The 72089-nt window shown below is 42.0% G+C and overlaps 2 protein-coding genes across 3 annotated transcripts in view; one reads left to right on the forward strand and one right to left on the reverse strand.

Annotated features, from left to right (window-relative positions):
* Positions 1-23628: 23628 nt before the first annotated feature.
* HIGD1C (HIG1 hypoxia inducible domain family member 1C) lies at positions 23629-38995 on the reverse strand. The gene is made up of 3 exons (XM_004601470.1): positions 38902-38995; positions 30238-30372; positions 23629-23693 (listed from the first exon to the last, which is right to left on the reverse strand). The coding sequence occupies exons 1-3, from the start codon at positions 38993-38995 to the stop codon at positions 23629-23631; spliced, it is 294 nt and encodes a 97-aa protein (XP_004601527.1).
* A 26694-nt stretch (positions 38996-65689) lies between these two features.
* LOC101559273 (putative methyltransferase-like protein 7A) overlaps positions 65690-72089 on the forward strand; it is a 13866-nt gene continuing 7466 nt past the window's right edge. For both annotated transcript variants that reach the window (XR_008628451.1, XM_004601469.2), the window contains exon 1: positions 65690-66260. Coding sequence is in view for 1 of the 2 variants with exons in the window: in XM_004601469.2 (XP_004601526.2) it covers positions 65760-66260 (501 nt within the window). In the remaining variant the exon portion in view is untranslated. The remainder of the gene's footprint in view (positions 66261-72089) is intronic.

The following is a 72089-nucleotide window of genomic DNA, read 5'->3' on the forward strand; positions in this document are numbered from 1 at the left end:
AGCAATAGTACAGTGGGTGGGGTGCTTGCCTTGTACCCAGCTGACCTGGGTTCAATCCCTACCACCCCCTAATGGTTCCCTGAGCCAACCAGGACTGATCTCTGAGCACAGAGCCAGGAATAAGCCCTGAACACAGCTGGGTGTGGCCCCAAAACAAAACAAAAAGGGCCAAGCATCGACAGTTATGTGGTACAGTCCAGCATTCTCCAGAAGAGTGAAAATTTCTCTCCTTACCATACTACCCAGCAGCTTCAGAAGGGCCCCATGAGTCCCTCCAGGACAGATCCTTTGCTTTGGGAACCACAGCTGCAACTACAACAGGAATCGGAGCCTCCCATCCCCTTCCAGGTCTGCTCAGTGAGCACCTTTCCTGGGCTACTCGCTGGCTACTTACTCAGCTCACACTGCGGGGCTGCATCCGCCTTAGCCTGCTGCTTCTTCATGGTGCAGAACAAGTTTGACTATTCCCAGGGCCGGCTCCTGTTCCTATATAGAGGACAAGTGCACCTGTGGTTGTCACACACCTGTTTTGTTGCAGTGTTTTCTTTTAAGGGTGCTGGGGGTAGCACTCTCTTGTTTGTGGGCCAGCACTCGCTGGGGGCTGCTATGGTGCTCCCACATGTTTGCTGAGTATCTTATTTCCAGCCTCAGAGCCTCTGTATCTTTATTTGCAGTGCCAGAAAGCACACATTCCACTGTGGTACCAGGGGCCTTAAGCAGCAGAAGTGTTGGGACTGTGTTATACATATCTGGGTGGCAACAAGGATCAAACCCACAACCTCATGCTTGCAAGGCAGTTACTTTTGCTATTGAGCTATCCCCTGACCCCAAGCTTGGTAGTATTTTGTTGACTCATACAGTCAGCACTCTCCAGCACCTTAAGGTAAGTTTATTAAAGAGACTAATCAGAGAAAACATGATTTATTTTGTTTTGGGGGTCATATCCAATGGTGCTCCGGGAACCCTGTAGCACTGAAGGTGGGTGAATCCAGGCCTCTTACAGCCAAAGCATGTGCACTAGTCGTTTGAGCTATCTACTGAGCGCCCTCACTGAGGATTTAAACCCAGAAAGGCAGCATTTGTTTCCTGACTTCTGGTCTCACCCTCAGATGTTTCGGCTTCAATTATATTTATAAACTGTGCCAATGGCAAAAGTCAGATCAAAGTGGATTAAAGACTTCAGTAACAGACCTGAATCCATAAGGGACACTAAGTCAATGAAGGTTGGAGGGATTGCTCGGGATGGGAGATGTGTGCTGAAAGTAGATAAAGGATCAAACATGATGGTCTCTCAGTATCTGTATTGCAAACCACAATACACAAAAGTAGAGAGAGAGTAAGACGGACATTGTCTGCCTTAGAGGTAGGGGGTGGGATGGGGTGTGGGTGGTGGGAGGGATACTGGGGACATTGGTGGTGGAAAATGTACACTGGTGGAGGGATGGGTGTTCGATCATTGTATGACTGAAACTCAAACATGAAAGTTTTGTAACTGTAGCTCACAGTGATTCAATTTAAAAAATTAAAAATAAATAAATAAATAAATAAATAAAAATTAAAAACTGTGCCAATGAGCCACATGTAAGGATACACATGCTATGATTCTCCTATAGCAGAGACAGCAGCATTATGTATAACATCAAAAGTCGCCTCTCTGGCTAGAGGGAGACATCATCTGTTTGTGGGAATAGCAGAAAAACTGAGGGGCTGGAGCAATAGTACAGCGGATAGGGCATTTGCCTTGCACGCGGCTGACCTGGGTTCTATTCCCAGTATCCCATATGGTCCCCGGGGCACCGCCAGGAGTAATTCCTGAGTGCAAAGCCAGGAGTAACCCCTGTGCAATGCCGGGTGTGACCCAAAAAGCAAAAAAAAAAAAAAACCCCAAAAATGAGGCTTATAAAAGCCCCTACCCTTGAGAATAGATTGGCAGTCCTGAAGGCCCTGCTGTGTAGCTATTGTCACTAGGCTCTTTCTCCTCATAAGTGGCAGAGGGAGGTGATATTCATTGTTATTTAATTCCATGATTTCTTCACAGAAAAACTGTCTGATTTTTTTTCCCTTTTTGCTAACATCCAGCTGCTATAGCTGCCAGCTCAGCAGCTGGAGAGAGCAGAGACAGACATCTCTTAACAAGAAGTCGGACAGCGGGACTTTTCTTTCATTCTCCAAATCTGATCATCCACAATTTGCTGCAAAGACCACAAGTCTTGTGGCTCCTTGGACTATTCTACTAAGCACCTTTGGTTTCGTTCTTTTTTTTCTTACTTTTTGGGTCACACCCGGCGATGCTCAGGGGTTATTCCTGGCTCTGCACTTAGGAATTACTCCTGGCAGTGCTGGGGGGACCATATGGGATGCTGGGAATCGAACCTGGGTTGGCCGTGTGCAAGGCAAATGCCCTACCGGCTGTGCCATCGCTCCAGCCCCTGGTTCCATTTTTGGCTTGTTGAAGTGAAGGTGGAGACTCTGTCTACACAGTAGTTTTTTTTGTTTGACTTTTAGTGCTCAGCCCTTGGCTGTCTGTTGTTGAATCAAAGGTGTCTTTATTCCCTACCAGCTCACCAGGCACAGTTGAATGAGCATCTCCTGACACAGAATGCCCTTTCTGTGAGCTTAAAAATTCCTCTAAGTTCTCTTGTATTATGTGGAAGGTTCTGATCTAATGGAAAACTTTTTGCCTTTCCTTCTAAGGAAGCTATTTCTTTACTCATAGCATTATGAGGAATGAATCATGAAATGAGAAACTTGAATTTACTATTGTCAAAAACCCCAACAAACCTTGAATCGACAAAAAAGTGAAAAAATTCTCATTGCCCTAGTGTCTTTGTGAAACCTCCCCGTGTGCTTGAGAAAGGAGGAAAGGGAATGATATGTTCAAGGAGATGCACGGTTAAGGCTCCCCCTCACACACACCCCAGCTGTGGCCATAACTGGCGGTGCTCAGGGCTTACTCCTTCCTCTACACTTAGGGATTACTCCTGGGGTGCCAGGGATCAAATATTGGTAGGCTGCTTGCAAGGCAAACCCCTAATTCACCGTATTCTCTCTCTCCAACCCCGTAAAGGGAGCATTTACCCTAATAAAGTTATGTTTGTCAACTAAGGTTTTGTGGTTGGAATAAATTACTTTGGAAGGAAGGTAGGGATAATTTGAATATGCCAAGCATAAAGAATTAGAAAATCAAAACAGATGTCTCATTCATCAGATGTTATTCATTCTTTTGTTCATTTAACAAACATATTGAATGATTTATACCAACAACTCTTCAGATGTTATCAGAGTAACATGGGTGAAATAGAAAACTGTGGAAAAAAAACTCCCCACTCAGGAGCTAGAGGGATCAAACTGTTTGTAGGGTGCATGCCTTGCACGTGGCTGACTCAGGTTCAATCATCAGAGCCCTATATGGTCTCCAGAGCCCTGCCAGAAGTGATCCCCGAGCACAGTACCAGGAGTAAGCCCTGAGCCCAGCCAGGTGCAGCACAAAAAGAAAAAAAAATATATATATATATACACACACACACATATATATAGTATCATTGTATCATCATTGTCATCATGTTGCTCATTGATTTGCTCGAGCGGGCACCAGTAACATCTCCATTGTGAGACTTGTTATTGTTTTTGGCACATGAATATGCCAGAGGTAGCTTGCCAGGCTCTGCCGTGTGGGCGAGATACTCTTGGTAGCTTGCCGGGCTCTCTGATAGGGGCAGAGGAATTGAACCCAGGTCTGCGTGCAAGGCGAATGCCCTACCCACTGCACTATTGCTCCAGCTATATATATATATATAGCTGTATTATGTGGAAGGTTCTGATCTAATATTATATATATATTATATATATATAATATATATATACACACATATATGTATATATATATATATATATATATATATATATATATTGCTTTTTGGCTCACATCCAGCGATGCACAGGGATTACTCTTGGCTCTGCACTCAGGAATTACATCTGGCAGGGGACCATATGGGATGCTGGGAATCGAACCCGGGTCGGTTGCGTGCAAGGCAAACACCCTACCCGCTGTGCTATTGCTCCAGCCCTGAGATGCATATATTTTTAACTTAATTTAATAAAATCAGAACTGAAGTTTACCAAGAGTAATAAAAGTATAGCGTTTGATTCTTTAAAATTTTTTTTTCATTTAAGGTCAGGATAACATATGCTTTGAGTGCTAATGAGCAGAGCTCAGGGGGCTTGGGGCCACTGTGGGCAGGCCAGGGATTGCCTGAGTCACTTTTGGGGAACTCTGTGGCGCCAGGAATCTAACCAGGGTAAGGCACATTGTGCTAGCTCTCCAGCCGCAGAATAACTTTCTTTTTTAATTTTCAGAAAGAGTTTCCACACTCTTCAGAAAGAGGTTCCGAAGGATAAGACTTGAAGTTAATTAGTAAAGAATCAGCAGGTTCCATAGAATAAAATAAGCTGAATATGAAGCTAGTGAAAGTTTTAGTATGCACTCGCCTTTTTTCTTCTTCTGTTATTTTGGACTCTACCCAGCAGTGCTTAGGGCTTACTCCTAACTCTGTGCTCAGGGAGAGTATCCTGCCGAGTGAATTTAGTCACAGAATGATCTCTCTTATATGCGGGATATGAAGAAACATAATGGTGGTGAAATGAATACCCCAAAACATTGAAACCAAAAATGAGAACCGGTATTCAGTCGGAAACATGCCACTTGAGGGGGCTGAGGGATAGAACAGGGGCAACATCTAAGGTTGAGGAGGTGAGGCAGGCAGGTAGGTAGGGTAGGCACCCCTGGCAGTGGAATTGCTGGGCAGTAGTAAAACCAGCTAGCCCTGAGACTGTCAGAATCCACTTTGTGGGGCAGGAACTGAGGTCTGGTAAGACCTGCCTGGCACCGGCACAGTCCAGAGAAGGCTGCACCCGCCTCCAAGAGAAGCTGCAGAAAGGAAGGAATTTTGAAGACCATAACCACCCGAGACTCTACCGCAGTGGCAATCACCCTAGCAGCGAATTATTACCTAGGTAGAAAGGGGAAGGGCAGCTTGGGGGAAAAAATACTACAAAAGCCAACTCGAACAACGGAAGTATGCACGCATATGCTGAGTCCATGTGCTGCTTGTGTCCATGTGTCATGGCCAAGCACACATGGTGCCTGAACATATGTGTCACCCATATATCCCTTCTGGAAACGCGTACTTTCATACCTAATGCTGGCATGTGTGTAGGGGCTCTCTCCGTCTTTGGAGAAGTCTTTCTTCTCTCTTGTGGGTGTTTCTCTCTTTCTCTCTCCATCCTTCCCCTTCCTCAAAACCCTCCAAATAAAATCTGTTTTACTTCACTGCTCGTCTCCTGAAATTCTTTCCTGTGAGAAAGACAAGAATCCGAAAGGCCTGGGTAAGGCCTAGAACTGGTTTGCAAAGCGCAATTCCTTGCTCCAGCCCGAGTCCCCAGTTCCCCGAGAAATCGGGTGGTGGGGATTAACTCTCGCTCTGGGCAAAACAAGTGGACGTCAGATGTGGCTTGATGACTCCCCAATGGGACTGGCAGGACTTGAGGTTCAGGCCGCACAGGGTCTTATCACAGACTCTGTCAGTCCTAGCCTTCCCAGCGGGTTCCGGGGTGGTAGACGTGGATCGGGGGAGAGTGACTGTCTCTCCTCTCCACATAAGTTGGGGGCTCACCAGCATCAGAAGAGTTCAGCCTGGAGGAGGGGGTGCTGAAAGGTGGTCAAGAGTCATGTACAAAATCTGCTGTTACAACAATAGAATTGTAAGCCACAGTGCAAAAACATATATATGTATATATATGTATATATATGAATATGTATGGGTTGGAGCGAGATAGCACAGCGGGTAGGGCATTTGCCTTGCACACGGCCAACCCGAATTTGATTCCTCCGCCCCTCTCAGAGAGCCCAGCAAGCTCCCGAGAGTATCTCGCCAGCACGGCAGAGCCTGGCAAGCTATCATGGCATATTCGATATGCCAAAAACAATAACAACCAGTCTAGCAATGGAGATGTTACTGGTGCCTGCTCGAGCAAATTGATGAGCAACAGGATGACAGTGACAGTGACAATGATGAATATGTATGTATAACAATGAATAACTTTGTAAATTATGGCACCTTCATAAAAAATGTTTTTAACATGTTGTCAAGGAGCCAGGTTGGGTGGAACCTGAGGTCACCGGTAGACAGATGCAGACACTGGTGGTGAAACTAGAGAAGAACACTGAGTTACTGAGGGATGGAGAGATGGTGCTGTGGGTGAGGGGCTGAGTCCCTAGAGCCCCACCAGGAGTGATCCCTGCACAGAACTAGAGTAAGTCCTGGCTACCTCCAGGTGTTCCCCTGCCCTTACCCCCCAGAAAAAACAATGACAACAAAAAGAGTATTGTGTGTTGTCCTGAGCACAGTATTCCTGAACTCTCCTGAAACTCCATTGTCAACAACTCTGTAAATCACAGTGCCTAAAGCAAAAAGAGAAATGAAAGGATGACTGAGAAATATGTACTTAATTTTTAAAGAACTGTCTACCTCCTGGCCATATATTCCATGATCTGGCACTGAAATAAATTCCTTGAATATAATCTAATTATCATTGTTCTTCATGACTAAGTTAAAAGGCACTTTGGGGAGGGGAGTTGGGCCACAGGGATGCTTAAGGCTTACTCCTAGCTCTGTGCTCATAGATCAGTCCTGGCCGTGCTTGGGGAACCACATGTGGTTCCAGGATCAAACCTGAGTTGGCCACATGCAAGGCAAATGCCTAACCTCCTGTATTATCCCTCCAACCCATGAGTTGAGTAAAGGTACATTAAAAATTTGTAAAACAAAGGCCAGAGTGATAGTAAAATAGGTAAAATAGGTAGGGTGCTTGCCTTGCTGGTGACCAACCCAACTTTGATCCCTGGCACCACGTATGGTCACCTGAGCATTGCCTGGAGTGATCCCTGAGTACAGAACCAGAAGTAAGCCCTGAGCATCACCAGGTGTGGTCCCAAACAGCAACAAAATTCTAAAGGCAAAAAATGTTTAAAATTTTTTAAATTTTAATATAGAAACCCCACACAACTGTTAATACAAGAATTAGAATTATTAGATAACAAAGCTGTACTATAAAAATCAATAGATATAGAAAATCAAATCATGTGAAAATTATTGTATCTGATCACAAGATTGTTAAGTTCTTGTCTAAGAATTTATTAAGCTGTTTGTTGCTTTGGGAGGTGTTGCTCACTCGTGTATGTGGTCTGGAGACTGCAGGATCTAGGGTCTGGGCCAGTGAATTGACAGGGTAGGAACTGTGGGAGCTGGGCGTGGCTGCCCGGGCTTTGGGAGGGAAAGGCTAACTAACCCAGCTCCGAATAAGACACCAGAATTCTGAGTCTGGGCACCGTGTACCTGGATTTATTCACAGATTGGCATCTCTGCAAAGAATATTCCTGAAGCGGTGGAGTTGAGTCCTTGGCATGGCTGTAGTGGTCGGGTGTGGGTGCTGCTGCGAGAGCTTTGGCTGGGCAGGTGTTTGGCCACCTCTTGGCAAAACACATTTTCTTAGGTAAGTGCGCACTTGCTGCTTTAATGCCCTTCTTTTCTTCCATATTAAAAGATGTTTGCAGTTGTTCCCCAGCTTGGAGTTGTGTTTCAGGCTTGACGTGTCAGCCCTGGAGGTTAGCGCCTGAAAGGGAAGCTCAGGGCTGCCAACTACTGTTGAGAAGGAAGTCAGAGGAAGGGCCCCCAGGGAGAGGGAAGGACAAAGGCCCAGTTCTGGTCACTGGACTTCAGTAACTCTGACATATGAGCTCCCAAGGAGGCTGGGAGCTGGTGAAGCTGAGAGCCCTGAGCACAGACGGAAAAATTCTCCTTAGCTGCTATCAGCGCCTCCTCGTGCTGAAGTTTGGTTGATGACTGATACTTTTGCCTGAAAGATGGGGACAGCCTGGGCACATTTCTCCCCAGTGTTATCACTTTTTGACACTTGGGTAGCCAAGTTATTATCAGCTGTACTCTTCTACCCATATCTTACTCCGTCTACTCCGTCTCTCTTCTTGCTGCTAACATTTCTTTCTTTGTTTATCTTTTTTTGATAGTCTCAATGTCAAGTTTTTCTTTCCATATTGTAACAGATTCTGCAAAGTCTATCCCTGATGAGAAAGGGCACAGCTGGGTCCCCTGATGCTGAGTTGAAATTGTGGTTTTCTGGTTGACTGAGCACTCTTCAATTTGTGCTTATTGTCTGTGGCACTTGCAGTTAGTGAAGCCCAGAAAGGTTAAGTCAATACCTCGGTGACTGTGGTGGCAGATGAGTGAGACATTCACAGGCCGAGGCCCTGACAGGTATTTGCACAAGGACAGTGGAGCAATGTTTGTATTTTCTGTTGGCGATGTTCACTGCTGAAGATATTCTAGTATGATTGACACTCAGCAGAGAAGTTCATCACTTCTGTCAGGAAATTGATGTAATCTGTCTTCAACCTGTCATTTTTCACTCAATCCTTGTTTGTTGTTACTTGAGGGGAGGCCACATTCAGTGGTGCTCAGGGATTATTCCTAGTTGTGCTCAGAGGAACATGTGAGTTTCCAGAGACTGTACAGAGATGGGTCTCATGCAAGGTAAGTGCCTTAACTCCTGTATTATTTATCCTCAGAAGAGAAAAGTTAGATAAACTTATTCAAATATTAAAAAGAATTTCAAAGGGCCAGAGTGATAGTACAGCAGGTAGGATGTTTGCCATGCATGCAGCCAACCCAGGTTCAATTCCCAGCATCCCTTAAGGTCCCTCAAGCACTGCCAGAAGTAATTCCTGAGTGCAGAGCCAGGAGCAACCCCTGAGCACCGCTGGGTGTGACCCAAAAAGAAAAAAAATTCACATACTTAGAATTATTGAGGGGCTGGAACTATATAGCACAGTGAGTGGAGTGTTTGCCTTGCATGCAGTGACCCAGGTTTGATCTCTGGTATCCCATATGGTCCCCTGAGCACTGTCAGGAATAATGATTAAGTGCAGAGCCAGGAGTAACCCCTGAGCACTGCCAGATATGGCCCCCAAATGAGAAAAAATAAAAATAAGAATTACTGACAACCTACCCGTGGTGTATTCGATAAGCCAAAAAAAGTAGCAATAAGTCTCACAATGAGAGACGTTACTGGTGCCCGCTCCAGCAAATCGATGAGCAACGAGGTGACAGTGACAGTGACTGACAACCTCATATTTTCTATGTGATTTCTGCACTGCCACCCACAATGGGGACATTTTGTGTGCTGGAACTAATTGGAAAGAGTTTCTTATAGACTACGATAAACAGTGTTTCTCCATGAACAGTGCCAGGAATCCTGACACTCAGAAAACCCCTGCCATGATAAAGAGTCAATGGAATAAACAGTGATGCTCAGAGAGAGGACATTCAACTGTTGCTTTATAGGTGGCTGCTTCAGGAATGTTCCTGGGAGCTGGCTCAAAGAGCGTACGCTTTGCAGGTGTGAGACCCACATTTAGATCTCAGCACTGCATAGTCCCCTGAGCATTGCCCAGAGTAGCCCCTGGGATAGCCTCAAACAAGCAAAGGGAAGTAAAAATTGTTCATGGCATGAAAGATCTGGACTACCACCTGGAGAAGCCACACAAGGGACAAACTACACGAGTATGACTTTCCTGACAAGAGCTTCAGCCAGAAAGACAACCCAACCACAAAAGTGGGCTGTCATAACAGTGTGGAGCCTCACAAGTGTCACCGTGGGACTAAGTAGACAATAGCCTCAAGAACCACTTGAGGGACCCTGCAGATGCCAGCGCTGCTCACCTGCCCCTACGGTGTCTCTAGCCAGCTCATCCTCCCCCTTTCTGTGAACACGCCCTCCAGTGCCAGCTCTGAAGCTTTATGTTCACAGTCAGCTGGTCTTGAAAAGTCACATGATTGTGCCTTGTGGGAAAGCCTTTAATTGCAAGTTCTGTGACGTTAGCTCTATCGCTCCAGTGATAGCACAGCAGGTAGGGTGTTTGTCTTGCACACAGCTGACCCGGGTTCCATTCGTCCGCCCCTCTTGGAGAGCCCAGCAAGCTACTGAGAGTATCTTGCCTGCATGGCAGAGACTGGCAAGCTACCCGTGGCGTATTTGATATGTCAAAAACAGTAACAAGTCTCACAATGGAGACGTTACTAGTGCCTGCTTGAGGAAATCGATGAACAACGGGATGACAGTGAGTGACGTGACAGTGATGTCACTGCTCACCATGAAGGAAAACTCAAGGTGCTCTCCTTCACCGCACACCTCCGAGTGTCTGCACTGTGCCGTCCCAGGCCCAGACTGAGCTCCCCTCCTGGGCATAGCCCCGCTGTGGCATGCTGACCATCCCCAAAAGTGCCCTAAACATAGCTCCTGCTGCAGTGCAGTCACCACACACACGCACAGCCAGGGCCCTGAGAGGATTCTCTCTCCAGGCGCCACGTCTCCAGCTTTCCGATGAAGGTGGTCAACCACATGCACCAGGAGCACCAGAACATGCCAAAATAGAGAACTGGGCAACACAAACTGGCAAAGAAGGTTCCAGGGAGAATGACTAGCAGCACATGGTGAGAATCGTGGGTCGGAGAGTCTTGCCCTGTGTGATTTGTTCGGGACACTCAGACGCCATCCGGAGCAGCCCACCAGCCACAGTGAGAGTGACCTGGGTCTGGTTACTCTCTTGCCAGGCATCTCTATGCTCTGTGCTCTGAAGGGCAGCTTGAAATGTCCCTGGAATCCACTCTGTGGTCCTAGCTCAGCCAAAGAGGGTGGCCACCTGTTAGTAATTCTAGACAAGGCTGTTGTCAGCTCTCTCAGGTGAGGCCATCAAAGGCAGGATTCAGTTCCGAACTCCAGAGATAGCAACGTCAACTTTGTAGGCTGCAGAGCCAATGGCTGTGGTCACTGGCGAGTGAGAACAGATGCCAAAGCAACACTATTCGTGGTGAAATTCCCCCCCCCCCAAGAATCAGCTCAGTAAAAGGATTCAGTCACTTATAAGTGGGAATCCACTGAACTCTATCCAGTTGGGGTAGCTTCACTGTGAATTCTGATTCTAAGACTGATTGGTCTCTTCCGTGAGGAAAATTAAATCTAATGCCTGTATAATAGGAATGGTAACTGGAAGATGAAGTATATGGGAGGTCTGAGCATCTGGAAAATATAGATTTGTTTTATAAAGCTAACGTTGGCTAATATATCTCAGCAGTGCTCCTCAGTTGTAAGCGTCACACCATGCCCACTCCTAGCATGCCAATAGCCTCCATTTTCAATGTTCCTTTTTGTCTTATAAAATACACAAACCATGGCATGGGAGTCTCCATTCTCATAATTACTAATATGTAGCACTGCACTGTCACAGCACTGTAGTCCTGTTGTTCATCAATTTGCTTGAGCGGGCACCAGTAACGTCTCCATTGAGAGACTTGTTACTGTTTTTGGCATATCCAATACACCATGGGTAGCTTGCTAGGCTCTGCCGTGCAGGCGAGATACTCTTGGTAGCTTGCCGAGCTCTCTGAGAGGGACAGAGGAATTGAACCCGGATCGGCCGCATGCAAGGCAATTGCCTTACCCCTGTGCTATCGCTCCAGTTCAATTACTAATACAGTAATACATTTTTTTTGAATTTCCAATTTTTCCTGCAGCAAGAGTGTGAAATACATCTTGATCTATAGGTGGCACCAAAGATCAAGCTAACAGTAGGTCAACCCGTACTTGTGTTTTGAGGAATTCAAGATTTGTATACTTGTGGGGCCAGAGCGCTAGTACAGCGGGTAGGGTGCAGGCCTTGCACATGACCTACAGCGCAATCCCTGGCATCCCATATAGTCCCCTGAGTCCACCAGAAGTAGTTTCAGAGTGCAGAGCCAGCAGTAATCTCAGAGCACCACCAGGTGTGGCCCCCAAAGCATAAATAAACCAAAAAAATTTGTATACTTGTATTCATATAGAAAAGATGAGAGATCAGATAAACCCTGGGCTTGAATCTGGAGTGGGACAGCTGGAAACTGATACTTTCATTACAGTAGGGCTTGAAATGTGCTGAAATAACTAAGAAATGAAACCCAAATGTCTTAGGAATGGACACTTTATTTGACTAAAATGTAGGTAGGTATGGAATGCAGATATGTATACCCAGAATCAATCCATTTGTTCTACTTTGAGATGTTTTCATTGAATATACAGCCTTCACTTAAGACAAAATTTTAAAATACTTTTGAAAAAGAATTAAGCGTCTGTGATTTACCATGTTATTCCTGACTGGGTTCAGGTGCACAGCATTCCAATCCCTTCGCCAGTATCCACTTCTCTTCACTGATTTCCCCAGTTCACCCCCCCCACTCCCTGAACCTCTGTGGCAGGGACCTTCCCCCTTTAGGCACTGTGGTGTACAGCACTGTTACAGATAGGATTTCACACATAACACTTAAACACCTTTCAGCACCCTCTCCTCCCCCTTCCAAGTGACTCCCAAGTGACCATATCTCTCCACCCATGTTCTCTTCACCGTCCTATATTGACCACAGCACCCCCCCTACCCAAGTGGCAAGCTTCCTACTTATGTCCAGTTCTCATGTTATTTTCTAATGTCTGTGGGCATTTGTGATTCCCCTAATATGTTTCTTTATATCCTGCACATGAGAGAGATTGCTCTGTCCCTCTTTTTTTTTTTTTTTTTTTGCTTTTTGGGTTACACCCGGCAATGCACAGGGGTCACCCCTGGCTCTGCACTCAGGAATTACCCCTGGCGGTGCTCAGGGGACCATATGGGATGCTGGGAATCGAACCCGGGTTGGCCGTGTGCAAGGCAAACGCCCTACCCGCTGTGCTATCACTCCAGCCCTGTCCCTCTTTTTCTGGCTAACTTCACTCAGCATGATACTATCCAGATTCATTCGCATATTAATACAAATTCTTGTTGTTTTCATTAAGTTAAATATTTTTCTTCTTAGATTCTATTTTGGGGTCTTCTCCTTCGCCTTCTCCTCCTCTTCCTTCTCCTGTCCTCTTTATCTTCTTCCTTCTCCTCCTCTTTTTCTCTCCTCCTCCATTTACTCCTCCCCTTCCTTCTGCATTTTTCTTAACTTGCTTCTTATTTCTCTTATGGACTCTTTGTTTGTTCTTAAACTAAACTCCCTGGTTCCAATTGAGCAATTCTGACTATAGAACAGCTTTGAAGAAAAGTGCTTTAAGCCGGCTAAACTTTAAAACATGTATCTAATCTATGAGTAGATTATGGAGTTTGGTGTAACACTTTGAAGAAAAATGCTGAACCAGAAAAACTTATGGGAAATGTTTTGTTTTATTTGTGGTGTTGGAGATGGAACCCAGGGCCTCACCATACAAGGTAAGAGCTTGACTGAGCCATATTCCCAGTCCTGAAGTGTTTCTGAATGACTTTCAGCATATAATAGTGGAAAAGAGTGATTTCTAAATTAACAAAAAGGAAAAGAAACACAGAAAGTACTGATAATCAAAAGTTGACTTGATTAGAGTTAACAGGAATTATTGTAAAGTTAATATCAATACAGCCAGTGGAAGGGCCAGAGAGATAGTGCATGGGGTTAAGGCACTTGCTTTGTATGCAGCCAACCCTGGTTCAATCCCTGGCACCATAAAGTGATCCTTGGGGACAGAGCCAGGAGTAATCCTTGAGCACCAACAGTGTGGCCCAAAAAACCCAAAAGGGAAAGAAGAAAAGCAATCATTTTAGTTATGATTTAAATATTTAAATATAATATCAGGGCTTGTGTGTCTTAAAATAGGATACCCCGACGCTGGAGAAATAGCTTAAAGGGGTGGGGGCAAGGCCCTCCTCAGGTTCCAACACATGTGGTCCCCTGAACTCCTATTGTTATAGTCATGGTGGCCTCCAAGTGAAGTGCCTCTTGGGTTCTCAAGCACTGCTAGGGAGGCCACTCAAAACTTTTTAAAAATGTATAACCCCCCCAGTCCTGATTCTGTAGCATCTAGCAGCAAGCCCACTTAGGCTTCTTGGCAGCAAAAAAAGTCCAAAAAGCAGCCTCTTTTCTGTAGAGTTCAGAGTTTCTTTTACTTTAGTCGCAAGGGATAACCACAGAATTGCCACCATATTTCCCCACAGTTAAATGTTTCTAAGTGCATCCTTAGGCTGTTCTGTTTGCTTTACTCCCTATTTCCCTTCCCATTGTTGTGATTGCGGTGCTCAAACACTTTTTATTTATTTATTTTATTTATTTATTTTTTTGCTTTTTGGGTCACACCTGGCGATGCACAGGGGTTACTCCTGGCTCTGCACTCAGGAATTACCCCTGGCGGTGCTCAGGGGACCATATGGGATGCTGGGATTTGAACCTGGGTCGGCTGCGTGCAAGGCAAACGCCCTACCCGCTGTGCTATCTCTCCAGCCCCTCAAACACTTTTTAATTGCGATGCTACTGCACTTGGTGGTGGCACTCAGATACCTCACACTGATTTTGTGGTGTAGGGGAGGCACACCAGCTCAGGACTCACTCTTGGCTATAAACTCAGGGATCACTGCTGGCAAGCTCAGAGCACCACACGTAAAACCAGGGATCGAACCAGGGCCTATAGTATGTAAACAAGTCCTTAATCAGGTTTGCTCTCTCTCCAGTTCCAGATCTCCCATTTGTGTGGAGCCAAGGATCAGAGTCCGAATGTGGGCTGGTACGAGTAATCACACACATATGGCTCAGTCTCTGTCACCTGAGTTATACCCGGGGTTCCTGAAATGCTGTTTTTATCACAAGATAACCAATGGTAGGTGATCAAACCCCATAGAAAAAAGGAACTAAAGTTTCTCATAAAAGGCTTAAAAATAGACGCACAAAGGAAACTCGGACCTGAGCAACCTGCAGCAGAGATGGCCCAGGACTTTGCAAAAGGCGTCTTCCACTGGGCTGCCCCGGTGTTGTCTCTACGCTTGCCCTCTAAGAGCTCCAGTGGTCGCCCTTTTCTATTACTCCTGGCTCTGTCCTATGGGTCACTCCTGGTGGTGCTCAGGAGGCTGTGCAAAGCAGGGGATTTACCTGGGGACTCCAACATGTCTCGTGTAGTCTCAAAACAAAACCAAAAAATCACCTCAAAGGTTTTACTCACACATCAAAGCTCCTGAGGATTTTCTGGCGACTGCTGATTTAGCAACTTGCATTTAAGTACACCGACTTTCTGACATCTGCTCTCCAGCACATGAAGTTGAAAAACCTTCCCCTTCCCTCTTAGGTGCTTGAGAAGGTTGGGAGCATTTCTGACCGACATTCTTTCTGAATAGGAGTGAGGAGAAAATATTCAAGTGGAGAAGAGTCATCTCTTTATTCCTAAAGCCATCTCCTACCATCTGAATCCAGAAATCTGTGATACACCCCAAAACTTGCAGGCGTCTTGGTGTCTGGAGTCTGGACTGGTCAGGACTGTGACAAAGCTCTTTCAGTGATCATCAATGAAGCTCAAGAACTAGAAGGCTCCACCTTTCTTTTTTGCTTTTTTTGGGGTCACAGCCGGCGATGCACAGGGATTAACTCCTGGCTCTGCACTCCTGGCAGTGCTCGGGGACCATGTGGGGACCATGTGGGATGCTGGGAATTGAACCCAGGTCAGCTGTGTGGAAGGCAAACGCCCTACCCACTGTGCTATCGCTCCAGCCCCAGGTTCCACCTTTCCTCAGAGGAAAAACTGAGACCTGATGGTGGCGCTGTGGAGTCAAGAAAAGATTCCATCTATACAAGCACTGACTGCTGAAAGTAGGTAAATGATAACCTTTCCATACTGTACTGCAAATCATGAGAGAGAGAGAAACAGAGACAGAGACAGACAGAGAGGTAGAGAGACAGAGAAAGAGAGTCAGAGAAAGAGAGTCAGAGAAAGAGAAGAGAGAGAGAGAGAGAGAGAGAGAGAGAGAGAGAGAGAGAGAGAGAGAGAGAGAGAGAGAGAGAGAGAAGATGCAAGGACAGACGGGGATGGGGAGTGGTAGGAGAGAAACTTGGGGACATGAGAGAAACTGGGGACATTGGTGGTGGATTCCCCCTACACTGGTCTGGTTGAAGGGACTGGTCTTGGAACATTGTATTATTGAAATCCAATCATGAACAACTTTATTACTTTGTATCTTGTGATGGTTTAATTTTTTAAATAATTTTTTTTAAAAAAGGAAACGGTTCCATTCAGATGAAGCTGCTGCTCTTCAGTGACCCATGACATTATTTTTCCTGACACTTTTTCACATGGGGGCTGAGATGAACTGAATAATGAACTAAATCCTAACCAAATTTTTCTGGTGGGGAGAAATAATTAAAAGTACTTGGTAGCATGGACATTGTGGGAACAAGTGGGAATGACATTGAAGGACTTGTCACTTTGGAGCTGTCATCCTGGAGTCCTGGTTGATGAATGTTCTCTGTTCCTCTGAGCGCCTTAAATGAGGCGTTGCTGGTATTTTTCTCACAGTCAAGAAGCATGGACTGACAGTGCCTTCTGTGAGGCATTAGGGGTAGACCACCAGTTCCCACGAACCAGGCCTTTATCTTAGCCCCTCAAGTAATGTAGCCCCCAAGGATCATGAAAGGCAGCTTTCTAGTTTGTATGATACTTACCCCTCTCCCCTCCTTCAGTGCCCAAAGTGATTATAAAGAGATGTTGGGACCAACATCTTAAGCTTTCATTGGTGAGGACCAGCTTGAAAAGTAAGCAACAAAAATTGAAAATAATCCAACTTTGGGGCTGGAGTGATAGCACATCGGGTAGGGTGTTTGCCTTGTACGTGGCGAACTTGGGTTCGATTCCCAGCATCCCATATGGTCCCCTGAACACCGCCAGGAGTAATTTCTGAGTGCAGAGCCAGGAGTAACCCCTGTGCCTCTCCAGGTGTGATCCAAAAAGCAAATAATGATAATGATAATGATGATGATGATGATGATGATGATAATAATAATAATAATAATAATAATCCAACTCTTTGTAAAGACACATGTAGGAACCTTTATTTTTACCTGAGCCTAGTGAGTCCAATTAGCCTCTCATTTATGATATTTAGTAGTCCAGGTCAAAGATAATATATTCCTTTTATTTTTTCTTTTATTTGTTTTTGGTTTTAGGGGCATGCCTGGCTGTGCTCAGGACTGTCCTTCTAACTCTGCACTCAGGGATCACTCCTGATGGGCTTAGGGGACCATATGGGGTAGCAGGGATCAAACTTGGGTCTGGTGCATGCAAGGCAAGTGCCTTGCCTGCTGTACTATCTCTCCAGCCCTGCTAGAAATTCTTTCAAAGTTATTATGGGGCTAGAGAGATAGCTCAACAGACTGAGTACATGCATACAGGAGAACCTGGGTTTGATCCTTAACAATACATGATTCCCTGTATTCCCTTGGTAACCACCAAGCATAAAGCTGGGAGTAGTCCATGGGCACAGTCCAGTGTGGCCCTAAAACCAAACCAAAATAAAATAAATAAGTACATAAAGTTATGTATGACTTGCAGTGTTGAAACATTTCTTCCCCATTGAATGGCAACTTAGAAAACTCCATTTGTGATATCTGGCAGTGTTAGAGTACTATCATTCCCTATTCCACTTGGTTTTCTAAGAAAATGTACTTCTTCAGGGCCAAAGAACTAATGCATGGGTTAAGGTGCTTGCCTTGCATATGACTGACCCTAGTTTTATACCTGCCACCACATGACTCCCTGAGTATCGACAGTTACAGCCCTGGAGTCCCTCAAGCATGGTTGGGGTCACCTGGGTGACCATCAGCTGCATCTTCAGACCCTCACTTAAACCCTTGACTAAGTTGCCCAAAATTCACTAGGAGGGGCTCTTGGGCCTCCTGAGGACCACTTGGAAACTCCCTCCCCTTTCTGAGCCCCCATACTTCAACCAGTCACATTCTGATTATAAATGTTATAAATTGTCCCTTGTTCTTCTTGAATGTGCCATGAAATAACTGTGCTGTGATAATTGCCAGGGAGGAGCAGCAATTTGGCTCCAGCCTGGCTCCTATGAGGTCTTGCTAGTGGCATTAGGTTGAACTTTTAGTGACCAGTTAATATCATGTAAGCTTGAGCTGTAATTAACTTTTTTTTCATTTTCCAATTTGGTTTCTTGGGTATTTCTTTATAACTTGAAAATACTTTCTTAATGGGATCTCAATAACTTTGATACAGAAATGCTGAAATGACAGCTGCCACCTGGAATGATGTATTACAAATAGTGACTTTCAACTTAGAAGGGATAGGGAAAGAAATCGAGTTAGGTCCTCAGTGACTTGAGAAACTGCAGACACCAAGACACTAATTTTTTTTTTTACTCATGTAGAATCAAGTAACTCTACTGTTGCTAAGGGTCACATTGTTTTCCAGTTTGAACTTGAAAAAACTTGTTATTCTGCCTTTCTCTGCTTTGAACTGAACATTTTCCTGTCTATAGTCTTGTTTCATCTTTGAAGTAGGCATTTATGTTCTATATATACAATCAATTTAAAGATGCTCGGGCAATATACCCAGAATGTCAGAAAAATCTAAGACATAGGGGTGAAGGACAGTGCTCAAAAGGCTGGAGCATAGCCTTGCATGAGTGGTATCCACTGTATCCCAGAATCCTGTGGTTCCGAGTACTTCTCAGACCCCGCAAACACTGCTGGGCTGGAGCAGCACTGCATTTCAGGGCCAAGCATTGAACCATCTGGTCTGGCTGGTGAACGATTTCCAGGAGTCAGCCCTGGTCTCTGTGAGCATTATTTGGGAGTTTCCGCCCTCCTCAAATGCAATTGAAAGTTTTGGTTTTTTTTTTTTTTTGCTTTTTGGGTCACACCCAGTGATGCACAGGGGTTACTCCTGCCTGTACACTCAGGAATTACTCCTGGCAGTGCTCATGGGACCATATGGGATGCTGCGAATCAAACCCAGGTTGGCTGCTTGCAAGGCAAATGCCCTACCCGATGTGCTATTGCTCCAACCCCATGCAATTGGAATACTTCTGCTACACAACTTTCAGCTAATATAAAAGGGGTTCAGAGGGGCTGGAGTGATAGTGCAGTGCGTATGGCTCTTACCTTGCACGAGACTGACACAGATTTGATCCCCCACGTCCCATATTGTGCCAGGAGCCTGCCAGGAGTGATCCCTGAGTGTAGAACCAGGAATAAGCCCTGAGCGCCCCCCCAATATAAAAGGTGTTCAAAGTATATTGGCATATAACATATTTAGTAGTTTAAACATAAAATAGTTTAATTAGCAAGTGAGAAAATCAGGGGTTACAGCAGCAAATTAAAATGCCCTTCTCAATTTCAAACATATTAAGCCTTCTTAGCCTGTATTTTGCAAATTCATATCCTGTGTGTCCTGTATGACCCTCTCTCTTTACATGCACTAATGGGATAAATGAGCATTCTGCATCTTCCAAATGTTCTCCAATGTGATGTCATATTAAATTAAATTAATTTAAATTGTGTTATTTTGCTAGAGATCAAACCTCACACACAAAGATAAGCGCTGTTCTTCTGAGTTATGCTCAGAAGAACATTCTGTGTATAGAAGAATATTCTGATTTAAATATAGTTTGTACTTTCACAAATAGCTACTCTTAACAAAAAAATTGCATTTTTTTCAAGTAATATATTGCTAAAAAGTTCTCTCAGAGTAGACATAGCAATAGTTCTGGAACTTAATAAATTTTGTGGGAAAAGCCACTTTCTTTTTTTTTTTTTCTTTTTGGGTCTCACCTGGCGCTGCACAGGGGTTACTCCTGGCTTTGCACTCAGGAATTACTCTCCTGGCGGTGCTCAGGGGACCATATAGGATGCTGAGGATCAAACCCAGGTTGGCTACGTGCAAGGCAAAAGCCCTAGCTGCTGTGCTATCGCTCCAGCCCCGAAAAGCCACTTTCTAACCTTTAATGTTGTGTACATACTGAAAGAGGAATTTTTTTAAGTTGCCTTGTTAGAAATAATGTTCCATTGTGGATAAGCTGAAGGATGACGTGTCTGTGCCTGTCTTCCCCAGTTTTCCTGACCTTCCTGGAACATACTCTCTTCAGCTGTGAAAATACTCTATGGAATGAAGCAGGATTCTTTCCTTGCTAAGTTTCCAAAGAGGAACAGTGTTGACCAAAATATTTCCACTTCTCACCAGCAAGATAGTCTCATGACGCATATGCCAAATTTAAAAATAATTACCTGTCCAATGGAGAAAAGTGTATATGATACACAGAAAAGTGGGTTACTACCTAGAATGCAGACATGTTTTCAATATTCCTCCAAGTTTCCCTTCCCTGTGGTGAGTGGGCCTTCAGCATATAGCTTGCGGTCAAACATTCACATAAACATGTTGAGAAAGCCATTTTACAAGACCCGGAGGACCGGGACGTTTTTACAAGAGCAGGATGGTTAGCCAACAGGAACAGACAGACAGGACTTGACATTCTTGGGGTAGGCTTGTGGTTTAAAGATCAGCCTTCTGGATATCTATTGTTATCTCCCCTAGTTGCCCCGGGTGCCATTAGTTACTTCTAGTTTTACCTTAAGGCCATGATGCAAGTAGATTGAAACCTAAGCATACATCAGCACTGTGGAGTTACAATAAAGTAGTTTTTGCACACCTCTGTGTGTGTATGTGTGTGTGAGTGTGTGTGTGTGTGTGTGTGTGTTTGTCTTCCCTCTCCCTATCACTCTCGCACCCTCTCCTCGTGAATCCCGTTATCCAGTTCTGCAGGTCGGGACACTTCCGCAAATACTACTAGACTCCTACACAATTAGAAACCCCCTAGATAGGAAGTCACGCCAGACTGTCTTATGGAGAGCACCGCACTATCTTCTGATCAAAGTAGAAACTTGTTTGTCATTATGGTCTTCACCAGGCTTTGAGTCTTAGGGAATAAATGTGAGTCAGGACAGCCATGACTCAACAAGTCTAGTTAATTTTTCAGAACCCCGGGCAGCTTCAGGGGAGTTTGAGGCCACAGGAATACAGAACAGTTAAGGTCTCCTTTGGTTTGTTATATTTTCTACAGCAGATTAATATTAATACTTCTAGACTCAACCTTTTCACCCCCCAAAATACTGTTACCAGGGGAAAATGTACTTGTTAACAATTTATCTTTATAGTCCTGGAAATGTTTTCTAGCAGTATTAAAATGAATACAGCGATGTTTAAATATTTAATAATTGTGGTAAATAGTTGTGGTAAAATAGTCAAGTTTCTGTATGAATAAGGTATAGAGGGGTGAACCAAATTTATATAATAACATGACCATTCTTTCTTTTCACTCTTTATCATTATAAAAGAGAGTTTCTAAGAGTCTTAATTACCATGACCAACTTGGAGAAAATTAAGTGGAGAATAGACTGTCACATCCCATGAGTCTGTAGAACATTTTCCTGTAGCCTCTTTATGACCAACTCCTAATCTTCAGGCTGCTTTGGCAAAATATTCCTCTCTGACTCTAACTAGAGAATTTTAAATATCTAATTTTGTTCTTAGTTTTGGTTTTGGGGGTCACATCCAGTTCTGCTCAGGGTTCGCTCATGGCTCTGTGCTCAGGGATCACTCCTAGCAAGTTCAGGGGACCATATGAGGAGTCGGAGATTGAACACAGGTCATCCACATGCAAGGCAAGCACCCTACCTACTGTCTTATCTCTCCAGCTCCTAGAAAATTGAAACATTTTAGATCAAGAAATCACACCCTTCCTTTTTTTGCGGCCCCGCGCGAGATCGACCCCGGAGGCAACTGAACCACTTTGGACACGAGCGGCGCCCCCAAAATGCCTCAAAACTGTGTGCTGGGAGCTTCTGGCCCAGGCGCTGCCGGCAGGGTATGGTCTTTTCTCTCTCAACTCTTTCTTTTTGAACGCAGCGAAGCTATAGCCGGTTTTTAGACTCTACAGGAAGCCCGGGATAGCCGATGGGCGGGACTTCCGGATCCGCCCTGTGCCGGCCGACATTTAAGCACAGAGCCATGTGGGGACGCTCCTTTGTGGCCCCGCGCGAGATCGACCCCGGAGGCAACTGAACCACTTTGGACACGAGCGGCGCCCCCAAAATGCCTCCAAACTGTGTGCTCGGAGCTTCTGGCCCAGGCGCTGCCAGCGAGTGATGCAATTACCAAAAGAATTTTCCCTGGACTTCATATAGAAATCCAAAACCTCGAGACTGCAACCTAATATCTCTTGATTGTCAGCAACGTGTAAATGTTCCTTTTTGGCAGGGCTTAACGTGGGGGGAAACTCCAAACAATAGTACTAAGTTTTTTGTTGAAGGGTAAAAGATTGTAGCGATAGAATTTTAGGCAGAATTTCCCCTGGACTTTATATAGAAACCCAAAACCGCGCGGCCGCGGCAGCCTAATGTCATCTAATCATCAGCAATATGAAATGGTTCCTTTGTAATGGGTTGGACTTTGGGGGGACCATAATAGGGTTAAAGTTTGTAGCGACGTGTAATTTCTGGCTGTACTTTCCCTGGACTTTATACAGAAATTCAAAGCCGCGAGGCCGCTGCCATGGCTGCGCAACCTATTGTCATTTAATCATCACCAATATGAAATGGTTCCCTTTTAATGGGTCGGACTTTGGTGGGAAATCCTAACAAGAATAGTAAGTCTTTTGCTGAAATATTGAAGGCCACCAAAGTGGTAGCCATCTCTATAGACTGAACTAAGCCATATCCCCACGCCGGCTGAGAAGAAATATCCTTCTTTCTCGGGAAGAAACGCGGCATGGCGTTAACCATAGTATGATGTCCATTAAGCTGACACGGACCTGGTGGCGTGGGAATGGGATACAAGGGAATAAATTATTATGTACTTGGAACAGCGGGACGCTGGTGGAATCTTGAGCCGGGGCCGATACCAGCGTATTACTTTTGGTTCCAGAAACTGCTTGCAGACATTCTACCAGACTATCAACTAAGCCAGAGCCCCACGCCGGCTGATGACGAGAAATAACCATCTCTTTTGGTTTGTTTTCCCTTTGTCAGGCAGCGTGGTGATTACTAAGCAGGCGTGATCTCGGTGGCGCGGGACGAGGGGGGAAAAAAATAGAAAAGTTATGTAACAAACAGCGGGACTTAATATCTCTACATTCTCAGCAATGGAGAGCCATCAAATGCTTCCTTGACAGTGGGACTGTCTTCTCTTTTTTGGGGGGAAACCCTAGCAACAATAGTGAGTTATGTGTTGAAACATGGACTGTAACCAAGATAAAGCGTAAACGAAGTGAAACTTATCACTTACAAGGGCGGGGACTGGGGGGGCGGGAGGGGGCGGGAGGTATAATGGGGTGGTTGGTGATGGAATATGGGCACAGGTGAAGGGAAGGGTGTTTGAGTACTGTATAACTGACATAATCCTGAGAACTTTGTAACCCTCCACACGGTGATTCAATAAAATTTAAATTAAAAAAAAATTAAAAAAAAAAAAAAAGAAATCACACCCTAAGTTCGGAAAGATACCAACAAAGGCTATTTAGGATATTTTTGAGTTGACTATTTATGAATGTTGATTTGGAAATAAACTTCTTACACAATTTAGATTTACTAGATAATGCTATGATAATTCTGCTGATACTTCTGTAGTTCAATTTGATGCTTATTGAAAATTAATTCTTCATGTTAAATACTTTTCAGAACATTTTCTTTAGCTTCATTTTTTTGACACATCGAAGAACTGAGGTCTAATGTAATCCTTATACATAGAATAAAGGACACCTAGAAACAGAAAGACACAAATTAATAGAGCTTCCATGGGAAAAAAGCACAAGTTATCTTTTTCTTGTATTTTCCCAAAATAAATGTATAGCCCACAATTAACAAATGCCTTCCATTTCATTCTTGTTTGGTTTGGATCATATAAGTACACTCAGAAAAACAAACCAAGACTTGAATAACTTGTATAACTACATGTATGGTGTTACTATACCAACCATTTGTTTGAATTGTCAAATGTTGATAAAGATGTTAGGACAGTGGGAAGATTTTTACCAAGATAAAAACAATAATCACCTTTTATTTATTTATTTTTTGGTTTTTGGGTCACACCTGGCGATGCACAGGGATTACTCCTGGCTCTGCACTCAGGAATTACTCCTGGCGGTGCTCAGGGGACCATATGGGATGCTGGGATTTGAACCCGGGTTGGCCGCGTGCAAGGCAAACGCCCTACCCGCTATGCTATCACTCCAGCCCCAATCACCTTTTTTTAATTATTATTTTTTTTAATTGGTGAATCACTGTGAGACAAAGTTACAGACTTACAGGTTTTCATGCTTACGTTTCAGTCATATAATGATCAAGTGCCCAACCCTCCACCAGTGCTCATTTTCCACCACCAATGGTTCCAGCATCCCTCCCACCACCTCCACCCTGTCCCCTTCACCCCACCCTGCCTCTGTGGCAGGGCATTCGCATTTGCTCGCTCTTTCTTTTTGGGTGTTGTGGTTTGCTACAGAGGTATTAAGTAGGCATCTTGTTCGGTCTATAGTCTATTTTCAGCATGTATCTCCCATCCCTAGTGGGCCTGCCTAGCACCCTTTGCTTGGTGATCCCTTCTCTATCAGAGCTGCTTCTTCACCTAGCCTGTGAGGTCAGCTTCCAAGCTGTGGAGTACTCCTCTTGATACTTATCTCTACTTTTCTTGGGTGTTAGTCTCCCATTTTGTTACTTCATATTCCACAAATGAGTGCAATCTTTCTATGTTTGTCCCTCTCTTTTTGACTCATTTCACTTAACATGATACTTTCCATGTTGATCCACCTATTATGCAAATTTCATGACAAAACAATAATCACCTGAACTTAGCAATTATCAGTTTAGTTTTTAACTGAGACACAGTATCCCAGGGAAAGTAAAGATGAATGGATCCTAATCCTATTTCTAGAAATTTACAATTACACTTTTCTAAGGTATATTATAAACTAAATTTAGGTAGACAATTGAGATCAAAGGCTTCCTTAAGGATCCTAGGTGCATGCAGAAAAGAAGAAGCCTGAGTAATAGAAGAGCTGTTGAGTGGATTCCAGGGATATTAACAAATGTCGCACTCTGAAGGAGTCAGGGATTTAAACTACAACTCACCCGACCCCACCTCCCACCCCATGTGCCCATGCCAATCACTAAGTATAAATATAAATTGACTATTTAGCAGACCAAATCCTTGACTTAATTTTCCATCTGCTTTCTCCAATAATGCTTGTGATTATCTACAAAGAGTATACAGAGGATAAAGTGTCAATAAATTAGTTGTTCGGGGCTGGAGCAATAGTACAGCAGGTAGGGCATTTGCCTTGCACGCGGCCGACCCGGGTTTGATTCCCAGCATCCCATATGGTCCCCTGAGCACTGCCAGGGGTGATTCCTGAGTGCAGAGCCAGGAGTAACCCCTATGCATTGCCGGGTGTGACCCAAAAAGAAAAATAAATAAATAAATTAGTTGTTCTGAAAGTGAGATAGATGCATAAAATTCAAGTCAAACTTTTTGTAAAACTTGAATCATTTTGGTATCTATGGAAACAACATTCTCAGATACAAAAAAATTATAGAACTAATTTTCCTATACTTATTAGACACATAATTTTTACCTCTTGCCTACATGACTTATTTTTTAAAAATTGGTGCTCCCTGTAGTTCTAAGTTCAATTCCTTTTTGTTGTTGTTGGGTGACACCAGCAGTGCACAGTGAAAGGTAAAGTTTCCACCAGGTGTTCAGACATAAATCTGAGAATTAGGGAAGGAAGGACCTTCCTTAATCACTGGGTTGCCAAGTTTCCAATTTCTAGAACCACTCTCCTCTCTGTTGCCATTTCCACTGCCTTAATCAGATCCATTGCACTGAGTCTCTCTATATTTTCAAACTGTCCTTTGCAAAGTATCTAAGCTATGTTTCTTTTTCCTTGATATTTGTTTTGAGAGCTGATGATGGACTTGAAGTCACAGTAGTTCAATTCTTTACACACTAGTCTCACAATGGAGACGTTACTGGTGCCCATTCGAACAAATAAATGAACAATGGGAGAACAGTGCTACAGTGCTACAGTAACCAACGGGATGACAGTGCTACTGTTGCTGTAGCACTGTAGCACGGTCATCCCGTTGTTCATTGATTTGCTCGAACGAGCACCAGTAGCGTCTTCATTGTGAGACTTGTTGTTACTGTTTTTGGCATATGGAATATGCCACAGGGAGCTGTGCGGGCGGGATACTCTCAGTAGCTTGCTGACCTCTCTGAGAGGGATGGAGGAATCGAACCTGGGTCGGCCACGTGCAAGGCAAACTCCCTACCCACTGTGCTATGTCTCCAGTCCATACTGTTTCTAGCCTTGAAAAAATCCAGAGATTTTTTTTCTTGGTTTTTATTCTGTGGGAATGAATGATGGGATTCTGGGGTGCAGGGGTCAAGCAGCTGCATTTAACTAAGACCAGCAAGACATGATTAAAGGGCAGCAAAGCCTAAGAAGTAACCCAAATATTCTAAGTAACTAGATCTTTCCCATTGGTTAATTAATTTTGGAATTGAAAGTGGCAGACATCAAACAAACTAAAAAGCTCTAGATTTGGTAAATAAATTTTTGATTGGATTCATCACACTAGAGAACCAGAGCTCTGGACCATTTCCCAGGTTGGAGTGAACATTTTTCTTGCATGGAGCTGTGGATGCAGCATCATAGAAAAGCACTTCTCATGCTTGTGTGAGGGCCTGGTTTCCATCCCTGGCATCAAAAACAAACTGGAAACAAAAATCCCTTGAATGAGGGGGAAGGAAGATCTTGTAAGATAGAACCTGTTACACAGCCAAACTACACACATTATAAATCCTTTTAGCTTTTCCAAGGAGATCCAGGACACTCATGACAATGCATCTACATAAAGAAGGGGCAATAACAACATTTGTAAAAGATAGTTCAATACTGTTTGGGAATCAGAGAATCAGTCCAATCCATAGAAAATTAGTGTGGTCTACCAGGCCAGCTAGGAGTTTATGGAGCTCAGGTGGTTGACTGGTGGGTCCCTGAACCTACCAGTTGTTACTCCTGCAGTTCTGGAATGTGCAATAGATATACTCAGCCACTGTCAGAATATTCATCCTGGCTCCCTGACCAAGGACAGTTATGGTAGGAGAAACCAAGTGTGTGTCATTCTAACTGCCTCTTTCTACCAACATAGTAAAAGCTACATGGCATCCCTGACGTATTGTAGTCATGACATCAACAAGGATTTGAAGATACCAGAGTGGTGATTCCTACACACGCTCAGTTAATTTGTCTCTGTGCTCAGAAGACAAAAGGTCTTAGAGAATGACAAAAAAAGCTCTGTAAACTTAGGCTGTCATTCTAATTGCATTGCTGCTCAGATGTAGTTTCATTGTAGAGAAAGTCAATACAATCATTGCTAATGGTTACAGCTAAGGAATCTATTTTTTCCTCTATCTCTTTGAGTAAATACCATTAGAGTAGCCTGCTTTCACCTAACAGGATCAATGGTATGTTTTCATCCTCCAGTCTCAGGACTGCATGAGCTACCCAGCCCTCTGGCATACTCTGGTATGCCCAGATCTCTGCATTTCCTAGGACATAATATTAATCTAATAAAATGATTTGACATATCGGGGAGATGAAGTTGTTACTATCCAACATAGAATAAGGTATATATCTTATATACGTGATTATCTTATGGCATATTTTTACTACACCCATGTAAATTATTATTAAAGTCAATGAAAAAGTACACTCAAACAGACAGGATGGGTAATAACAGAATTTCAGAAATAAAGATTTGGGGTGGGTTTTTTTAGCCAACCCGGAGGTATACAAGTGTTACTCCTGGCTCTGTACTCAGGAATTACTACTGGCAATGATCGGGGAACAATATGGGATAGTGGGAATTGAACATAGATCAGCCGCATACAAGGCAAATGCCCTTCCTGCTATACTATCTCTCTGGTCTAGAAATAAAGATTTGGATCAACACAGCAGTTGACCAAAAGTAACCAAAGGACAAAGGAGTTTTAATGGCAAGTGGACACAGTTCCCCCACCTATGGTTATCAGACCAGTGGCAGAAACAAAGATTGTGATAGTAATGAACATTTTGGAAAAAAAATTATGAAAATTTACTTTTAATTCCTGAATTCATGAGCCAGGAGTAACCCCTACGCATCGCTGGGTGTGACCCAAAAAGAAAAAAAATTAAAAAAAGAAGGCACAGTTGATGCAGCATCCAAGTCTCCCCATGCTGCAGCACACTTCTGCCCATCAGATGGCTTACCTGTTTGACACAGGGCAGAAATAGGGGACTGCTACCATGGTTGTGCTGAATTTCCTCCTTTGCCTTGTCTGGGTCTTAGCCAGGTTCCTTCTTATTCCCTAATGAAAAGATTATCTTTCCCTCCATCACTCCATTCAGCCCATTGCAAAATTTAGAATGATGAGAAATCCAGAAGGTTCCATTTCATCTTGCATGTTCCAGCTCATCCTTGAAGGGTCCAGATATTTCTAGTTTTTCCCACTTTGCATCTCACTTTTCTTTCTCACTGTTTGCCCTGCATACTGCAGGTCTGAGACCATGATATATTAGCTAAAGCTTCATGTTTACAATGGAATACCCATAATGAATCATATATTACTAATATTTTGACTTGTCAAACGCTGATTAATTACTATACCAATATACTATACTTATGTGCCTTTGTTTTTTTTCCTCTGCCTAGAATCTTTTTTTTTTTTTTTTTTGCCTTTTGGGTCACACCCAGCGATGCTCAGGGGTTACTCCCGGCTTTGCACTCAGGAATTACTCCTGGCGGTGCTTGGGGGACCATATGGGATGCCGGGGATCGAACCCGGGTCGGCCGCGTGCAAGGCAAACACTCTACCCGCTGTGCTATCGCTCCGGCCCCTCACTTGTTCTTTCTTAACATCAACCAAAATTTTTAAGTAACTCAGGTAACTAAACAGACTTTTGTTAGAGCTATCTGATTTAGCTGTTTATAAACTTGAATTAACCAGATAATTTTATACTTTTTATTTGGATTTGACTGTGAAAGTCTTGATTAATTTACAAAGCAATTAAAAAAGACTTTCCTTTTGCTAAAACATCAAATAAAAGAGATCAAGATTATTGAGATGTGTGAATCCAAAAAAATTTTGCCACATTAAACTACCTTAATGATTGTAATTACTACCAAAATAGTCTGGAACTATAACTTCTGCTCTAAACTGAGTGAAAGAGTGTAGGAATACTGATCATTTTATTATAGAGAACTACAGAACCCACAATCCTAGTTATTCATTTATTGTTTTTTGGAGGGGCACACCTGGTGGTGTTCAGGGTTTACTCCTAGATTTGTGCATAAGGATCATTTTTGGTAGGACTGAGGAGACCATACATAGTGCTAAAGATTGAAAGATTAAACCTAATAGGCTGCGGGGCTGGAGCCATAGCACAGCGGATAGGGCGTTTGCCTTGCACACGGCCAACCCGAGTTGATTCCCAGCATCCCATATGGTCCTTCAAGCACTGCCAGGATTTATTCCTGAGTTCATGAGCCAGGAGTAACCCCTGTGCATCACTGGGTGTGACCCAAAAAGCAAAAATAAATAAATAAATAAATAATACAAAAAAAAAAAAACCCCAACAACCCTAATAGGCCGCGTGTAAGGCAAGTGCCCTACCTGCTGTACTGTCTTTCCATCCCCAACCAACTATAGTTCCTTAGGTTTTTTTCCCCCCCAGTGCTTAAAATCCTAAGAAATTAAGACTGTAATTGAGGGCTTAAGTGATAGTACAGTGGGTAGAGCATTTGCCTTGTACGTGGTTGACCCAGGTTCTATCCCTGGCATTCCATATGGTCCTCCTAAGCATCACCAGGAGTAATTCCTGAGTGCAGAGCTAAGAATAATCCCTGAGGATAGCCAGGTGTGACCCAAAAAGCCAACAACAACAACAAAAAAGACTGTAACTGAGCCCTAACCTCAAGCAAGTGAAGACTGCTGTCTTTCTCACCATTCCTCCTCCAATGTATTAATATCGATACATATGTATAAAAGGAATATTTATATTCTAATATGCATATATAAAATAAAAATAATCTTGGGGCTAGACAGGTAGTAGCTCTTGTGCCAGAACACATACCTCACATGCAGAGACCCTGAATTCAATCCCTGCACCCCCCCCTTAGTACTATAGATCTATCCCTTCATGATATCCAATAATATCAATAATATTAAAGTGAGCTGAATGCAGATATAAATTAAACAGGTTACCTAGAGTCACAGCTCCCACAACAAATCCTTGGGCGGCAACTCTCATGTGAATAAGATGAATGGACATTTTCTGGTATCTTCTGTGCTTTAATTTGTAAAGACCATAGGAAACCACAGTCACAAAGCCCGCTATCCCTGTAAATGTTAAAAGTGAGGTAATATAAATATCAGGTTAGAATTCCCAAGTGCCTAGAGTGTTGAGCAAAAGACTGTTCAAAGGATCTGCACTGTGAAATAAAATGCTGGATACCAACAATATCTTGTAAACAGTCTTGCTGGACTTGACCACTGGATTTTAAGATCCTCAATATTCATGGATTTAGTATTCCTACATATACAGAATAATCAAAGTCAGCATCTTGAACAGGTATTTGTTTTTTGTGTTATTTGGCTTTGGGCTTCTGGGACACCCCTCCTTGGCAGTGCTCGGAGCTTACTCCTGGCTATGTGCTCAGCACCTGAGGTGCTGGGAGGGACCAAACATGGGTTGGGAAACCAAACCCCTAGGCTAGGCAGCACTTCACCTGCTGGACTATCTCTCAGGCTGAAGATAAATCTGTGCACCTCTATTCATTACAGTATTATTCACATGAACCAAGAGGTGGAAACAACCCGAAAATGAATGGTTAAACAAAATGTGGTATAATCCATACTGATAGCAAAAAAGCTCAGTACACTCTACACATACTACAGTGAATATTATTCATCCCTTAAAAAAGAAGGAAATCATGTTCATGACATGACTTGGGTGAATCTTGAGGCTATCAAGGAGACAGAGACACAGTGCAGAGGGTAGGTAGGATGCTAGCCTTTCATGCAGCCAACCTGGGTTTAATCCCTGGCACCAAAGGTGGTCTCCCCAGTCTTGTCAGGCACGGTCCCTGAGCACAGAGCCAGGAGTAAACCCTGAGCACTGCTGGGGGTGCTAAAAAAAAACAAAGCAAAAAAGAAGCTAAGTCAAATAAGCTAGTCACCAAAAGACAAATAGTGTCTGGTTTCATTTATATGAGGAACCTACAGTAGCTAAACTCAGAGAAACAGGAAGTAGAATGGAAAGGCTTTGAAGGACTGAGAAGGGGGAAACAGAGTCACTGTGTAGATTGGTGTAAAGTCTTGATTTTTAAGGAGAAAAAGATTTTGAGATCTGTTGCATACAATGTGACAGTAATGTATGAATATTCATAAATGGCTAATAGAAATAAATTTTATGTTATGTGCTCTTTACCAGAATTTTTTTTTAAAGAAACAACATGGGTATAATCTCTTGTACCCAGGAGTCATTACTTGAAGCATTTTCAAGCTGGTAGGGACAGTCATAACTGAATTTTATTTTCTTTTATTTGGAATGAGTGGATCACGATTTTTTTTGAGGCAAAGGCAAGACCTATATATTTCATATTTCCAGTTATAACATATCCCAGAAAAGTCTGTACCATATGATATAGTAACTTGTTTCATGATTTTTACCTTTCCAAGTTATAGTGGCATGATTGTGCATGTGATAGGATCTTGTTCAGGATAAGTCATTTAGCCTGTGAATGGAGTAGTGATCAAGTAGTGATCAAGCATCCTGGCATCCATGGCTCTTTAGCATTTGGCTTACTCCTCTATTCTTGTCTTTAAGTAAGCAGTAAATCTGCTCATGTGACAAGTTTTATTCTTCTCTAAAAATGGGACAGTTAATGATAATTGAAAAGGTGGGAATCTATGCACACCTTGTATATGACTCTGGGGAAAACCGTGATGCTAGAAAAGTCCAGAATTTTATACGTTTATTTCTGTATCCCCTGTACTTGTCAAAGGGTTGAAAATATGCCATGATAAACAATGTATTAGCAATGTTAAACAATGATAAACAATGTTGTGGGTTCTAAAACAGAAAAACTAAGTAGGAAAGATTCTAGAAAGATATAGATTTTTGTCATTGTTTTTGTTTTGTTCATTGGCCACACAAAGTGGTGTTCAGGACTACTCCTGGCTCTGCACTCAGGGATCAATCCTAGGTGTCCTCAGGAGACCATATTCAATGTAGGCTATTGATCCAGGGCTGGCTGTGTGCAAGGCAAGGGCTCTAACCCTAAACTATCTCTCCTGCCTGAAAGATTTTTTTTTTTTGCTTTTTGGGTCACACCTGGTGATGCACAGGAGTTACTCCTGGCTCTGCACTCAGGAATCACTCCTGGCGGTGCTCAGGGGACCATATGGGATGCTGGGAATCAAACCCGGTCGGCTGCGTGCAAGGCAAATGCCCTACCCGCTGTGCTATCACTCCAGCCCAAGATTTTTTTTTTTAATGTGAGAATTTAATCAATGGCACCAAAGTTAACCAAATTTTAAAAATACTTTTTTTTTCCCCACAAATATTGGGCAGGGGAGATAGCTCAAAGGGCTGCAGGGTATGAATGGGTTCAATCCCTGGCACTGTGTGATTCCTTGCAACTCCCAGCACTGCCGAGAATCCCTGCCTCACCCCCAAAGATACACAGATATCGTTAGTGTAACTTATTGGTATAGAGAATAACTTGATTGTAGTTCAGATCAGAGGTACAAAATAGAAATAGGTTGAAATTTCATACAAAAGATAAAAAAATCAACAATAATAAAACTAGAGGAAAATAGATGACTTTCATAACATCAAAGACAGTGTGAGCCCAATATCATCAGGTGTAGCCCTGGAGGATCTTGAGCCAACTAGGGTGGCCCTGGGGAACCTATACTGCAGGACCTGAGTAGCACCAACAATCTCTGGTTCAACTCAAGAGTTAAGAATCACTGGGAATGATTCCCAGCCCCATGAGCACTGCTAGGGAGGCCCCTCCCCCCAGCAAATAAAAAGAAATGAGAGGGTAAGGTAGCACGGTTGACCCATTGTTCATTGATTTTCTCAAGTGGCCACCAGTAATGTCTCCATTGTGAGACTTGTTGTTACTGTTTTTGGCATATCAAATACGCCACAGGTAGCTTGCCAGGCTCTGTGGATCAGGCAGGATACTCTCAGTAACTTGCTGGGCTCTCCGAGAGGCACAGAGGAATTGAACCCGGGTCAGCCACGTCCAAGTCAAACGCTCTACCTGCTGTGCTATCACTCCAGCCTGAGGTAAGGTAGACTTAGAAAATGAAGCTGAATACTGTAGTTTGAAATAAGAATAAGGAACACTTTTGCAAGTATTAGGGTTTTCTCTTTGATCATATTAATCAATGCATATAGCCTTCTATTAATACCCTACTTCCTTTAATTTTGTAGATATGTAATAAGTAGGATAGAAAACTGGTTTTTGTATAGGGTAGAAAACATAGTTGATTTTTGTGAAGGATAGAAAATTGTAGTTAATTTTGTGCAGGATAGAAAAGAGCTCAAAGGGCTGGAGCACGTGCCTGAAATGCACCGCGTCCTTGATTCAATCTGTGGTTCCATTGAGAGTCCCAGGCTCTGCTAGTTCAGTCCTGATGATTCCCAAAACTGCAGGGTAGGCCACAGCACAAAGCTAAAAACAAAACCCAGCAAAGCAAAGGGAAGCAAAACAATGCAGAGCAAAGTGAAGAAATACAAAACAAAGCAAAACAAATCAAAACAGGAAGTTGATTGATAAGGGTAATTGTCTCTATGGTGGTGGGAGAAGTTAGGAAATAAGTGGAAATATTAATAAAAAATTGACTAAATAATCACATTTATGGGGTTGGAGCCATAGTACAGCCGGTAGGGCATTTGTCTTGCATGTGGCTGACCCAGGTTTGATCCCGGGCATCCCATATGGTCTCCCAACACCGCCAGGAGTAAGTTCTGAGTGCAGAGCCAGGAGTAACCCCTGAGCATCGCTGAGTGTGACCCATAAAGAAAACAAATCACACTTATGTCTTGTGGCCTACATAGCAATAAATGAAATTGAAATTAAAACAAGCACAGGACTGGAGAGATAACTCAAGGGACCGATGCACTTTCTGAGCCTGCTGGATGCTAGGGTTCAATGGGACAGCACCACATGCTTGCCTGAGCACTTTCAGAAGCTGTCCTGAGCACTGTGCCAGGAGTAGTCCCTGAATATTAAAACTCCCCTCAAATAAAATGACAAACGCAGAAACAACAAAAAGCAAATAATAGTAAGTCATTGATGACTGTTGGATAACATTGAGTTGTCCTTGCTCCTCCCGCAGGTAGCTTAGGTTTATTGAGTTACTCCCACAAAAGTGCTCCTGAGACATACCCAATTCCAGCAACCACTAATAATACTATATTGCTTTTGTCCTTCCTTTATGTAATTTTCATGGTTTAGCAATGTCCTTTTTGTATAGACACAGGAAGACAGTTGATGCTATGCTTTTGTAACATGGGAGTTAATTGACTCCAAATAATATTTATTCCTGGGCATCCATCATATTTACATGAGTTAAAGCTCAGTTGCTTTTACTTCCTAACACCCCCCTAAAAAGGGTCCTGACGAAGGGACTGGATGGATCTAGGGCAAGCTGTAAGCTACCCTGGCATCTAAAGTGGACAAAGCACCTTAAGTATAATAAGTAAAGACATGGTCATGGAATAAACTCTGTCATGACCCAAGTAACTGAATAAGGACCCTGCTGGGCTTAGAAAGACTAACTTGGCCTGATGACTGTGCTCTAGAATATATAGTAAAATGTCCCTAGGAAGAGCCAATCTTTAAGCTTAATATATCTCTTACTGTGTTCATAAAAAATGACTAGAAATAGTCACTGTCACTGTCATCCCGTTGCTCATCTATTTGCTCAAGCGGGCACCAGTGACGTCTCCATTGTGAGATTTGTCGTAACTGTGTTTGGCATATCAGATACGCCACGGGTAGCTTGCCAGGCTCTGCCGTGTGGGTGGGATACTCTCGGTAGCTTGCCGGGCTCTCTGAGAGGGGCGGAGGAATCGAATCTGGGTTGGCCGCGTGCAAGGCAAATGCCCTACCGCTGTGCTGTCGCTTCAGCCGAGAAATAGTATAAGAAATAAATGTACTATGATTGTTTAAATGGATTACTATCTGAGGAAAGGAGAAAGCAACACACCCCAGAGGGAATCCTGCCCTTGAGTGGATCTCCTAGTAATCTAGAGTGCTGAACCCTCAGATGAGATTTTGTCCTTGAGTTAATCTCCATGAACTTCCCCTGAAGAAGTGGCTTTACCTGTTTGTTGTTATGACAATGTTCAACCCCACCATGTGTATCCCCACCCTTCATGATTTCTATATGACTATGCTGTAAGGCTTACAAGGGATAGAGGACTTTGAGGTGTACGAGGAGACTAGGATGATGGAACTATGATGACTGTAACTTTGACTATGATTGTGCTGTAAGGGGAGAGATCAGACTACAATTGTGCTGTAAGGGGGGAGATCGGACTACGCTGGGGAGGAGAGAGAAACAAACTGTCTATCAACCAGCCTGGGTCCTTCATCCATCTGTCACCTTGGGCTGGCCAGGGGAATGGCTCTTGGCCACTGAAAGCTCAAGTCGCACACGTGCCCACCCATGCCTTTCCTTTGAAATTCACAGATGACAAGCACATGGAAGCAAGTATATTGAAACACTTTCATTGTTACAGGTTCTATAAGTTACATGATATTTCTCTGGAGAGAACTCAGGAAAGATATAAAAAGTGATGTTCAACTAAACATACTTTCTGTCCTGGGTATTCAAATTTGGGGAACATATTCCAAAGATAAGCAAAAGTAAAGAAAGTGACACAATACTATGCTATGTAGGGAAAAATTAAACTACCGATAGCGCAGAAGGTAGGGCATTCGTCTTGCATGCGGCCAACCCGGGTTCGATTCCTCGCCCTTCTGGGAGAGCCTGGCAAGCTACTGAGAGTATCTCACCTGCACGGCAGAGCCTGGCAAGCTCCCTGTGGCATATTTGATATGCCAAAAACAGTAACAACAAGTCTCACACTGGAGATGTTACTGGTGCCCACTCGAGCAAATCGATGAATAATGGGATGACAGTGACAGTGACCCAAACAAATACAACAATCATCATTAAAATAAATATATATGATAAGAACTAATACAGAAATATGTGATAAGAAATATCATATATGAACTAATACATATATTTTCATAAGAAATACTAAGATTGGGGTGGTGGTAGTTCAAGTGATAGGCAAGTAGGGCTCTTGCCTGAGCATAGAACCAGGAGTTTGCCATGATCATCACCAGATGTGGCCCAAAAAAAAACCAAGGAAGCAAAGCAAAACCCCAAAACAATAGCAACAACAAAACCAGCCAGAAATGTTAACATGGGCCAGATAGATAGTACAGTAGGTGAGGCACTTGCTTTACACTCAAGCAACAATAGTTCAATCACTGGCATCCCACATCTGGTCCCCTGAGTACTACTGGAGTGATCTCTGAGCATAGAGCCAGGAGTAAGGTGTGAGCATTACTGGAATTATCCCAAAAAACAAAAGAAAAAGAAGAAATGTTAGTAAAAGACACAAAACCGAATACCAAATCAACATATAGTTTATTCATTTGGGGGCCACACCAGGCAGTGCTAAGGGATCGGGTCATACCTCATGGTACTTGGAGTCATGTACATGGGTGCCAAGATTTGGATCATTATCACAGCCAAGACACATGAAATACAAGTGCCTTAACCTCTGCACCTTCTTTCTGGTACAACATGTAGTTCAGTTATATAAAGTGAATGCATGGGCCTTAACTGTGATTATAAGACAAACTTAATCATTATATATAGACAACTAATGATTTAAGATAGTAAATCTGCTTTGTAAATAATATACATAGCATTCTCTATCCTGCAACAGGAAATACATAATACTTATTGTTAAAATGACAATAACTAAACTGTTCAGTAATATATAACCAAATATTAACATTATTTACTTTTGAAAGCATTGTTCTCTTTCCATGATCAAACAAAGCTGTGTTCTAACGTAAATTGATTTTTAATTTTTATAATTGATGCCAGAACCTTTGCTGTTTTTCGTACAGTGTTTCTGTACTTCATATATAATTGAATTTAGCTGGAAACACTTTTATCTTTCTACTTTAATCACCCAAAATGTTTCTAGAAAAATAATTTAATTTACAACAGGCACAGTGACTAATCTTTTTATTAAAGTGATCCATTCAAATTTAATGGGGTTTTTCAATGTTTTTCTAGTTAAAATAAAAACATGAGGAAGTTCAATAAATCACCATAAAATTATTTACTTCCAATTATTGTGAAACTCTTTTGAAACCTTAAACGAAGGGCTATCACAAATATTAAACTATTTCATATTAATAGTAATTTTTAGTATTAATTTAATATTAAATCTTAAACTAAGGGGTTCTTCTGTAAAGTAAAATCTTATTATTCTTGAAATGTGAATAATAAAATTTATAAAGCTGCTAGATTTGGAATAGCACTTAGTAGAAACATATGATGTATACACATTTAAAAGGTTTATGTGATTGATATGGCTTAAAATTATCTGTCTCATTTAAAGAAATAATTTTAAGTTTCCTGGCAAAATAAATACAAAACCCCACAGCAATAATATATATAAATATATATATAAATAATGCCTAGGGCAGCCTAAATACCCAAAAGAGAAAAATAAGATTTTAAGGCATATTATTGCTGATCTAATCTGTAATTAAACTGATTTAATCAGTTTTTTTGAAGTTCACATACCTATAATATTTTCTCAAAATGTAAGCATAATAAGAATGTGTTGGGAAAGGCTAGGGAAGCTCCAGGTTTAATTATAATATCACTTCTTTAATCTGTACTTTCACCACTATACTTAACATGTCAAACACATCAGAGAGCCAGTTAAAAGAGTTCCACAAAGTTCATGAATCCCACAAAGTTCATGCTTTCTGGCATATGGATTCATTCAGAGCTTCTTTATTTTTTGACTTTTTTTTTTTAGCAATTCTCTCAGGTTTAGATCTGCAAACTTCTGGTTTTATAGAACAATGGGTTTTTTTAATGGAACTCACAATAATGGAAGAAACAGAACAGAAACAGAACAATGAATACACATCATACATAAGGACTGAGTTGGAAGAGAAAGATTCAAAGTCATACGGATGGTGGTGAAAGGTTTTGGGTACTTTGGTGGTGGTGGTGAAGGTGCATTAACTCTGTATAAATCATAAATGCTAGCACTGTTATAACCATATTATGTAAACTATAGTACAGATAAGAAATTTAGGCAAATAACAAATATAGAAAGTGATAGATAAAGTGATGGTATAGAAAAAAATTTTAAAAGAATTTTGTTATTTAGAGAACAAGATTACAGAGAGGACAAAGAGACATATTCCTCTCAATAGTCCTTAGCAGACGTAGTAACCAGATTCTGCTACTGCTGATCCTGAGTCCATGGATAAAGTCCATCAAGAAATTTACAGAGATGGAGGACTAGTAATTACAGGTACACTTCTAATTAAAATGGACTAAGTAGAATAAAATTTGAAGTTTCATAGTAATGATGGCTAACATTTAGGAGAGACTTACCATGTATTAGAAACTCTTCTGAAAGTCTAATTCGTAATCATGGTTAGAGTCAGTTAGCTGCAGTTATATGAAAAGATTAAATTATATAAAACATTTCAATTCTCAAAGATAGTGGGTAAGACATTTAGCGTTATTCCAGTTTTCCAGTGTTCAGTCAAGACAAATACTTACCGACAGGGATAAAAGGATAATCTCTAGATTTCCTGATGAGTCGGGATAACTGGCCTTCATCCTCATTTGCTGACCACTGGTTATCAGAAGACATTTTCTCCCTGGTAACAGTAGGTGATAAATGTGGTGGTTGTGAATCATTAAGAAGAATCCATCTACCTTCTCCCATTAGACTCTTGATTATGTGTTCTTCTGTCTTTGTTTGACATGTCTGTTCAATTGAAATAGCCACCTTCTGTTTGTATCTTTCATTATGGACTCTTTTTATATGAAGTTGGTAAGAGAAAAGTTTATGAAGAAAGTTATCAGATTACTTAAGTACAAGGTAAAAGCATAGGCCAGTGGGAACCTTAGGATTTCTTTCACAAATAATAAAGCCATGATTTCTTTCACAAACTGTCATTTAAAGGAATGATGACAATTCCAACAAAACAAATTTACTTCCATATTTTTGGATGAGTACTCCAATTCTGCAGTATGCATAAGATACTAGAAACTCACTGATATATTTTCCCAAGTACCTACCATGTGCCAAGTGCTATGCTAGACAACAAAAATAATCTTTGTCTATAAAAAAGTCACAAAACCCAGTATAATCACAGCACAGTGTAGCAATACCTTAATCTGTATCCATATGGATCAATCTACATACATATTTGACCCCCAAATTCAACCAGGATGTCTCCATCCATCGTATGAATAAGTTTTATCACTAAATGTAACTAGACAAATGTCAGAAATACAATATCTTTGACTCACCCACCACCTGCTGTTTTTCTCCTGATGTTCCTTGAGCTGGAAACCCCAGCACAGAATAAGCTTTGTAAGATGCAATTTCCAACTAATTAATCATGAGAAAACCCATGAACACCACTCAAGGGGAGTGGCTAGCTGTAACTGTTTTCCACCACCCTGATGATGAAATGCCCTAGAAGCAGCACAGGGACCACAAGACTTAGGACTGTACACAAGGTTAACAAACTTCTCTTTGCAAGGAGGACTGCAGTGACAGTACAGCAGGTAGGGCATTTGCCTTGCACACAAATGACCCTGGTTCAATTCCTGGCATCCCACATGGTCACCCAAACACAGGAATAATTCCTGAGAGCAGTGGTAGGAGTAACCCCTCAGCATTGCTAGTGTGGCCTAGAAACAAAAATAAAAGGAAAAAGAAGAAGAAGAAGAAGAAGAAGAAGAAGAAGAAGAAGAAGAAGAAGAAGAAGAAGAAGAAGAAGAAGAAGAAGGAGGAGGAGGAGGAGGAGGAGGAGGAGGAGGAGGAGGAGGAGGAGGAGGAGGAGGACGAGGAGGAAGAGGAGGAGGACGAGGAGGAGGAGGAGGAGGAGAAGGGAGAAGGGAGAAGGAGAAGAAGAAGAAGAAGAAGAAGAAGAAGAAGAAGAAGAAGAAGAAGAAGAAGAAGAAGAAGAAGAAGAAGAAGAAGAAGAAGAAGAACAAGAACAAGAACAAGAACAAGAACAAGAACAAGAAGAACAAGAAGAAGAAGAAGAAGAAGAAAGAGGAAGAAGAGAAAAGAGGAAGAAGAGGAAGGAGAGAAAGAAGGAAGAGGAAGAAGAAGGAAGAAGAAAAAGAAGAAGGAAGAGGAAGGAGGAGGAGAAGGTCACTTAGCCATATTTTCTCTCTTCTTTCCAACCATTTTTTCTCTCTTCTTTCCAACCATTTTTCTCTCTTCTTTCTCATCTCATGTATTCTAGTGGATTTGACTATGCTTTGATCCCTTGGTGCACGGAATGGGTTGAATCAAAGAACTACACACATAACTCTGTGTGAAGAGACATGCTGAGTGTTTAAAACCAGGAGGTGAACCATCAGGAGATTCTTCGTAAGCACCCCCGAAGGATGAAAATCTCTATGAAGGTGACTAAGGGGGCAGGAGCCTGATTGTCCTGTGTGACAGGTTCAAGTAGGAACCAACTAAGTCTGGCTTATTTTGTTTTGGTTGACTCAATTGACTGCTGGTTTTGGCAGGTAGAGATTCTACATCTTTCTTTTTTTTTTTTTCTTTTTTGCTTTTTGGGTCACACCCGGCGATGCTCAGGGGTGACTCCTGGCTTTGCACTCAGGAATTACTCCTGGCGGTGCTCGGGGGACCATATGGGATGCCAGGGATCGAACCCGGGTCGGCCGCGTGCAAGGCAAACACCCTACCCGCTGTGCTATCGCTCTGGCCCTGAGATTCTACATCTTTCTAACAAGAAGTCTCAGATGTAAAATAAGTCTCAGTTAGAGACACCTTTTTTCTTTCTTTTTTTTGGTCACACATGGCGATGCACAGGGGTTACTACTGGCTTTGCACTCAGGAATGACTCCTGGCAGTGCTCAGGGGACCATATGGAATGCTGGGGATCGAACCTGGGTCGGCATGCAAGGCAAATGCCCTACCCGCTGTGCTATCGCTCTAGCCCCTAGAGGCACCATTTAAAAAAAAATTAAACACTATGTTTACAATGTTATTTATTTATCTACTCTTCAATTTTTAAATTTTATTTTCATAAGGCTGTTCACATTAATTGATTATATTCAATATTTCAATCATACTACCTTTACACCTTCCCACCACCATTATTTAGAATTTTCCCACCACCACTCAAGCCTGCCTGCCACAGGCAGATGCTAGGTAATTTTTCTGTTGCTTGTTATGAATATCATGAGATGATGTGCAGTAATGAAAGTGGCTGCACACTCCCGGAATTCTAAAATTGTAAATAATTTGGGTCCAGAGATATCTCTGCAGCAAGCTAATTCATTCTGAGATTCATTTGTGAGTCTCTAGATCAAGGTTGTTAATGTGCTTAAAGGGCACCTGGAGGCAGTTTGTGGGTGTGACAGCCAGGACCCCTGAAGGGGCGGGGAGATGGGGAGGGACAGACTGTCCCTGCCGCCATGTGGCCTGAAGTCTTTAGTCCCTGGTCCCACGTACCTGGGCTTTTCTTCTGGAAGTTTGTGGCGACAAGTGGTTCATTTGAGTAAGCGGAGAAAGAATACCTAATCCATCTGAGGTGCCCTGGTGTAATTGGCTCGGCATGGGGCCCAGAGAAATCTCCGTTGTCTTCCAGGATTCATTCCTGAGTCCTACAGTGTTGTTTATAATGCAGTGTTTCAGGCATTCAGGCATTCAGTGTCCCGACATGAATCCCATCACCAGTGTGACCATCCCTCCACCAGTGTCCCAAATTTCTTACCCACTCCACCAAGCCTGTCCCTTTAGTAGGCACAAACAAATGTACTTTGTTTCTTATAGCATAATGGCAAATGGAATTATCAGAAAATAAATTCATAAAAATCAATTTGTAATAATTTTATATCTCCCAATGGTGTTATTAAGGTCATTGCCTGAGAATTTACTGAGCTGGTTGGTGCTGATTGTGCCTTTTGTGTTATTGTTTTTGCTCACTGAACTTTGGTTGGCTTCTATGCAGTTTTCCCATCAAAGTTTCTGTGCTCCTACTGGGTTGTTAGTTCTGTGAAATATGGAGGAGGAACTGTGTGGCTGCATGTGTAGTCCTGTGCTTCAGGAGCCGTGGGACTGGGCTGTTTATAAGTCAGAGGAGGTTGGGCGTGGTGTTAACTGGGCATCTCTAGAAGGAAGATTCCATTCCAAGAAGGCCTCTGAGTTTTCACCCCAGAGATCAATCTACCTGGGATGACTGTGGTTTGGTGGCTTTTGGAGATTAGCTGTGCAGTTGGACTGTTGGTATGTCAAACCTTATTGTCTCTACTGGAAGTCTGCCAGGCAACAAAATGGCTTCCTAGAATTCCTGCCTTCACACCATCAACAAGGCGTTTTACACTGAAATTGTGGGTATTTAAAGACATTCAAGTCAGCCATCTCTGGATTCTGGGGAAGCACAGTGTTTTTTATTGTGTGTGTGTGTGTAATTAAAAACACATTTTAAGGCACTGTGATTTATAAATATATTCATGATTGAGTTTCAGGCAAGGGATGTTCCAACACCACCTCCCATCACTAGTGTCAACTTCCCTCCACCAATGTCCCATTTCTCATGCCTCCCTGCCTGTCTCTACAATATGCATTTTTAAATACACTGTGATTTACAACACTGTTACTGATACACTCCAGCTTGACACCACCCCCAAAGTGACCACTTCCCTCCACTGTTGTCTCAGTGTCTCCCTTCCTCCCTCTTTCCAATTCTCAGTTTCTGTTGCCTTGGGTCAATTGTTATTCCTCTACTTTGTTCTTATTATATCTTGCACACACAAGAAATTCTTTTGCATGACTGATGTTTCTGCATATGGTGCTGGGGATCCAACCCAGGTCGACCTAGCATGACTAGCACTCTATTTGCTGTACTACTGAAGCCGTTAGATTTTCCTGTAGCTTCCCCTTTTTATGAGGGGTTTCACCCTTCTCTAGGTGTTGCCTCAGTTTCTGCATCTGGGTCGTCTTTGAGTTTCTCTATCCCCAAAGAGCTCAGCATTTCCATCTCAAAGGGATGTGGTCTTCATACCTTTGGGCTCCTTCAGGGGCTACTTCAGGGTTTTATCCTCCCAACACTCATGGTTCCTGGAGCACAGCTGAGAGTAAGCCTTGAGAACCCCCAGGTGTGGCTCAAAATAAAGTGCATTACAGGGACCAGGATGTATATCAGTGTTAGAGCACACTTCTCACATGTATGAGACCCTGGATTTGACCCCTAAATAGACAATAGAGAATACAACTCAATGTTCTAAGGATCGAACCCTGGTTGATCATGTGCAATGCCATTGCCCTACCTGCTGTACTATCTCTCTGGTCCCAATAATCTACTTTTAAATACTTTTTCTCATCCTAAAAAATCCATTAGGAGTCACTTGTCATTCTACTACTACAATCTACCCACTTCTAGATTGAGGGAATCACTAATGTCTATATATTTGTCTCTTTAACATGAATGAAATCATTCAATATGTGGTCTTCTATGACTGATTTCTTTGATTTACTATAATGTCATCATAGTTCATCCACACTGTAGCATATATTAATACTTCACTAATTCTATTGCCAAATACTATGTCATTATATGAACATCCACATCTATTAATCTACCCTGGTTGATTATGTTGACAGACATTTGAACCATTTCCACTTTTTATATTATAAATAATATTGCTACAAACATTTGTGTGTATATTTTTATGTATAGGTATATTTTAATTCATCTTGGAAATTCCATGTAAATATTGCTAAGTCAATATTGAATATTTTGAAGAATTTCCAAGCCATATTCCAGGGTGAAACACCATTTTCAATTCTCACCAACAGTATTTAAGGGTTCCAATTTCTCCACATATTTGTTAGCTCGTGTTATAGTCTTTCTTATTATAGTCATCTGTGTAGGTACATGAAGTACTATCTCACTTGCAAAAACCTAATTAATGATGTTGAATATTTTTATAGGTACTTATTAGTCTCATGAGGAATATCTATATTTTTTCATTTAAAATTTATTAGTATTGAGTCATATTCTTCATCTATTCTGGCTACAAGTTTATCTATTTATAGTTAGCAAATATATTCTCCCATCCGATGTTATCATTTGTAGCACAAAGTTTTTAAAATTTTTTTATTTTATGAAGTAGTTCACAATATTTGATTGCATTTAATATTCAAACACCAATCCCGTCACCATTAACCTTCCCACCACCATATTTCTGATGTTTCCATACCGAACCCCAACCGCTGCCCCAAAGCAGAACTGAAATAATATATCTTGTATTGTTTGTTATGAAAGACCAGTAAAAATACAAAAACACAGTTTTCTTAGAGGAAAGAGTGTGAACATTGTCATATTTCACTCAGGGGTCAGTAAGTCCTTCTATAAGAGATCACTAATGTGTTGTTAAAGGTTGAGCCTTGTGTGCCCACACATATATATATATTATATATATGAAAATATATCACTGTCATCATCATTGTTGTCTCTTTGCTTATCAATTTGCTCGAGCGGGCACCCCTACCTTAGTTCCTGTAAACAGGAATGAGTATGGAGATACTTGGCGTGAGGGCTAGTCATCCCCTGACAGCAGACCTTGACAGGCGGCCGAAGGGCCACCGTGCTCTGGCGGCCAGAGAAAGGATCACCAACTATAATGTAGTCGAAGGCCATGCGGGGGAAGGGAGTTGCGGGCTGAATGAGGGCTAGAGACTGAGCACAGTGGCCACTCAACACCTTTATTGCGGGCCGTAGAAGCTAAATAGAGAGAGAGAACAGAAGGGAATGCCCTGCCACAGTGGCAGGGTGGGGTGGGGGGAGATGGGATTGGGGAGGGTGGGAGGGATGCTGGGTTTACGGGTGGTGGAGAATGGGCACTGGTGAAGGGATGGGTTCCCGAACTTTGTATGGGGGAAGTATAAGCACAAAAGTGTATAAATCTGTAACTGTACCCTCATGGTGATTCTCTAATTAAAAATAAATAAATTAAAAAAAAAAGAAAATGTAAACACACAAGATTAACCTGTAACAACATGTTTTGTGATCTCTTCTACAAGGGCTAGATGGCTCCATGTATTCAGTTATGCTATGGGGCAGTCCTGAGGGGTGGTTGGGAAAATTGGAAATAATGGTGGTGGTAAGGTGCAATAGTGGTGGGATTGGTGTTAGAATATTGAATGCAATAAATCATGAACAATTTTATAAAAATAAATTAAAAAATAATATTCCTGGGGAGGAGGAGGGCAGAGAAATGACAGAAGATTGGTTTGGCATTTCATCCTTTTGAAAATCAGTTTTGTTAATCTCATTTTTTCCATAAAACCTGCATAGAAAATGACATTTTTACTTTGCTTTTTTTAAATAATCAATGGTTTAATAATCATCCTGAAAAGTTTTAGACATACTATATTTCTATTATTTCATTCCTTACTACCCCACCCTTACTCAGAACTATCCTTCAATTATTTTACTGACCTTACTTTACTTTTTCTGTTAATATTTCCTGCATTATTGAATTTCTATTTAATTACATTTTTACATTCATACAGCTTTATATTGACATTGATACCTCAGCATTAAGTTTATCTTTTAGGTAATTTAGTATTCTGAGAATATAAAATTTACCCTTGCTATTTTTTTGCTAATTTCTTTGTTTGGATTCAGCCAAACAGAACTTGGCTCAGAACATAGAAGTACAGTGCCCTCCTCTTATCCACAAGACCTCCAGTGGATGCCTAAAATAATCAATAGTCCCTAATTCAATGTATACAATTTTTCTATACATACATGTAGTAAAGTTTAGTTAGGCACAGTAAGAGACTAAAAGGAATAACAATGTAGATGCAATATACTTTAGTAAAAATTTTACGAACTTAGCTTCTCTCTCTCTCTCTCTTTCCTCTCTCTCCCCCCACCTTGACATATCTAATTTACCTAATATTTGTGGACTATTCATTGACAACAGTAACTAGAACTATAGAAAGCTAACCTATTGATAAAGAATTTCTGTAGCAATTTGTACTAATTTTCAAAACAAAAGTATTTTTCTAAATAAATGTTTTTGTTAATATCCCACTAAACATGTAAATGTTGAGGTGGAAAGAATTTTACAGATCAGTATATGCCCTCATAAAATTATGCTTGCAGCTTGGGACCTTGTTATACAACTCTGCTATGACGAGATACTGAGTGCTCTTCAAGCTCTTCAAGTCTAGCATGGAAGATTTTTGATTTTCAATTTATTGTGCAACATGGTAGATTAAGTAAATACTTTCTTAAAAATGAGAGGATTTTAAAAAGACTGCATCTGGGGAAAGTGACTGTGGTTTTATAGCCCTCAAATTTATATCCTTTCCTTAAAACCCAGAAGACCTATATCCCACAAGCTTTGGTCTTGGTATTTTAACTTTAACATATATCAATATATTTTCTAATTTGTTCTCTTTTTTGATCCAATCATTAAACATTATTATGTTTTCTAATATAAGCATATATTTGAATTTTTCCATTTTTCTTTCTGATTAATTTCTAGTTTCATTTCATTGAGATTGCAAAAACTATGTCTGTATTTACTTGAGTTTTCTTAAATTTGTATTGACTTATTTTGTGACCTAGAATTTGATCTTTATTGAGAAATTCATGTGCATGGAAAGAATGTTAATTCTACTGTTTGGTGAAATATTCTGTATATATCTGTTATGTTGATTTGGTCCATAACATTGTCTACACCTGCTTTTTACCTTACTGTTGTCTGAACCATCTGTTTATTTTTGTAAATGGGGTATTGAAGTCTTCTACTATACTGTTGTTGACTTTTCCTTTCATATAAAATATATATGCTTGATATATTTAAGTATTCTTATATAATGTATGTTTATTTAAAACATTATAACTTCTGGTTGAATTAAAGTTTTATAAATAAATGATGATTTTTATCTCTTGTGAAAAAAAAACAGTAACAAGTCTCACAATGGAGACATTACTGGTGCCCACTCGAGCAAATTGATGAGCAACAGGATGACATGGTAACATGGTTATAATAGAGTTAATGTTTATGGTATTTCTTTAAAATTTTATTTTAGCTACCATGATTTACAATTTTATAATACTGTCAATAGTGGGGTTTTATGCAAACACTATTCCAACACCAGACTCTCCACCACAGTGCCCCTTTTTCTCCACCATTGCTTCAAGATCCTCCACACTCCCCCATCTCAATACCTCCCGCTCAGTCCCCACTTCATGCTACCGTGGTAAGCTCAGTTCTGTAGATCTGTTCTTAAATTCTTTTGCTTTTTGACCATTTGTTACCACCTTACTAAGCTGCTTTACATCTCCCATATGAGAGAGATCATTTGGTGTGTGTCTCTCTCCTTCTGGCTATCTTCATTCAGCCTGATCTCCTCCAGTTCCATTCGATAGTGACAAATTGCATAATTTCATCTTTTCTTATAACCGAGCAGTATTCCATTGTTTATATACATCATAGTTTTTTGGTTTTGTTTTTTGGGCTACACCTGGTGATACTCAAAGGTTTTTCTTGGCTGTTCACTCAGGAATCATTCCTGAAAGTGCTCAAAGAAACATATGGGATGCCAGGGATCAAACCAGGGTGGGGTGCATGCAAGGCAAACACTAGACTATTGCTCTGGTCCCATATATACCATAGTGTTAAATCCGGTTTTCTGGCCTTGGAGGGCAGATTTTGACTATTTTTAGTAGTGCTACTGTGAATAGTGCTGAATGGTGGAGTGTTTTGTTCTGAATAGTTTTAGGTCCTTGAGATAGATGCCCAGAAGTGGAATTTCTGAGTTACACGGAAGTTCAATTCCTAGGGTCCTTTTTTTTTTGAGAATTATTCATGTTATTTTCCCCAAAAGTTGAATCAGTTGACCTTCCCACAAGAAGTGAATGAGGTTTCCTTTTCTTGCATCAGGGTCAACACTGGTTATTTTTGTTCTTTGTGATGCATGCCAGTATCACTGATATGAGACATATATCATCATCATTTTGATTTGCATTTCCCTGATGATAAATGACGCATTTTATTTTTTATATATTTTTGATCATCTATATGTCTTCTTTGAGGAAGTTTCTGTTCATCTCTTTCCAGATTTTACGATGGGTTATTTCTCACTTTTTATATGTTACTACTTGTGACGTTCTACAAGTGCTTTATATATCTTGAATATGAATCCCTTGTCATACGGGTGGTAAGCAAATATTCTCTCCCATTCTGTGGGAGTGCATTTTTATTCTGATTGTCATTTCTTTGCTTTGCAGAAATGTCTTAATTTAATGTAGTTCCATTTTTTTATATTTGTTTTCATTTCCTTGGCTAATGGCATTGAATCACAAAGACATTTCTAAATTCAATGTCATGAAGAGTTATGCTAATATATTTTGGGGATTCAGGTCTGACATCAAGGTCTGTAATCCATTTTGACTTGACTTTTGTGATGGTATAAGAAAGGGGTCTGAGTTCATTTTTTTTACACATGACTGACTGGTTGTCCCAGCATCATATATTGAAGAGGTTTTCGTCACTTCATGCTCTTTACTCCTTAGTCAAAGATTAGAGGGCCACAATTTTATTCCATTGGTCTCAGAATCTGTTTTTATCCTATTACCACACTGATTTGATTATTACAGCTTTATAGTACAGTTTGAAATTGGGGTACAAGAAGCTTACTTCCTTGGGGCTGGAGCAATAGCACAGCGGGTAGGGCGTTTGCCTTGCACGCGGTCGACCCGGGTTCTATTTCCAGCATCCCATATGGTAACCTGAGCACCGGCAGGAGTAATTCCTGAGTGCAGAGCCAGGAGTAACCCCTGTGCATCGCTGGGTGTGACGCAAAAAAAAAAAAAGCTTACTTCCTTCTTTTCTCTTATGATTGCTTTGACTATTTGGGGACAGTTTAATACTCAATATAAATTTCATCAGCATTTGGGCTATGTTTTTCTTAAATGTCCTGGGTATTATTATAGGAACTGCACTGAATATGTATGATTATTCCAATCCATGAACAAGGAATGTATTGCCATTTCCTTGTGTCTTCTTTTACTTTTTAGCAATAAAATATTGTTTTTTACATATCACTTCTTATGTTGATTCCTAAGTAGTTGACTTTTTTAAAGCACAATGTGAATGGGATTCTTTCTCTGATTTCTCTCTCTTCTTTTTCATTGTTTGTATGTAGGAATGCCATAGATTTCTACATTTGATTTTGTAGTCAGTCATATTTTTATGGTTTATTGTCCCTAGGAGTTGATTTGGTTTTTTTGTTTGTTTGTTTTTTTGCTTTTTGGGTCACACCTGGTGATGCACAGGGATTACTCCCAGCTCTGCACTCAGAAATTACTCCTGGCGATGCTCAGGGGACCATATGGGATGCTGGGAATCAAACCCAGGTCAGCCATGTGCAAGGCAAATTTCCTACCTGCTGTGCTATTGCTCCAGCCCCCAGGAGTTGGTTTTTTTTAAAGAATCTCTTAGGGTATTTTAAATGTAGTATTATGTCATGTGCAAAAGTGGTAGTTTCATTTATTTATTGTCCCATCTGTATGTGCTTATATCCCTTTCTTCCCTAATTTCTGTGGGCAGAACTTACAGTACTGTATTGAATAACAATGGTCAGAGTGGGCAACCTTGTTTATGTCTGATCTTGAAGCTGGGTCTCAAGCATCTGAGGCATGTGGTCTATCACTGAGCCAAAGCCCAGGGCCATGAATATTCCAATTTAAATCCAACACTATATGGTTGATAACTTTACCCATCCCATATGTAAAACTGGCATGGTTTGCTGGAGCAAATCAATGAGCAACGGGATGACAAGTGATACAAGTAATTTATGTGTTTCACAAATAATCACATTAAATACTCATTTGCTATATCTTATAATAGACACAAATAGTTACAAAATCATTACATCAAAACTTCTGCCAGCAACATAGTTATTTGGCAAAGTTCAAGGTTTTGGATGAGGAAGGACCATGCGGGGGTTGGGGGTCAAAACCCAGGATGCCAGGACCAGAGTGATAGTATAGTGGGGAGGAGACTTGCCTTGCACATTGGCCACCAAGTTTCGAACTCTGGTACTACACGTTGTTCCTTGAACACCACTGGAAGTTATCCTTGAGCACAGAGCCAAGAGTAAGCCCTGAGAAAATCCAGGTGAGGTGCTCAAGCATACAAATTAAAAACGACCTATAGAGCTGGAGTGATAGCACAGCGGGTAAGGCGTTTGCCTTGCAAGCGGCCAACCCGGGTTCAATTCCCAGCATCCCCTGAGCACCATCAGAAGTAATTCCTGAGTGCATGAGCCAGGAGTAACCCCTGTGCATTGCCGCGTGTGACCCAAAGAGAAAAAATTTTTAAAAAATGACTCATGACCAATTTCAGAAGAGAAATCAAGCCAAGCCGATGAAACTCACAGATTCAACGGTCTTTAGGCTGAAAATACTGGGGGACCCTTGGAAAAGGGGCAAGCTGAGTCCCTGCCCTGGTGAAGTCCGGGAGCCTCACCTACTCCCCACAGTCACGGCCATTTAAAGGGTCCAGCCTCACTGCTTCACCACTAATCTTGGAAGAGAAGCCAAATCAACAAAATTTCCGGATACTATAATGGCCTCGTGTGTGTGTGAGTGCGTGTGTGGTGAGAGAGAGAGAGTGTGTGTGTGTGTGTGTGTGTGAGAGAGAGAGAGAGAGAGAGAGAGAGAGAGAGAGAGAGAGAGAGAGAGAGTGAGTGTATGTGTGTGTGTGTGTATGTGTGTGTGTGTGTGTGTTTTCTTGGAGCCACACTCTACGTTGCACAGGCCTTAATCCAGGCTCTATGCTCAGGGTGGTACTATGATTGTTCCTGGGTCGGCTGCGTATAAGGCAAGTGTTCTACCTGAGGCATTATCACTCTCGTCCACAGAAGAGTTGGTTTTAGGATTCGTTTCCATCTGTTTCCCAAAAGACCATTAGTATACTGAGACCAGGAAATTGGCCAAAGAGTTTTTCCACCTTCTTTCCAAGAAATGTTTAGTAGAGACCAAGAGTTCGCGGGAGCCCTGAGCAACTAGGCAGCTGACATTAAGTCTTTTTTCATGAGATTTCCAAGAGACAGTTAGTAGAGACCGCGAGATAGGCAGGTGGCCTGGCCAAAGAGGCAGCTAGGTGGGAGAGTCTCAGAAGCGGGCGTTGATGAAGAGGGAGGAGACTGTGAAGACAGACAGGCGGCCTGGCCAATGGGACAGCTAGGTGGGAGAGCCTAAGAAGCGGCAGTTGGTGAAGAGCAGTTGCTGATTCTGATAAGAGGCGCAGATACTCCATCCCTGAGAAACTACTTGGCTCCAGAAGAAGTGACTTCAGTCGCTGTTCACCGCAGGTTAGTGGAGACTTGGTCTTTGATAGGAAGCTCAGCAGCTTCCTAAAGCTGTTGTTGAAGAAAACAGCTGTGGGTCTGGACACCAATGATTTCGTTTTCATTTGCGTTTGGGGGGAACCACTCCCGGTGGTGCCCAGGGCTTACTCCTGGCTCTGTGCTCAGGGACGGCTCCTGTCGGGCTCGGGAGACCTTCCCGGGTTCCAGGGATCCAACCCGGGTGAGCCGAGTGCAAGGCAAGAGCCTTACCCACAGTACCCTCTCAGCCCCGCACAACTTCATTTTCTATGAGGGTGGAGGACCCAGGGCTGGACCTTCCTACCCTGAAGATGTGAACCTGGAACTGATGGTGGCCTTGATCGCTTTTCAACCGTGCTTACAGTTTGTGGTAGCTGCTCTCACGTTCTGACACTGCCTCCCTCTTTTTCCCCCTCAGAGACTAAGAAGATGGCTTTGCCTGCATTGGCGTCTCTGATCCCGCTGTTTTACTTTGTAGCTAGTGACATATCACGCTACTACTTCGGGCGGCATCTGTGGTTCGGCTTCTTTTTTGTGTATGGGATTGTGGTGCAGTTGGTCCAAATGCCCTGGAACTCCATTCCTGAAGATTTCGAGTGCCATGGAAATATAACCGACTTCTGTGTGACTGAGTGTTTTGAAAAAGTCTTTAATGTTCCTGTCGCAGGAATTTGGTGCTATTTATTCTTTGTATGCATGGGATTCTTCTTCTCGTTTGAATTCTTCATGGCCGCAGTTCGACGGAAGATGCGCAACAAGTCGCGATCAAAGGAAAGTGAAGAGGAAACGGGATTCAAGTATAAGGCTCCCCCTAGAAGTAAAACTGTGAACTTCCATCTTCAGAAGGCTCTCTTGTTTCCCTATCTTCTCTACTTCTTACTGCTGATGGGCACACAGTGTTTGTTTTTATTCCTTCTCTTGAACAAACATCTGCCCCTGGTGAGCGAGTCTGTCATTTCCTGCAATTCTAATTACTGCCCTGGAACTTATCTCTGCCTGATCAGGGGTACAGTGGAGAAGCAAATGTCCATCTACACGCTCATCTTCTTGTCCTTTTTAACCATACTGTTGTGCTTGGGATTTTTGTTTTACAGTATTTGTCATTTCCTCTTAGTAGTTGAAGATTAGGGCTGATTGACTTGTGAAATTTCTCACAGAGTGTCTCCTCTGTCACCAGGAAGGCTGGGTTCTTTGAAATGTCTAGTTTTGGGTAGATTTCTTCTTACCAATATTATCTGCTTTATTTAATGTTCAATAAACTTTTACTCTTCTTGTTTATTCTCTTATAGTCAGGGTAAGATGGTCTAAATGTGGGATGGGGTGGTGGTAAGCTCTTGATAACATTTCTTCCTTGTGTGCCATTTGATTGGCTTCTTTGACATTGCATTTGTTACATTCATTTCTTGGTCTATTCAATTCATGAGTTTTCATAGTCTTGGAATAAACAACCTAGCAAGCTGCTGCTGTTGCTGTTTCTCCTCCTTCCTCTTCTCCTCCTCTTCCTCCTTCTCCCTCCTCACCCTCCTACTCTTCCTGTTATTATTACTATTTTGGTCTTTGGGTCATACCCAACACTGCTCAGGGATTACTCCTAGCTTTGTGCTTGGGGATCACTCCTGGTGGGCTCAGGGTAATATATGGGGTGCTAGATAATGAATCTGGGTCAGCCATGTGCAAAGCACATGCCCTACCTGCTGTTGTATCACTACAGGCTTAAGAGAAACTTATTGGGTCTGTGCTTTGGCTTCCCAGCACAGGGAATTTCCTTTTTGTAAATAAAAAGGAAATGGTTGCTTTCCATAGTAAAATCCTCAACTAGACTTTCCCTGAGGTAGTCTGTGTGTGCCCAGCCTCGCCACACTGAGGATGCAAACAATGTGGATGTGTTGCACTGGGAAGAGGTTAGAAATTTCAGGAAAGCAGTTCATGGGGTTTCTATACCCAGAATATTCCTGATCCTAGACCTCACCTGTCCCTTGAGACATGTTGAAGGCTTAGCTCACACTGCCATGTACATACTGATGATTTTGAAGTCATTTGGGGAGTCACACCCAGAGTTTACTCTTGCCACTGTGGTCAGAGATCACTCCTGCAATTCTTGGGGGGGCCGTATCTGGTATCTGGTATCTGATCCGTATCAAACCAGGCCTGGCCACATGCAAAGAAAAATGCATTACTTGCTGCACTATTTCTCTGGTCTCTCTTTATTTTTATTTTTTAATTTTTATTTTAATTTAATTTTTTTTTTGCTTTTTTGGGTCACACCTGGTGATGCATAGAAGTTACTCCTGGCTTTCCACTCAGGAATTACTCCTGGCGGTGCTCAGGGGACCATATGGGATGCTGGGAATCGAACCTGGGTCAGCCACGTGCAAGGCAAACGCCCTACCCACTGTGCTATCTCTCCAGCCCCCTTACTTTATTTTTAACATAGACAAAAGTCTCAATTTTTGATACAATTCTAGAGTTAGATAGCATTGATTAGATAATAAAGCTCCATACTGAAATCAATTAAAAATCAATTTTAGGTGAAAATTGTTATATATCACCATGGGGTTAAGTCTTTTCCAAGATTTACCAAATTGTTGATGATTGAACCTTCTTTTCTATTGTTGAGCTTAGTTGGCTTCTAGGACTGGAGCGATAGCAAAGCGGGTAGGGCATTTGCCTTGCATGTGGCCGACCCAAGTTCAATTCCTTCGTCCCTCTCGGAGAGCCCAGCAAGCTACCGAGAGTATCCCTCCTGCACAGCAGAGTCTGACTAGCTACTTGTGGCGGATTCGATATGCCAAAAACAGTAACAAGTCTCACAATGGAGACATTACTAATGCCTGCTAGAGCAAATCAGTGAACAACAGGATGACAATTGGCTTCTATGTTACCTTCCCATATAATTGATATGCTCCTAACTGAATTTCAATATTTGGAGATTTTGCACAGCTGCATATGTGACCCTGAGGTCCAGAGACTTTAGGATCTATGTCTGGGCCACTGAGTTGACATGGTGGTGGCTGTGGGAGGTGGGCGTGTCTTTGGGGGCTTCAAAAAGGAGAGCTGGAAGGAGGCTGCCTGCCCCCAATCTAAAAAGCCTAGAGTTATCCTGGACATCAGGGTACTTGAATTTTTTGAATTTAGGAGTTCATGAATTTAGTAAATTTATGTAAATTTAGTAAATTTATGTATTTACTAAACACAACCACAGTTGTGATTCAAATTCTACCCCCCCACCCCTCAAAATAAGACTGAACTAAACTTAATATAAGCAAAAGGAATATACTTAACACCAGAAAATAATGATGTATAAAACAAATGTTAGACATCAATAAAACCAAAAGCATGTTCTATGAAAAGGTCAATAAAATAATGGCAAAAGATGGCTATAATAATATGAATAATATTTAGATGTAACTATTCAGAAGTACAAATAGGCTGAAAGCTGATATTAGAGAAAATAATTGTATTAAAATTCTGCCACTGACTGATAGTAACAGTTAAAGTATTTAGCATAATCTCTAATATCCAGTAACAATGTAATTCAAATGTTCATTTCTCAAAGTCATATAAGCAGTTTATATAATTTTGATAATATGAAAATGTATACAATTTTCATTTTGCAATGGAATTTGTTAGTCTTCATGTATCATTTACTATATTCTTTTCATATTCAACAAACCACACTGCATCTTTTAAAAAAAGCTTTTTCTGAACTGGGGTAAAATGAACATAAGCTAATCAAAGTAAAGTGAAAGTAAAGTGAAATGTTATCAGTTACACATGCAGGGTGGGGGACTGGGGAGGTGCGGGGAGGGGGAAGGTATACTGTGATTCTTGGTGGTGGAATATGTGCACTTGTGAAGGGATGGGTGTTCGAGCATTGTATAACTGAGACTTAAACCTGAAAGCTTTGTAACTTTCCACATGGTGATTCAATAAAAGAATATATTTAAAAAAATAAAAAATGAAATGAACATAAGCTATCAACATTAGTATTGAATTAGGGGCACTAATCGATTGATTTAACGTACATTGAAAGGATACTAGTAGAATCTTATGAACAACTCTATGACAGTATATTCAACTACTTAGCCTTAATATGTATCAAAAGTTTACTAGACAAATTCCAAAAACAGAGGAAATAGAGAATACAAAAATTTATGTATTTACTAAACACATTTTCTTGCTTTGTGGGGTCACACCTAAAAGTGCTTAGGGACTACTCTCAACTTGGTATTTGGGAGTTGCTTCTGGCAGTATTTGGGGGATTTTGCAGTGTTGGAATTATACCTGCTCCTCCTACATACAAAGCATGCAGTCAGCCTATCAAACTGTCTCCTCAGTCCAATAATTTTAAAATTAAAAAGTTTCCACATCAAAGACTTAGCTCTATTGGTTATTTTATCAAATTTTAAATAAATAGAAATTCTATAATTTCCCCCCAGAATTTAGAGAAGGGAAAGCTTTCAAGCACATTTAGTGAGCATTTCCTAGTATCAAAATCTGACATTAGAGGGAAAATAAGGACAATATCTTTCATTAATAGATATCACCAATTAAATGCAAAATTAAAAGGATAATATTTCATACCTGAAATATTTCAGTGCCACACCCTCCATCCAGGTATTGCTTCCTTGTCCCAGTGTTTCTCACCCACCCTCATACCTCACTGTAGTAAGCTTCCTACTGATGACCAGTTCTCAGTTTCTGTTGCTTACTACTTTTTTTTTGCTCCATTATTGTTTCGTTTGCGACATCTAATAGCTTAGTTCTCCCTCTTATAGAACCTGACAAGCTACCAAGAGTCTATTGCCCACTTGGGAGAGCCTGACAAGCTCCCTGTGGCGTATTCACATCCAAAATACAGTAACAATAGGTATCATTCCCCTGACCCTGTAAGAGCCTCCAATTGTTGGTAAAGACAAGTAAGGAGAGGCTGTTAAAGTCTTAGGGCTGAGCGTAATAGAGACATTACTAGTGCCCACTCAAGTAAATCGATGAACAACAGATGACAGTGATACAGTGATTGTTTCTTTATGTCCCACATAATAGATCATTTTTTTGTTGTCCCTCTATTTCTGAGTAAATTCACTCAGGATATTATTTAAATTTATTCATGTGTAGCAAATTTCACTATTTCATCTTTCCTTATAGTCAAGTAATATTTTATTGTTTCTATGTACCACAGTTTATTTATCCAGTTATCTGCTCTTGGAATTTGGATTGTTTCCATATTTGGCCTATTGTGAATAGTGCTGCAGTGAACATTAAGAGTGAAAATGTTGTTGGGGGCCGGAGCGATAGCATAGCGGGTAGGGCGTTTGCCTTGCACGCGGCCGACCCGGGTTCGATCGCCGGCATCCCATATGGTCCCCCAAGCACTGCCAGGAGTAATTCCTGAGTGCAGAGCCAGGAGTAACCTCTGAGCATCGCTGGGTGCGACCCAAAAAGCAAAAAAAAAAAAAAAAAGAGTGAAAATGTTGAGCTGGAGCCATAGCACGTGACCGACCCGGGTTCGATTCCCAGCATCCCATATGGTCCCCTGAGCACCGCCAGGGGTAATTCCTGAGTGCAGAGCCAGGAGTAACCCCTGTGCATTGCCGGGTGTGACACAAAAAGAAAAAAAAAAGTGAAAATGTCTTTTTGGGATAGACTTTTTTTTTTTTTGCCATTTAGGTAGATCATAAGATGTGGAACTGCTGAGTCTTATGGAAGCTCAAATTCTAGGTTTTTGAGGAATATTCATAGTGTTTTCCAAAAGGGCTTCCCCTTGGGGCTGAAGCAAAAGCACAGAGGGTAGGGCATTTGCCTTGAACGTGGCCGACCCAGGTTCGATTCCAAGCATCCCATATGGTCCCCTGAGCACTGCCTGGAGTGATTCCTGAGTGCAGAGCCAGGAGTAACCCCTGTGCATCGCTGGGTGTGACCCCCCCCCCCAAAAAAGGCAAAAAACAAAAGGGTTTCCCTATTAGTTTTCAAAAATAATGTTTCCAAAAAAGGTGACATTCTGACCAGCAGCAAATGAGAGTATATTCTCCCCACACATGCTAACATTATTATTTTTTAATAATAAAATCACATTTTATTTATTTTTTAACTTTACTTTCATAAGGTTATTCACATTAATTGATTACATTCAATATTTCAACACCAATCCCACTATCATTACACCTTCCCCCCACTATTACTTCAAATTTTCCCATCACCATTCAAATCTGCCTGTCAGGGGCAGATGCTAAATAATTTATTTTCTATTGCTTATTATGAATACCATGAGAGGTCATGCGGCTGCAAAGGCAGATGTACACTTCTGGAATTCTAAAATTGTAAATGATTATGGTCCAGAGACAACTCTGTAGGGAGCTAATTCATTTTGAGATTCATTGGGAGTCTCTGGATCAGGGCCGAGTTGATGCACTGAGATTGCACCTGCAGGCAGTTCGTGGGCGTGACAACCAGGGCCCCAAGTGGGTGTGGAGACAGGAAGGCCCAGCTTGTCTCAGGTGCTGCCACGTGGCCTGGAGTCTTAGTCCCTTAACCCGCATATCTGGGTTTTTATTCTGGATGCTCATGGCCATCGGGGTTTCATCTGGAGTGGGCAGAGATGGCACACCCACTCCATCCGAGGTGCCCTGGTGGAACTGGCTTGGTACGGGGTCCGGAGAGATCTCCGGCAAGCTGCTGTCTTCTGGGATTTACTGCTGTGTCTGCCAACATTATTTTTTGTTGTTGCTCTTTTGTTGTTCTTTTGTGATGTGTGCTAGCCTTAGTGATGTGAGATGATATTTCATTATTGTTTTGATTTGCACCTCCCTGATGATAAGTGATGCAGAGCATTTTTTTTACATATCTTTTGACCATCTGAATGTTTTCTTTGAGTGATTTTTCTGTTCATCTCCTCAGTTTTTTTTTTTAATTTTTATTAAATCACCATGTGGAAAGTTACAAAGTTCTCAGGTTTATATGTCAGTTATACAATATTCAAACACCCATCCCTTCACCAGTGCCCATATTCCACCACCAGAAACCCCAGTATACCCCCCGCCCCCACCCCCTACCCCCTACTGTATAACTAATGAATTTCACTTCATTTTTTCTTTACCTTGATTACATTCCATAATTCAACACAAAACTCACTATAGTTGACATAACTCTCTCTCTCTCTCTCTCTTTTTTTTCTCTTTTTCCTTTTCCCTTTTTTTTTTTCTTTTTCCCCCTCATCCCCCTTCCTGCGCCTCATAGTATGGTGTACGCCACGCCACGTCGGCCAGCGTGGGGCTTTTGCTTAGTTCACAGTCCAGAGGTGGCTGCTACATTAAAAACCTTCAATATTTTCAACAAAAACTTACTGTTATTATTTGGAGTTTCCCCCCCAAGTCAGACCTGTTCAAATGGAACCGATTCACATTGCTGAACAATTATAAATGTTAAGTCGCGAGGACGCTGCTGCGTCCGCGCGGTTTTGGATTTCTGTATAAAGTCCAGGGAGAATTCTGCCAGAAATTACATAGCCCAGCTCACAGTCCCAGTGCATTGCTGTAAGAAGTCTCTGAATTCAAAGTCTTTAGGCGCAGAGGGTCCGATTCGCGCTCAGCGGCTCCGGGTTTATCTGGGCCGAGGGCGTGCCGGTTACGCCCCCTTCCCATGAGTTCCTGGGAGCCCCCAAAGTAAAATCCGAATACCTGTGGGTCTGGAATCAGAAGATGGCGCCTGCCACATGGTGCCGCCAGCCCGCTGCTTTCCATGCAGGAAGACAGGGTGGGGGGGAAAAAAAATCCACCCCCAGCAGCACCGAGTTGTAGCCCAGTTTGGTGTCCCAATGCATTACTCTCGGGTGCTGCGCTGGATGCCCGAATGTGTTACATCTTTGGAGTCAAAGTCTTTAAGCGCCGCAGAGGGTCCCCATCTCCTCAGTTTTTGATGGGGTTGGCTTTTTTTCCCAGTAAAATTTTTCCAGTGCTTTATATATCATATATATTAAGAATTTATTAGATAAGTGGTGGGTATTTTCTCTCTTTGTGAGGTGTGTTTTTATTCTGGTTATTTATTTTGCAGTGTAGAAACTTCTTAGTTTGATATAGCCCCCTTTGTTTATCTTTGCTTGGATAGTGGCATAGAATCATTGAATATGCCCCTTGCCCAATATCATGAAGTGTTGTACCTGTATTTTTTGTTTTAATTAAATTTTTTTTTAAATTTTTACATGAATTTCTGTGAGGTCCAGTTACATACTTACAAACTTTTGTGCTTACATTTCAGTCATACATTGATCAAGAACTCTTCGCTCCACCAGTGCCCATTCTCTACCACCAATGATCCCATTATCCTTCCCACCACCCCCACCCCTTTCCCCCCAACCTCAACCCGCCTCTGTGGCAGGGCATTCCCTTTTGCTCTGTCTCTCTTTTTGGGTGTTGTGGTTTGCAATATAGGTATTGAGTGACCATTGTGTTCGGTCTATAGTCTACTTTCAGCTCTCATCTCCCATTCCGAGCGGGCCCTCCAAGCACCCTTTACTTGGTCCCTTCTCTCTCTGAGCTGACTTTTCCCTCAGCATGTGAGGCCATGTACCTGTATTTTTTTATATAATTATGAATTCAGGTCTACTGTTGTGGTTTTTAATCCATTTTTATTTGACTTTTGTGCATAGCATTGGAAAGGGATTTTTTTAAATGTAACCCACCAACTTTCAACCGTTTGTTGAAGAGGCTTTCCTTGCTTCACTTCATATTTTTACCCCTTTATTAGAGATTAACTCTCCATATATGTAAGGATCTCTCAATTCTATACAAAATTGGTCTCTCAATTCTATACAAAAATTTTTTTAATTAAAAAAACTGTGATTTATCAAATTGTTCATAATTCAATTGTTTCAGGCATTAAATGTTCCAACATCAATCCCACCACCATGTGACTCCACTCAGGCCTCCATTTCCCACTCACTACTCCAGTCAGCCCCCTTAAGAAGGCACAAACATAGTTTCTTCTAATTGTTTGCTACAACATAAATGCATATGGAATCATCAAAACTTAGATCAATAAAAGTCAATTTGTGATATTTATATCTTGCAGTGATATTACTGAAGTCACAGAAAACCTACTGGGCTGACTCCACAGCTTAGAAGCCGGCCTCGAGTACTGGGGGGGAAAGGCAGCTCAGATAGAGAAGGAACCACCAAGTAAAGGGTGCTAGGAGGGCCTGTTTGGGATGGGATGTGGGCTGAAAGTAGACTATAGACCGAACATGATGGCCACTTAATACCTCTACTGCAAACCATAACAGCCAAAAGGAGAGAGAGAGAGAGCAAAAGGCAATGCCCTGCCACAGAGGCGGGGTGGGGTGGGGGGAGGATGGGGTGGGGGTGGTGGGAGGGATGCTTGGACCATTGGTGGTGGAAAATGGGCACTGGTGGAGGGATGGGAACTCGACCATTGTATGACTGAAACAAAAACACAAAAGTTTGTAAGTCTGTAACCGTACCTCACGGTGATTCACTAATAAAAAATTTTAAAAAAACTTACTGGGCTGGTTGGTGTTAGCTGAGCCTCCTATGTTATTGTTTTCTCATTGAGCTTGGTGGTTTTCTATGGAACTTTCCAATGAGATTTGCAATGATTCTGTTGGGCTGACAGTATTTTGAAGTTTGGAGCTGTCATGGAGCCACATTTAAGACCACACACTCCTGGAGCTATGGGGCTGGAACAATTTGGTGGCTTGGCAGCATGATAAGATTCAGTTGTAGAACTGAAAAGTTGTAGCTTCTTCTGTGTCAGAGGGTGTGGCTTCAGGCTGCTGTGCCTTCAGGCAGAAAGAGTAATCTGCTTGTCCCCATTCTGAGAAGGCCCAGATTCTCAGCCCTATCCAGTGTTTGTGGAAAGATTTAGTGGTATTATGTTCTTTTCAAGATTTATTGTGGATCTGGGCTATTTCTTTGCCAGAGGATATCAGGAATGACTGCAGACTGCCATCATTCCCTTCCGGCAGAAAGGGAAACCTGCCTGTTTCCATTTTGAGAAGGTCCCACAGTTTTCAATCTGGGCTCTCAACTCTATTCACTTGTCTGAAAATCTGTCCTAACTCCAGTGCCACACTCTTTAGATTACTACAGTTTTGTAGTATAGTTTGAAGTTGAGGAAAGAGAAGGCTTTCATCTTCCTCTTCCCTAGGATTGCTTTGGCTGTTCAGGGAAATTTCTTAGTTCATATAAAATTGAAATAAGATTATGATCTATGTCCTTCTTTTCCACTTTATTTAAATACTTCAGTTTACAAAGTTGTCTATGATGCATTTCTCACAAGCATTCAACATTCCAGCATCAATCCCACCACCAGTACGACCTTTCCTCCACCATTGTTCCCATTTTCCAAGTACTTGATTTTTAAGAGGCACAATTGTGATTTTAAAAAAATTCTTTTTTAAAGAAATTTTTTTAAACAATAAAAAAGTATATTTTATTGTTTTCATGTGGAAAAACCATAGATTTCTGTGTGTTTATTTTACAGCCTCCCACTTTTATTTTTGTAGAAACTTTTATTTTTGTAGAGCCCTTAGGATTTTCTTAGTACTATTTCATCTGCAAATAGTGAAAATTTGACTCCTTCCTTTCCCATATGGATGCTTTTAATATCTCTTTTACATAATTGTTATTGATAGGGCCTCCTTACTATATTGAGTAGTGGGGGTGAAGTGAGTTAGCAACCTAGACTTGTGCCTGATCTAAGACAGAAGCCTTTCAGTTTTTCACTGTAATGATGTGGATTTGTGTTTGTGCCATATGTAAATGGCTTTGCCTATGTTCCTACAACCCCCATTTTATTGAGTGTTTTTTTAAAAATCAAAAATGGGTATTGAGGCTTGTCAGATACTTTCCTTTCCATCCACTGATCTGATCATATGATTTTTTATTTTTTCTTGCACTGATATCATGTGGTTCTCTACATGCTTTTGGTAGCATTTTGTTTGCCTCAAAAATACTGTTTGATAGGATTCCATTTCTTCAACTTTCTGACAGAGTCTGAAAAGTATTAAGGAAATTAAATTTTCCTTAAATGTTTGGGAGAGGGGCTGGATTGATAGCACAGTGGGTATGGCATTTTGCCTTGCACGTGGTCGACCCGGGTTCGATTCCTCCGTACCTCTCGGAGAGCCTGGCAGCTACGGAGAGTATCTCGCCTGCAGGGCAGAGCTTGGCAAGTTATCCATGACATATTTGATATGCCAAAAACAGTAACAAGTCTCACAATCGAGACATTACTGGTGCCCGCTCAAGCAAATCGATGAGCAACGGAATGACAGTGATCACGGTGATGATATTTTGAATTTCTGTGGTATTTGTGACATATCCTCTTACCCTTATGTATTTTATTTCTTATTATGGCAATCATGGTTTCCATTATATTTTCTAACTAGTTTTTATGTCCATCAGTTTTATCATAAGTTTTAACATTAATTATAGGATTTCTCTATAATTATAACATTAATTATAGGATTTTGCTTTAGTTTTATACCATCATTTACAAAGATAATTTTTGTTTGTAGATATTTGGTCAGTTATCCTTCATTTAATCAGAAGTTTTAGGGAAAAACTAATGCTGTCTGTAAGAACTCTTGGATTTACCCAAACGTAGTATGAGCATGCTGCTTAAGGGAATTCTGCTAGCACTCAATGTGAGATATTTTTTTAACCAAATAACAGAAAAAATTATGTCCCCCCTTCCTTTCTGTTGTTGTTATGCTGTGATGGTCAGGAGTCACACCTTTGTTTACAGTGCTTGCACACTTTTAGTTGCAGTGTGCACCAGGAAGTATACAATGAACTCTATAAGCCTTCTGAGTACCTTTTTTCTAACAAAACCCCTCATTGTCCTCTGACAAATGGAAATTACTCTAGTTTCTTCATAATTTTATACTATGTAGTACTGTAGCACTGTTGACCGGTTGTTCGTTGATTTCCTCAAGCGAGCACCAGTAACGTTTCAATTGTGAAACTTGTTGTTATTGTTTTTGGCATATCGAATACGCAACGGGTAGCTATGTAGTATATTTATAATGTATGAATCTTTAATACTACTACTTCCTTCTATTTTTGAACTTCTTTTTTTTTGGTTAAACACAACAGTGCTCAGAGGTTGCTCCTAGCTCTGCACTCAGGAATTACTCTTGGCAGTGCTCGGGGACCATATGGGATGCTGGATATCAAGCCTGAGTTGGCCACGTGCAAGGTAATTGCCCTTGCTGTTGTACTATCTCTCTGGCCCATGGTTTTGAAGATTTTAGGAATGGAACAAGTAACTGTGCAGTCTCTAAGTCTAGAAATAGAAACACAATACTAGTAGGGGACTTTAATATCCCACTTTTATCAATGGCTAGTTCATCTGGAGAGAGAACCATAAAGAACATTGGTAGATTTCCTGAAGATACAAACCACCAAGACTAAATCATGAAGAAACAGAAAACCAGAACAGACCAATTACTAGTATGAAATTGATTCCGTAATCAAACCTCAAAACAGGAGCTTCTTCCCTGGTGGCTCACTGGAGGGAGGCAGAGAAAAGGGTGAACAAGATAAGATCTTTGTTCATCGATTTGCTCAAGGGGGAACCAGTAATGTCTCCATTGTGAGACTTGTTGTTACTGTTTTTGGCATATAGAATACGCCATGTATTCCCACCCTTGTGGGCAGTATACTCTCGGTAGCTTTCCGGGCTCTCCGAGAGGGATGGAGGAATCGAACTCAGGTCAGCCATGTGCAAGGCAAAGACCCTACCCACTGTGCTATTGCTCCAGCCACATTTTACATATACATGTATATATGTTGATATATGTTCAGTGATGGATTATTTATCATATTAGAAATAAATATGGTTTATTTATAATCATATATAAATGTAATACCAGAAATAAAATCCCAGTCTATTTATAAGCAAAACAACAGTTAATGAATCAAGATGTTGTAGTTTGCCTTGCACGTGGCCTACCCGGGTTCGATTCCCAGCATCCCATATGGTCCCCTGAGCACCGCCAGGGATAATTCCTGAGTGCAGAGCCAGGAGTAACCTCTGTGCATCACTGGGTGTGACCCAAAGAGAAAAAAAATAAAATAAAAGATGAGTGGTCCAAAACGCTGACTTAAAAAGAATCCTGTTGAATATTTAAAAGTGGGAATACAGGAGCTGGAGTGATAGCACAGCGGATAGAGCGTTTGCCTTGCACGTGGACTACCCGGGTTCGATTCCCTCCATCCCATATGGGGTCCCCTGAGCACCGCCAGGGAAAATTCCTGAGTGCAGAGCCAGGAGTGACCCTTGTGCATCGCCAGGTGTGACCCAAAAAGCAAAAACAAATAAAAAAATTAAAAAATAAAAGTGGGAATACGAAGTAGGCTCATACTTTCACTTCATTCTTTGAAAAACAGGCTCCAGAGTTATTCCGTAGTGGAACCCGGGCTTTTCTCTCTGGGTGGAGTTTAACTCGGCTCCGCCCACAAGTTTCCTGGTTGAGGATACGGGAGGATCCCAGGACTGGACCCTGTGTGTGAGCGCCTAACACTCCTGGGAAATAGCTAGCAGTGGTCCCCAGGAGGGCTTGGACCAAGGAAGGGATTCTAATCAACCTTCCTTCTAAGGAAGAGGTGGGCACCTTTGGGGCTGGAGCGATAGCACAGCGGGTAGGGCGTTTGCCTTGCATGGGGCCGACCCGGGTTCGAATCCCAGCATCCCATATGGTCCCCTGAGCACCACCAGGAGTAATTCCTGAGTGTAGAACCATGAGTAACCCCTGTACAACGCCAGGTATGACCCAGAAAGAAGAAAAAAAAAAAGGTGGGCACCTTCTTTGATTTCCTTAGCAGAACTAAGCTATGACTCAGCTTATGCTAATTGTGTATTAACCTCAGGGAAACTGGCTCCTTGCCAGACTTTAGCTGCTGCATAGTTTGGGCACAGCCAGATCTTTTTCGCTCCTGCAGTTAAAAGGATTCAAGTCTGTAACTGCTGGTCTTTTTTGTTTTGTTTCTCTTTCTGGGCGATGATGGCGTTTATCATCTTTATCCTCCGGTTGGCCATCTGCATCCTGACATTTCCCATGTACCTGCTGAATTTTCTGGGCTTGTGGAACTGGCTATGGAAAAAGTGGTTCCCCTACTTTAGGATGAGGTTCACTGTGGTGTATAATGAGAAGATGATGAGCAAGAAACGGGAGCTCTTCAGCAACCTGCAGGAATTTGTGGGTCCCTCAGGGAAGCTCTTTCTGCTGGAGGTGGGCTGCGGCTCTGGGGCCAACTTCAGGTTCTATCCCCCCGGCTGCCGGGTGACTTGTGTGGACCCCAATCCCAACTTTGAGAAGCTCTTGATCGAGAGTATTGCCAAGACTCAACACCTGCAGTTTGAGCGCTTCGTGGTGGCTGCCGGGGAGAACATGCACCAGGTGGCCGACAGCTCCGTGGACGTGGTGGTCTGTACCCTGGTCCTGTGCTCTGTGGAGAACCAGGAGCGGGTCCTGCAGGAAGTGTGCAGAGTGCTGAGACCGGTGAGTGGGGGGATGTGAGGACTTTAGAGTGTAGTCTATAGCCTCGCGCTCCTGTCAATTTCAGAAGGCTCAAACGGGCTGATACCAAAGGAAAACTACTAGAGAAGACGATTGAGTTTTTTGTTTTTTTGTTTTTTCTTTTTGGGTCACACCCAGCGTTGCACAGGGGCTACTCCTGGCTCATGCACTCAGGAATTAACTCCTGGCGGTGCTCAGGGGACCATATGGGATGCTGGGAATTGAACCTGGATTGGTTGCATGCAAGGCAAACGCCCTACCCGCTGTGCTATCACTCCAGCCCCATGAGGTTTTTTTTTTAATTTTATTTATTTACTTTTTTTTTTTTTTTGCTTTTGGGGTCACACGTGGCCATGCACAGGGGTTACTCCTGGCTCTGCACTCAGGAATTACTCCTGGTGGTGCTCAGGGAACCACATGAGTTTTTAAAATAGACTGAAATAGAAGCTATCAAAGGAACGATTGGGGTGGGAGTGACAGTACAGCTGGTAGGGAGCTTGCCTTACAAGGGGCCAACCCGGGTTTGATCCCTTGACCCAGGTATGATTATCCACCACCCCCCACCACCTCGAGTGATCCCTTATAACCTCTGAGCATGCCACCTCTCACCGCAAAATAGCAATTGATTAAAAAATAAATGCAGGGGCTGGAGCGATAGCACAGCAGGTAGGGCGTTTGCCTTGCACGCGGCCAACCCGGGTTCGAATCCCAGCATCCCATATGGTCCCCTGAGCACCGCCAGGGGTGATTCCTGAGTGCATGAGCCAGGAGTGACCCCTGTGCATCGCCGGGTGTGACCCAAAAAAAGCAAAAAAAAATAATAAATGCATACGATTATTTAAAAAAACTGCAAAGAAAGAAGAGTGCTGTAAACAAAATTAAAGAATAAAGAAAATAGTTCAGAGGCTGGGCTACATGCTTTGCATGTTGGAGGCAGCAGGTTCCTTCTATTGCGCTGCATGGTCCCCCCAACCAAGCCAAGGTGGAAACAGCCCCTGTTGTGTGCGACTCTCAAAACAAAAATGACACAAAAACTGAAAAAAAAATTAGAAAATTCTTTCCTAGGGATTCTAGACAAATGATTCTGTCATATTAAAATATATCACAATCAGTAAAATCAATAGGATTTTTAAAAAAATCATTAAGAAAAATGAGGAGGGAAAGACAGCAAGAATAGAAAAAAAATAGCCAATATGATTAGAATCTTCAATCTTTGTTATCAAGTCAAGCAAGAGATCTTACTTACTTGTCTACATTCCTATTCAGTAAGAATCCATCTTATAACTTTATTGAGCAAATGTGCAAATATTCATTTATACACAGAAGTCTTAATTACAGTACTTGTAATAGAATAAAAACATACAGAATTACCTAAACATAAGTGGGAAAAAGCTGTTCAAGTCACTAAAGGAATTCTGTGTCATTGACAATAAAAGTTAAGTTGATACTTAAAAAATCTCCAAAAGAGGGGTTGGAGCAATAGCACAGCAGGTAGGGCATTTGCTTTGCACGCGGCCGACCTGGGTTCGATTCCCAGAATCCCATATGGTCCCCTGAGCATCGCCAGGAGTAATTCCTGAGTGCATAAGCAAGGAGTAACCCCTGTGCATCACCGGGTGTGACCCAAAAAGAAAAAAAAATCTCCAAAAGATAATGTTGAATCAAGAAAAGCAATCAAAATGTTGAATATTAGGGAGGGAAATATCTATATATGTTGATTAGTGGAAATGATATATCAGCAATTGTTTGACATTAATTTTAAAGTTTTATTTTAAGCATAAAGTATGAACACCTTACCTTTTGAATTTACTGGGAGAAAAGAATGTTCTATAGTCCCCAAATCTATTTTCTAATAGAAGCAGTTCTCTAAGGAAGAGAAGAACTTCGAGCAAGGGTTCAGATGCGATGGAATAATTCTGTGTTTGGTTTCAGACAATATCCAAGTAGTAAACTAAAAGGCCTATTTCTTTTTTCTTTTTTTTTTTTTTTGCTTTTTGGGTCACTCCTGGCGATGCACAGGGGTTACTCCTGGCTTTGCACTCAGGAATTACCTGCACTCAGGACCATATGGGATGCTGGGATTTGAACCCGGGTCGGCCGCGTGCAAGGCAAACGCCCTACCCGCTGTGCTATCTCCCCAGTCCCTAAAAGGCCTATTTCTAATGCCCAAATATTGAACGAGTTCTAAGATACAAAGAGTGTGCACTAATTGGGCACAATGCCTCCAGTCTCACAACACCTACACAGAAGACAAGTAGCTACTTCTCTGTTTTCATAGTACTGAAAATACTCTTTTTTGTAATGTTTTATTTTGTTGTGTTTTTATTATCACTGTCACTGTTGTCACTGTATCACTGTCATCCCATTGCTCATCGATTTGCTTGAGCGGGCACCAGTAGCATCTCCATTGTGAGACTTGTTGTTACTGTTTTTGGCATATCGAATATGCCACGGGGAGATTGCGAGGCTCTGCCATGCGGGCGGGATACTCTGGGTAGCTTGCCGGGCTCTCCAAGAGGGGTGGAGGAATCGATCCCGGGTCTGCTGCATGCAAGGCGAATGCCCTACCTGCTGTGCTATTGTTCACCTAATTTATTACATTCAATATTCTAACACCAATTCCACAACCATTACAGCTTCCCACCACCATTGAAAATACTCTTAAGGTAACCAGATTCTTCTTTAGCTCCTGTGCAGCATCCACTGTCTGTTGAATATACCCAGGATCTTTATTACATTCTCATGTAACCCTCACAGCAATCCTTTAAAGCAGTTATCTTTATGGTGGGTTGAGAAAATAGATTCAGAGAGGTTAAGAAATTTACTCACAGTTGCAGAGCTATTAGATCTGACTTCATTTACTTCAAGTTATCTTCTTTTGGAAGGGGGCCATTCCCTAATTGTGCTCAAGGCTTACTCCAGGGAGAGTACTTAGGAATCGGGATGGAAACTGGGTAAGCCGTGTGCAAGGAAGAGCCTAACCTGATGTACTATTGTTCCAACCCCTACTCCAAGGATTATTTTCTCTATATCACAGTGCTTGTTTGGGGACTTTTGAATTCTCCTTGACATTTCAACTACATTTTCTGACTTTTCTTCTTGTGCCCATTGCCGAAGCAGCGCAGAGTGAAATTCTCTTTTTGGCTTTTGTTTCACTTATATATCCCTTGGGCAAGTTCATGCATCCTTCAAATTTATTACCCCAAACACAGAGATGGTCTCTAGACCTAAATATCTAGCCCAGCTTTTGCTTCTAATCCCAAACTTCCAGTTATTAATAGTTGCCTGAGTGGATGAATACGACCTCTGGCTTATCCTGTCATCCAGATGATAGCATCGACCTCCCCAAAGGTGTCCTGTTTGCTCCTCTTTCCTAGTCTAAAATTCTTTTCTTTTTCAGTAAGGAAGTCCCCAGCATTTGATTCCCAAACACAGATCTTCCACTTGTTGCAGCACAGTGGAAATATGGTTCCACTTTGAAGGAACCATGGTTCCTCCTTGAAGGAACCATGGTTCCTCCTTGAAGGAACCATACTCAGAGGGGATGAAGGTAGAATAGTTTTTAATTACATAGGCTGGCTCAGCTGGTTTGCACCAGAAAGGTAGAACCCCGTTCAAAGTTTTTTGTCATTCTTTTATATGATTCTGCACTTGTAGCTGGAGAGGGAATGTGCAGGGTCAGGGATTACACATGACAGAATGAGTGATTTGTTACTCGAACATGTCAGGGTGAGACACATAGATTTGGTGTACACAGGACTTGGAATTTGTCCGGTTTCCTGATTGTAGTAATGATTAAAAGGAGGACAAAAAGTAGATTTCCCTTTGTTTTGTTGCCAACCTGGCTATCTGCAGTTTCTGGTAATGTGCTTTCTCCCCAGGCCTCCCTGCTGATAGCCTTTCACTTCTACAGAGGAACTTTCCATTTTGAGTTGCCTAATTTCCATCTTTCATCATACACTTACCCATAGCATTTGGGAAAACTCTATCTCCAGTGTAGCTAGAAGAGGACTGTGATTCCTAAAATTTCTGGAGGTGACTATTGGATCTTTTCCTTCTCCTTCCCTCAGAGATAGACAAGTAGACAACTTGAAGACCCCTAATACCAAGTAGCCTCTAGAATAGCTATACTTAACCTGTAATTATAGGGTGGGGTAGTGCTTGATGAAAGTAGTAGTTACCAGCTCCTGGGTGACAGTAATTTACCTGCAGCATCTACTGATTAAATGAAATACCTAATGCCACAATGTTACCATGAAGATGACCCCATATTTTAGTTAATCATATCCTCTACATCCTTTGAGAAAGATACAAAAGTACTGAAGACATAGATATATAACCTTAAAGCAATGCTATTGTACTATCCTGCTGGAGAACTAGGGTCCTTCCACAGGTTTGAGGACATCTTCAGATGAATTAAAAAGCTTCTTAAAATGCCATTAAAGCTAACATACTGGGAAAAATATGTGTAATTTGCATGGTCTTATCCAAAAAAAAAATCTCTTCGAAACAATACAAATACCCCTGTGGAAAACTGATAAAAGACCAAACAAACAAACCAGAAGAGAAGATGATTGATAATATTAAAGATATTTATATTTTTTACTACAAAATACCTTTTAAAAAGTGGTGGGGGGTATCACACCTGGTGGTTGAGCCCAGACCCCTGTATCCTTATAAAAGTCAGGCATGTGCTCTGTGACTTGAACCACACCCCAGCCCGGAAAAGGAAATACAATTTTACCCATCAAAATAACAAACATAGGATATGAGAAGTATTGATGTTTGTCTACTGAAAATGTTTCCTCATATTCATTGTTAATCACTGTATCACTGTATCACTGTCATCCTGTTGTTCATCAACTTACTCGAGTGGGTGACAGTAATGTCTTCATTCATCCCAGCCCTGAGATTTTAGCAGCCTCTCCTTAACTTGTCTTTCCCAACTTCTTTCAGAGTCAGGAGAATGAACCCTGTTATTGTTACTGTTTTTGGCATATCGAATACACCACGGGGAGCTTGCCAGGCTCTCTGAGAGGCATATATATTTATTTCCCTCTATGATGATGTGCTGTGAGTCTCAGCCCAAGCATGTGGAAAGCGGCCTGGAGCTTGGCGGCGGTTTGGTAGTGGAGATCGGCTGCCGGAGCTGGATCCCTTGGGGAGGGAAGGGCTCTCACCCACCTGCCTCTGGGGTGCCCTGAGTGAAAACAGCCTGGTGCGGAGTTCAGTGGCATGGTTTTGGGGGCCTCATTTTATGTTCCCTTTGGGAGGAGCAGCCGTGAGTTCTGGAGGGTGGCGGATGAGATTATCCGGTGCAGATGGTGGCTTATGGGTGTGAGATGAGGAGATTATCTGGTGCAGATGGTGGTTTATGGGTGTGAGACTGGGGGAAGCAGACAGAGGATCTCTGCTCCCGGGTCCCGTTGAACCCAGAGTCCAAGATCACAAAGTTCCGCATTACCTGGGCTCCGTGAGATTTTGCTCATGTGTGAGGCTCAGCCCGAGCATGTGGAAAGTGGAGCGTGGTGGCAGTTGGGTAGTGGAGGTCGGCTGCCGGGGCTGGGTCCCTTGGGATGCAGAGGCTCTCACCTTCGACCCCCCCCCCTGCCAGGCACCCCGAGTGAAAACAGCCTGGTGTGGAGTCTGGTGGCATGGTTGTGGGGGCCTCATTTGTTCATTGTTATACGAATATAAATTTGTTACAATTTCTTTTGTTGTTTTGTTTTCTGGGAGATACACACAGATGTGCTCAGGGCTTACTCCTGGCTCTATCCTCATGAATCACTCCTGGCCACTTTGAGGGACCAC

The sequence above is a fragment of the Sorex araneus genome, chromosome 2 (genome assembly GCF_027595985.1).
Source record: "Sorex araneus isolate mSorAra2 chromosome 2, mSorAra2.pri, whole genome shotgun sequence".
Taxonomy (NCBI): Eukaryota; Metazoa; Chordata; class Mammalia; order Eulipotyphla; family Soricidae; genus Sorex; species Sorex araneus.

Excerpts from the sequence above, each read along its gene's own strand:
- HIGD1C (XM_004601470.1), bottom strand. The coding sequence starts at position 38,995 with ATGTCTTCTGATAACCAGTGGTCAGCAAATGAGGATGAAGGCCAGTTA. Across the intron at positions 30,373-38,901 it reads TTATCCTTTTATCCCTGTCG|GGATAGCGGGCTTTGTGACT; the intron begins GTAAGTATTTGT and ends TAACATTTACAG. Across the intron at positions 23,694-30,237 it reads TGTGGGAGCTGTGACTCTAG|GTGTCCTTTATTCTATGTAT; the intron begins GTAACCTGTTTA and ends TTCTGTTTCTAG.